Genomic DNA, 72,089 nt, shown 5'->3' with positions numbered 1-72,089 from the left:
TGATATTTTTATATTTTGAAAGAAATAAACACAAACTATATTTAATTTTTGAACCTTTAATACAAACCCATATTCAGTATGTTAATCACATTTAAATTCCATTCTCGGTACAAGTTTGAATTTATTTTCTTTCAAGCCACCGGGTTTTTTAAGGTTGAAAACGGCGTCTAATCCATTTACTGAATTTTAAAAGAAATCCTATGTTCACTGTATAGGTAGAACAGAGCAGCGGATCTATGACTTAGTTAGAATCACATACACTGAAAATGCTAAGTAATCTGCCCCTCGGAAAGAATAGCACAATCTGTAAAGATAAGGAAAATTGTGGTTCTATCAGCGTTCTACATCTAATGTATCTTAAGATAATCACTGAAAATATATACAAAAAATATTTTAAATAATTATATCAAATTTAAGTTCTTTAATTATTTACATTGAAAAAAAGCAGAAAAATAATTACTATGACAATATTATTGAAGAGTAATAGTATTTACGTACACCTTTGCCTTCACGAAAGGCGGGTCTTTTGAATGTGGGAATTTGAAAATACGGATGATGCAACCAACACCATGCTGTAAAGAAATTTCATTTTTAAATCAACATATTGTTTGATGATTAACATTTCACAAAGACAACGAATACTTGAATCAAGGATATAATTGTGTTGCCTTAAGAATAAAATATTTAAATATAATTCATGTATATAACCTTAACGCTTTGTAATTGCTACATACATTTGTACAAAGTTATTGATTATGCACTGGTAGTATAAAAGTCATTTTAAATGATCTTTTAAAGTCTATGATAAAGGAATAATTCTTACCATTCAAAGATAATAAATCCCGAGGTTATTATTGTGGTTTATATGGTGCAAAGTTTTCTTATTCAAATCGGCACGGAGTAAGCGCGCACATCTTGTTTACCAGAATTCAAAATTTGGCCTAGATAAGCAGCAAACCACTATACTCTGTAATACGCTGTGTAGCACGAGAATTGCATATTATCATGACACTGAAACTGACAAGTGTGCCAATCCCTATCTAATGACTCAGAGTAAAATTCAGGGAGTGGATCACAGATTTGATGAAGAACATTTTTTTTAAAGACAAGAGTTTTATTTAATGCTTATGATTTTATACATTTATTTATATTTTAAATTTTTTTGTTTGCCTATCCTTTCATTTATTGATTTTTTGATTTGTTTAATCGAAGGACTTGATATTGATATAAATTATGTCTGTTTAATCAATGAGCCCAAACTAGGAATCATTATAAAAATCCGGAAAAAATCTTTCAATTAAAAAATTACTACAATTCCTCATTTTAACACAATTCTTTCTATATATTCTTTTTTTTCTTCATAATCTAAATTTTAGGAAAATCGCATTCATACATTATTTGAATGTTTTAAGATCATTTTGAAAATAATAGCAGCAATGAAAAATAAAGTCTTAAAAAAAAAACACATTAAATTGAATGTTCTGAAATCATTCTCACAACATACTCTCAAGTTACTAAATGAATTAACTTATGCCGCAATTACATAAATGTTTCCAAAAATTTTTACAAAAACTATAATTAAAATGTTTCAATTGTAGTGAAAATAATTATTTTACTTAATGTTTTAAATAAATATTTTCACTGCCTAGGCCGAAACATATCCGGAATTGAATGTTTTTAACTAACAGCGATATTCAGAATGTTTTTAAAATATTTTAAAAATATTCCTTACAAATGTTTCAGAAACGTATATGGAATGTTTCTGATTTACAGAAAAAGAATGTTTCATTTCATGTTTTAAGAATGTCTTTAAAACGTTTTATAAGATCTTTAATATTTGGAAGCTATAAATACCCTTAAATGAATTAAGAATGTTTCAAAAACATTTTGACAACGTTTCTTCCAAATGTTTCAGAAACGCATTGATGCAATGTTTCAGATTTATGGAAAAGTAATGTTTCATTTCATGTTTTTAGAACGTTCTTAAAACGTAATATAAAAATCTTTGATATTTGAAAGCTAAACGTACCTTTTGAAACATTTTTAAAACGTTTCAAAAATATTTTAGAAAAATGTTCCAAAAGGATTTAATCATAAGCTTCTTGAAAACATTTTTAAAATCTTTTTAAAATGTTATAATGAGAAGAGGAAATGTTTTAGAAACATTTTAAAAATGTTTAGTCTGAAATGTTGCGAAAAAACCTTTTTACAACACCAATAAAATGTTTTGAAAATGTTGGGTGCTACCTGGGAAAGTAGGAGCAGAGCAAACACGGACCTCCGAATCGTCAGAGGTAGGATCAGGTGCCATAGAGGCATGAGCATCCCCTGCAGACCGGTTACAGCCGCTGTGTGCTCCTTGTCATGATCAGGAAATAACGGAAACATCCGTCGTTAATAATATTTAATTCAGTGTACAAACAATGCACTAACCACAAGCATGAAAAACGTCAGTCAGCATTTGACTCAATGATAAATTGTATTTTCTGACAATGTCATTGTTTCGACCATAATCTACATACTCATGCCATTCTCACATTCTGGTGTCACAAACATGGGAAAACATTTGGTTATATATGCCATTTATATAATATGTGTATGACTATTTGTGTGCCAAATATCATTTGGATCCGAATTTTGGTTTTCTTAATATTAATACTACTGTATAGATAGTTTGTGAACCTTTTTAATCATCCCTCGAACCTTCATCACCTGCATATGGAGTTTATATATCTCAGTTGTTTCGATACGCAAGAGCAAACTCTAAGCACGTACAAATTCTTCATACGTAGAGCATGTTCATACGTATCGAATCAACTGAGATATATATACTCCGTATGTAGGTGATGAAGGTTTGTTGCCCCATTAGTAAGGGAAGTTAACGATAGAAAAGTTAAAGTTAAAATATAGTTTGGTTGTTAGATCACCATTAACATCTTTTTCAAATAAAATATTCAAGTATGAAACAGATGCGTCAGACTCTGTGATATCTTTTTTTCTCAAGTTCTCTTGGATATATCGTATCGACGTAGGAATGGAAATGACCATAGTTAATTGACAGAACGTCGTCGATATATTTAAATGATATCTCGATCATGACATGAAGCAAACAGCGAGAGTGACACATTCACTCCAGCATGGCACCTGTTACACGCTCTGATGTTTTGGAGGTCGGTGTTTGCTCTGCAGCTACTTTTGTATTGCTTTTGACCGTGTCAGAGGTTTTATTCCCACTTTAATGATTTGTGTGACAGGATGTGTTAGAGTGTTTGTGTATAAAATCTTTAAAAAGTGGACCCGTAAAACATCCGGCGATGATTTTTTATTTAAATAATAACACGGAAACAATTGCTTCAAAATCCCAAAACAATTATCAGTTCTTATGCGGCTCCGCGATAAACAGAATTGGGATGTATGCTACGGTACGATCTATGTTAAAGCTGATGTGTTGAGAAAAATCTTCCTCAACATAAAAAATCCTTTTAATTTACAACATTTAAATTTTGTTATCTTTTCAAGTTGTCCAATAAGACTAAGAAGAATCTTATATTATATCTTTTATTGATGCTTTCAATTTTTCCATGTTTAACATATTTCTCGAGAATTCGTCGATTTCTACAGTGTATGGAGACTTTAATTTTTGCTTTTCTCAGAGGTATAAATCAAGATAACACAAGCCTAAATAGGGATTTCTGTCTAGTTTACTAAAATTAATAGAGACTTCCCTAACTAAAACTATACTCTCGAATTCACTGATTCATACATATTTATTTCTTATATCTTATTTTTAATTTTTCTCTTGCATACTCTTCATTGTGTTTATAAACCTCCTCTAATCCACCGTCAAATCTTTAGATGATTTTCTATATTATATGCTAAACACTGTTTTAAAAATGGTATTAATCAGGCAAGGAAGTATCAGCGATTCATAATGTATGTCTTCTTTGACTTAATGATAAAGAAGCTTTTATAACGTTGGAAATTTTGCAACATTCCTGTACTAGGAGAATATATATATCATATCGAATTTAAGTTTTTTGGTCCCGTGTTTGCTGTGCTGCAGATATGTTTTGTTTTTATAAATTAATGGAATTTTTAGCTTAAATTATCTTCCTCATTTCCTTATACCTCATTGACAAGACCTGTTGATCAGAAATATATAGACTTTTCAAATGGAGAAATTTGCTTTACTTCTGAAATAAATTCATATTATATCAGAAACATCAAATTTTAAAACTGAGCGTTGAGGTTTTTTTTGACAACTTTTTTTCAACTTACTAACTCAAGTTTTAAATTCATTTCAAATATTTTTAGGAACAAAGACACTAAAAGAAAATCCAAAGTTTTGTACAAACCTTCAGGTGACTGGTAAGTATATGTCTATAACATGTAACGAAATTTAGAATACGTTCTGTAATATTCCAAACCTATCAACAAACAACAAACAAACAGGGTTTTTGACACGGTATTGAGAACATGTGGCTGATAAAATATCGAATAAGACTAAGAGCTTTTAAAAATCGAAGTACTGAAAGCACTCATGGGAGTTGAACATGGTGTTAAATAAAATCTTTGATCGGGAGGTTAAGTGAGTAAACAGTATTATTATTTCAAATACAGACAACTGTTTCAGATTTTTTGAGTTGCAAAAATCTTGAGAAAGACATTCAGAGACATTGAATAGCAAAAAAATGCAGGGGCCATAATGCTTGCCTGCCTACATTAGTCCTTTTTTATACCCCCTGCTTGTAAAGCGGGAGGGTATTTATAAATCGGGATTTCCGTCTATCTGTTTGTTACGCTTTAGGTATACCCATCTCTTATCCGCAACTATTCTTACACCACTAAACGAAATTTTCATAGAATCTTTATTATTGTAATATATTTTTCCTTGGCACCTTTACCCATGTGTCATGAAAATTTCAGTTTTCAGGAATAATATCAATGTTGATAAAAAGTGGATTTAACACAGCAACCTTTTAAGAGCTAACAGGTTTGTTATATAAAACTTCTCTGTGAATATAAATGTATTTTAATTGCACGAAAATTATACATGGAGTACGTCAGAACTTAATCTTTTTTAATATTGTGAAGAAAAAAAGCAATACCACCTTTAAAACAGATATTTAATGACCAAACATAAAAAGAGTGGTATATGTGAGAGTTTGTGTGCGTACGAATTATCTGGTATGTATATGAGGTTTTCCTTTTATTAAAAAAAATATACTTCATTTTGTAGTTTTTACGAAATGATTTTACGAAAACATAAGAGTCCGTCTTGTGAGTTTAATATTTATAACAGAGTACTAGATTTACCGCTTTTGGCAGGTGATACTGCTGATTTAGTAATAAATACGCATGTTTCCTAAAGTTTTTATGTATTAATGAATTCATTTCAACCAAGAAAATGTTCATGAAAAGTTTGAATAAATTCTGTGCACCGGTAAAAAAGAAATCCTGGACCGTCGGGCGTTGGGACGACTAGATTTACCGCTTGCCGTTAGTATGTAGAGTTGTCGATCGTATCTTTTTCAGTGTATGACGCCACACAAAAAAAAATGAGTTCCATTACAAAAACTTTTGAGGTTCTTTATAATTTAGTTTTACTTTGAACGAAATCTTATATTCAAAATAAGATTACTTTATCATTATTACATTAACTTACATTTCAAATTATGAAAATGAGATCAATTCATGAAAAAATGACATGAACTATTTGTGGCGGATTTTTATGCATGTTTTCTGTTGAATATCATCGGAGTAAATCAGCCGACACAGTAGCCTCGCTTTCGGCTCTATATAATCAACACAAATTACTGCGCATGTTAAATACGTGATGACCATGGGAGATTGAACATAGTTCAACTCCCCAAAAATTGTCATTTGCATTGAATTGTAACGTGTCGGACCTGAGCGGTCAGTAGGTCCGTGCTCGGATTACCGAGTTTTACTGGGGGTATGATTAATGCAATATATACAGATAATATGACACTTGCCTAGTATCTTTAAATCAAGTGACCTAACTGCCTTTTTGTAATATATATATATATATATATATATATATATATATATATATATATATATATATATATATATATACAATGATACTGGCACCTGCCTGGTGCCTTGTGACAATTGCCAAAATGATCAACTAATCATACAGGTCAACAGACACCTTCCTGGCGTCTTCTGCTAACCAGTAGCTAACTACTCTAGACAGCCAAGTGGCTCCAATATATAAAAACAATACAACTTTGCTATTCCTGCCACAGGGTACACTTTTCTTCTACCCTCTAACACTTTGAAATAACCCTAGTCAGCGACTAATACCATTCGCCCACACCAAATGGCAAGTAACCCAAGACAAGTAACACACGGCAAATAGCTCCTTCCAAGTTGTATATACCAAGTTGCAGACGCCAAGTGGTAATATACCAGAATGCAGACACAGGCCAGTTGGTCGCACTACATTTTGTACTCCAACTTAATCAATGTTAATAAGTTTTCAGATACTGTATTAACAAAATACAACAAACTCTTTTGGCATCATAACTACTATTTTCTAAGACAACATCATTTATCAATATTTCTTGTAATTTCCTTGTGTCAATTGACCAATTAATTACAATATTTACATTAATTATCTACTATTATACAAACAACTAACGGGAGGTAACTCCTCCAACCGTTTCAGAATCATTATAAAATAAAAGTGTAAAAGTGTAATGCAATATGATTCTATATGAAGGGAGACATGCACCAGAGAAGGTATAAAGATACCAATATAAACAAATTAAGGATCGCCCACGTGACGCAGTATAGAGCGTCTGCCCTAGAGTTGATCCGAACATCGCGGGATCGAATCCCATTGTGGTGCGTTGAGACCGTATAAACCGAGGTCCCGTGTCGCAGTAGGTGCTAACACGAAAAAGATCACTCACAGCTAAATGGCCCTGAATGCCGAGTAGAGGACACAAAGTTTACCTCTCCACAGGCAATCGGTGGCGTCTTAGTATAAGTGAAAGTTTCTCTAGAGAGACGTTAAATAAAATGCAATCAAACAATCATAAATTGTTAAACTGAACCTGTCTCTCTGTTTTGTAGGGGGAACTCTTTTAAAAAATGGCAATGTTGCACTTGCAAGTTATGATAATGGAGAGGTTTCAATTTTTCGACTTACGGGTCAGAAAATAGTGGATTTTAAAATTCAAAATCCGTGGGATGTTGCAGCAAGATTGGATTGTATAGCTGGAGAAGTACTGTTCGTTTCTGTACTGAAATCAGGTATTAGGATTCTCTGAACTCTTCAATATTTTATGCCTACAATTTTGCTAAAGAGCAAGTTGAATAATTTTTTTTCCAAAACTCTAGATGAAAAACTAGAATAGAGACTATACAGGATAATGTCATATTTAATGATATACTTGAATTTTTTATCTTGTATAGAAAAAATGTCAGCAAGAATAGAAAAAATTAATCTAAGCGGATGGAACCAAATAACAACATTTACAAAGAACGTTGTTTCTCCATATGGGATCGCTTTCACAATTAATAATGAACTATGCGTCTGTGAAAAGAAAAGAAGCACGCTGATTATTTTTGGTGAAGATGGTGGAATTATTCGAGAAATAACTAACGTAAATTTCATCTGTCCCTGGTACGTAGCAGTGAAATCACATGACGAATTACTTCTCTCCGACTTCATCGCTTGTTGCGTCTGGCATTTAAATTCATCTGGGGAGATAATTGAAAAGTTTGATAAATCGTCAGAATCAGATCCAACTCAGTTTCATCCTGCTAAATGCGTTTACAGCGATGGAAAGATTTTCATCAGCGACCAAGATGGAGGAAAGATTCGTGTTCTGTCTCAGACAGGACAAGTTCGCACAGTAATTGCAAGATTAAATTCCGATGAGGATTCTTTCTGTCCTGTAATTTTACTAGCAGACGACGATGGCCATCTAATTATTGTATCGAAAAATGGAGAAGTTTTTATCATGCTAGTTCCAACAGAAGACATGAAAATAAAAATATTTTGATACAAAAAAAAACCTTAACGCTGATAAAGTTTTTGATATTAATTCATTTGTACAGTTTTATATATCTGATTGGATGTTTACATTATTTACAATTTACGACTTATATTAATTTAATGAATATTAAAAAAAATATTTAAATTATTACGGGAACAAGATTTTAATATGTGTTTTCAAACATACGGATGTCCATAATTCAAAATACATGTAAGAATAAGGCAAATAAATGTCTCCTATCCATTTTACATTGTATACATTTATTGCAAAAAAAATATGTATAATCAGAAAAAAAATATATGAGTTTTCGTTCTAAAAACTGGCAACAAATTATAATATAAGAATGATATCCAAATTAATCTAAATTATTTACTACATTAATTTTTATTAATGATTAGAGTATGGAAAGACTAATACAAGTTGACAGTTGGCATGCATATGGGATCGGTGACCCCATGTCAGGAATACACATTGCATTGCCATCTAATACTGTACATGTGTGGCGGTTGAATCTGTGATGTAGTTCTTAAATACTCCATGCGATGCAATTACAAATAGAAAAGGAAAATAGAGAATATTTTATAAAATTATTAAGCATAACTTTGAACTGATTAATTCAAACTTAAGAATCCCATACCTTTTTCCCTTTTTTTTTAAAATTTTTTTTTTTAAATTAAATTATACATAAATATTTTTTTGTTTCTTTGCCTGCGATGCTGTGGTGTATTATAACGAATTTGTTATTTTGTTGTTGTTTGTTTTGGAAAGTTTAGATTTTTTTCTTTTCTTTTTCTTTCAATAAAAATTGAGCTCATCAATTCCCTTACAGTGCAATTATTTATTTTTTTTAATTTTATTGTGCGAAAAAAATCATATGATTGTAAACAAAAGTACTCTAAAATCAATGCATGTAATGTGTACATTTCTAATTGATAATATTTCCGAGCTTATACGTATGTGTGTTCAACTATTAGAAAACCTTATCAGCAGATATTATTAAAAAAGGAAGATTCTCAAGTTGTCGATTTATTTGAACATTGTCTATAGTGTGGTTAGAGCGCTTGGATCGGATTTAAAGAGTAAGATGTTAATCCCACCTCTGATGATTTTGAGGTCCCTGTTTGCTCTGCTCTTATTTTGTATTGTTTTATGAACTTGAGATTGAATACTGTTCGTTATCGCCATATTCATCCTTATATATACCTTTAGGTTTGAATCCCGTTGCGGACTCTGGAGACTGTTCCATTTGACGGGACCATTTTAATTGAGGTCCCATGTTGAAACAGGTGATTGTACGAAAAAAAAGGCGATCTTCCCAATGAGTCTGAGTGCCGAGTAAAAGTCTGAATTTGCATGCCAAACGGGTTGTTGCCTCTTAATTAATATACTTGAAAATTCACAAAATGCACGTAAAAAAAACAAAAAAAAAAATCAAATATTAGATATATCAACAATGGCTTTGGCAATAAAAGATATCTATTTATTTTTAGTGTGTAGATTCAAGTTTAATAACCAAATAAGTCTGTGCTTGTTTAAAAAAAGAGACGCTTTCCGCTTTTCTCCAATTATACACTACTTTCTCCAAAAGGAATTATACCTATTCCTCGGTTAATTTACTGCTTTTCCCAGAGTTATTTTGCAGTTTAAACGAAAATGATACGGAGGATAATTCTTGTAAACCACATGAAAAAAAAAGATTAAAATTCATTAACCCTGGATTAACAAGCACTTGTAAACAAATACGCATAACTTTCTGATACCTTTGCGGCCTCCTCATGATTTTTTTTTTTTTTGCATAAAAGATAATCATAACATTTAAAACCTAATATATGCCATGGTGTTTAATTTTGAAAAGAATGTCGGTTCTTTTTACTCATTATAAGATCTAATACTCAATCGATCAGGTATCTACGTATCTGTACAGTTCTCTCAATAAAAAACAAAACAAGGATAAATGAGTGTGCACTCATTTTGATTTTTTTGTAAGTAAAATATTTAATATCTAAAAGAAATTTCTTATTTAAAATCAAAACATTAAGAGTACAGACTCACCTTTTTATTCCATATCTTTGATTTCATCTGATCGGATCCACGCTCTGTGGAGGACGTATATGGAGAAACATTTATTTTAAATGTGCGGGAGATGTAGAAGAACGCAATATTTTATGAAAAAAAGGTAAGTGCATTTATATTAAAGGGAAAAAGGGGTGATTATGCCCGAAGGTTTTGAATCTGGCCAAGAAATATTAAATTGTTTTATTCTGGTTGCATTTTTAACATGGATAAACGCCATGACAGAAGGAAGCAAATGATCACATTGTTTGTACTTTTCTTTTGCTGTAGTCCAGCTTGGTGTGCTTTGTTGAAACTTTCAAATATTCTTAAATTCTATTTTAATTCTTAAAGATTAATCTTTGTTTCTCTTGTTTGTGTCATGTTCAAACAAGTATTTGTATGAAGCTATGAAGGTCCTTTCCCTCTTCCCTAAATACTATTGTACTTTTTAAATTATGATTAAATTAAATATTTTAAAGGCGACTTTTATTTATGTAACCATACAAAAAGTACTAGTATTTTTAACTATAGTAAATAAAAGTTAGTATCACGTATTTTAACTATAAATGTCAAAAATACCTACAAATAATTTCATATTACTGCAATAGTTATTTTGACAGCCCAAATACCCATAAAATTGCTTACTTCTTTCCATAAACTTCTAACTCTAAAACAACTTACCTTTTCCCCCTCAATGAATAAAGTCTAGAAAAAAGTTTGTTGTGTGTTGTCTCTTTAGTGACTTTTAATGATTTGTATGAAATTCTTAGAATTATTTATAACAATAACATATAATTAGCAGACACAAATTACTAGTATCAAGATGGATTGATAACCAATTTTGTTTAAAGGAAGATAATCCAAATTTTCAGTAATTACAACTTAGACTTAACCAAAACATTATGAAAATGGTTCTGAAAAAGCGACAAAGTATGAAATCAAAACCAACATAAAAATGATTAGGGCGGAGGCCATTTTAATACATCGCTATACAATATTTCATATTTATGTAAATAAAACTTCCTTTGTGTATTTTAACTATGAATAACACAGGCACGTTTTTGATATTTAAGAGCAATTTCTTGTATTTTGACATTTTTTTAAACAGTTAAATCTTTTTACATTTAATGATTATAGAATTAATAAGAGTCTAAATCTTCGAAAAAAGTTCAAGAGAAAAATTTCGTAGTAAAATTGTAACATGCGCCGAATACACAAATCTATTTATAGCTCGTTGTGAAACACTTACAACAAAACACCAGTCAAAATGAATAATAACCTTAACAAATTTTAATGATAAACACAAATAATTACAAATAGTAAACAAACACAATTACAAACAAATTACAAAATGCCGACAGAATTTACTCCACTGATCATCTATAAGTCTACCAACATGATCATGAATCAGTCAGCTTTGCGGACATCGTTCGTTTCCCAAGGTGAGATAAAATATGTGCTAAATTCCTATGTGAAAGCTTGGAGTGTAAAATATTGATAATGATGTACCAAATTTACACATGTTCTTTTTTTTTCTACTCGTTGTTTTTCCCTCCTCTACTAATCACAACTCCTTAGATAAAAATCATAGTCCACCACAAATAAAAACAACTCATTAGATAAAAATCATAGTCCACCACAAATAACACAACTCCTTAGATAAAAAGCATAGTCCACCACAATTCATAAGTAACCGGTAGTTTTTTTTTTTTTTGCGTATACAATATATTAAGATAAATTGATGGGTTTTATGTGATTTATCTTTTGTGTACTTCCATTATTCCATATTTTAACTAGTTGTTACTTACAGAAGATAAAAACCTGATGAATAATGTTTATTTTTATAAACAGTCTTTGACAACTCTGAATACTGCCATGACGACAGCCTTGACGGGGAACCCGTCTTCATTAGTCCCTCTGGTTCCGGAGACACGGTGTCCCTCAAGGAAGACGCCCCCGGGGTTTTTAGTGTACACAGTGAGTGCCACGGACACGGAGTATTACGTACTTGATCCAGGTGTTTCCAAGTTTATCCTTAAACAAAATGCCTTCACACAAATAGATGCTTATCACTTGAAAGATAGGATGAAAAAGGACACTGTACGAAATTTTCGCCCTGTTTTTTCACCCTTTTCGTCCTAGCCTCATTTAGGAGAATTTGAAACGGGACAAAGTCATATAGTTCAGTATAGTACTTAGATAAAAATTTGACAGGGTGAATTTAAAACGGGACAAAATTGTCTGCAAGTGTGAACGGGCGAAAAAAAGGGCGAAAATAACTATACAGTATATCAATCCTATTTTTTCTTTAGTAATATATCCGCTGCTTGTTTTATATCTCCTTGATTAGTTTTTTCCCTCATTTTAAAAACCGATCAATTGCCAAAGGCGGCTTCAAATTTATATCTGTTCCAGGTCTTTATATGACTCTAGTCAGTAGTTTTTTTTTATGTTAGCACAGACTTCAATATTATATAGGAAAATAAGACTAGTTCTCATTAGTTGGATCGATCTTTATGTCCAAAAGGTGAATTCGAACCCGTAAATTAAGGATCTTCTTTCTTCTCGACATTACAAACTGTAACGCTTACACATGCTTTTTGACTCTTCACAAAGATAAAAGCTGTTAAGAGAATACAGGTGTTTGGTACAGATCTGCAACGATTTGAAGACTTTGGTAAGATGAAAAGCTATTTCACAAGTCTTGAAAATTGATTTACTTCAAAAATAGATGTGGAAAATCTTAACAGTACTTACACTGGATTATTTCCCTTTCAAATATAGCCGAAAAAGCATAAATAGTTCAAATTTAATAATAAGGATCGGTTTACATAGATAGTTATTATTGCATAAGTTATCATAAGGATTGATTAAAACCATGTCTAAATGAGCAATACACAATAAGGTACTATTCATTATTTTAAATAAGATCTAAAATAGTGAAATGGTTTATTTATAATAGAATCAACAACTCATTGTAAAAGAATACCAAAACAGGAAAGATCAATGTTTATTTTAGTGAGTTTTAAGAGGTTTTTAACAGATGCATAGATATGGGTTCTATTCACAGATTTAAGTATAGCTAAAAACTAAAAAGAGCCAGATTAACGGACCAGTTTGCAAAGTGTGGTAAATGTTACTCATCATACACATAGAGAGGCATGTTGATAAAAATTGCTTCCAAAATAAGAAGTGTTTTTGTATCTTCTTATCAAATAAGCAAAATACCTGTTATGTTTTTTTAAACAAATTATTCTTTTTTGTCAAATTAATATAATAACCTGTAAAATGAAATATGAACATGTGTGTAATTTCTTTTACCAGATTTTTTTGTAAAAGTCATTTTATGAAGGCATTATGTCGAACACAGCCTTACCATTCAAATGGAATCTTTTGACTAAGAAACAACAGTGGAGTACAATAACACTTCTCTGCAGTTAATGTCGTCTACAATGCTTCAATCTCTTCGGAATATTTGGAACGAAACTCAGAACTTTTCTGCTGAATATAAAAACGATGGATTTTATGACCAGAGTGCCACAGTATCATTTAAATTCTTTCTGTTTGATTCTAGGAGGAATGATTTGACTTCGGAAGGATTCCAAACATTTGTCGTAGTACTGACAATTATGCTGGGACTACTGGGTTTTATAGGAAATGTTGTCACCATCAGCAAAGTCTTGTGCGATAAAAAGTTTCACACTCCTACCTTTGTTGCCATTGGATGCCTTGCGTTTCCAGATACTCTCAACATTGTTATTCTATTTCTAACTAAATTTTCTAACCTGATCTTATATGTTCAACAAAGATATGTCTTTTTCGCAAGTATTTTCGAGTTAATAACCGTTTATTTCTTAGGTGAAACGATTGCCTATGGTTCTAGTGCACACACTGTATTTTTATTTATTTTACGATATTTATTGACTGTCCATCCTTTACGAAGCAAAGTACGACTAACTATGTCAATTGTTATCTGTTGTTCTCTTAGGGTTTGGATTTTATGCTTACTTTTTTCAGTGTTTATTCTTTCAATGATATTATGGACTAGAAAAGCTTCAAGTGATGAATTTAAATCACTTTTAATCATGATTGTAATAATGCGAATTACTTTATGTGGGTTAATTCCGATATGTGTAATTCTTGCATTACATTTACTAAAGAGGAAAGCTCTAAGAAAATCTTCTGCCACTAACAACATCAGTAGAAGAATGGAGGTTATTGTTTCCATAATATTATCAGTTTTATCTGCTTTAAAATCTCACAATTATTATACTACGTGGTTGTATTATCCTTCCTTTTCTCAGATGAAAACAGCCCGTTTACCTATACCCATGATGCATTTACATTTGACATTGCTATAATCTTTGGTTTTCTGAATTTTTCTTGTAATCCTTATATACTTTTTTTTTCTTCCATGATCCTTACACACAAAAAAGGTAGTCTAACAAAAAACCCGTAGGTTTTACATAAATTACAGTCCGACTTCGATAACTCACATTTTATTTGACGCAGAAAAATATTCGAGATATCCTAAAAATCAATATATGTAAGGTAAAACACTTAAAGAAAAAAAGAATTGGAGACTTTAAAGTTACCTCGATATATCCATGATATTCGACTGACTAGTATTCCGTGAGATATAGGCGTTTAACTGGATTGTTAAACGTTGCATTGTATAACTATACATAAATTTGTTTCATCATTTAGCAAAACCTTGAAAAATATGCCATCTGTAGTAAGATTTTTTTTTAATTTGTGATTTATATTGCTTCTGCCAAATAAACAGCGCTTTTTGTATTGAACGTTCCCTTTTACAACACGAATTTTTTTGTCAATAAATTTGATTTCTTACAGATGTCAATTTGTTTTTTTTTTCTCTGACATTAGGATAAAATACGATTTCAGAACGTAGTGATGATAGGTTTTTTTCACAATAGACAACTTCAAAAAGATTTTATACTGGTATTTTATACGAACCCTCGTATAATGTGATACAATTATGGAAAGGAAAATAAAGAATATTTTGCAAAATAATTTTAAGCTTAAATATGGTCTTCTTCATTAAAATTTAAGAATCCAAATTGATATGTGTCTGTTTCGTAAAGTTGTGTATTATAATTTACATTTTTTTTTGCTTGCCGTAGTGAAATCATAGTGAATTTGTTTTTCTTTTTTGTTGATTATGTTTTTTGTAGGAAATTAAGGATTCAAGACATCATTTTTTTCAGTAAAAATTGAACTCATCAATTTGCTTATTTTGCCACTAGTAATTTGTGTAATTATATTTTGTGAAAAAAATCATACTGATTGTAAACAAAAGTACTCCAAAATCAATAATGAGTGCATTACTGATTGACTCGACACGTATGAGCTTATACGTATATGTGCCCAATTATTAGAAGACCCTTTTTTTACTCATGTAAAGCAGAAATTATTTAAAAAGGAGAAGTCTCTGGCTGTTGATTTATTTTAACATTGTCGATTGCAAGGCGCAGCACTTGATCCCGCATGATACCTGATGCCACCTCTGATGTTTCGGAGGTCCTTTTTTGCTCTGCTTCTATTTTGTATTGCCGCCAAAATATGCCTAAAAGATTGCCGACTTGGCGTTAAACAATTTTCAATCATTCATTCAATCTATTTTATATTGTTTTATGGACTTTGATATTAAATACTGTTCGTTGCCTCCATACCATTCCAAGATCGCTTGCACGGCATTTACAGAGTAGGAAGTTAGTCCTTTCATATCCGTATATACATGAACCTTTGAGTTTGAATCCAGTTGCGGAAGGTGGCGACTGTTCCATTTGACAGGACCATATTAATTGAGGTCCCATATGGAAACAGGTGACTGCACAAAAAGATGTCGATCTGTCCAATGAGCCTTGATGCCGAGTAAAGGTCTAAAATTGCACCCCAATCGGTTGTTGCCTCTTAATATACGTGAAAATTATCGAAAGACATATAACACAACAGATATTCAAATATTAAGACGTTGCGCATGGTGTTGGTGTCAGTTTCGGTAACGTAAAAATGACACGAAGTTCTAGAAAATTTTTTGAAGTTGCTTTTTTCCCTATTTTTTTTTTACGGAAAAAAAAATAGAAACCCAGTTATACTGCCAAATTACATGTATGTAGTGCAATTCATTGAAAACACATGTAATGAAACTCTCATGAGAATTCAATGTAGATATACAATATACAGCAAATAAATCATTCTGTTATGTTATTCTTTCAATATTCGTTGGATGGGTCTCAAGCAAAGGTAAAATTGTTTTCATGATTTTATAAACTTGGCTTTATTTAATATTTATGAGTTTGTAACGTGCAACGCGGCTGAGCTTGGTGTTTGGTGATATGGCTTGTATCACCGAGGCGTTACACTTGGGTTCGTTAACCTGTTAACTCAGATTTTTGTTGACCAATACCATTATAATTAAATACGTACAAATACAATGGGTTTCTTCATGATTGGACAACCACTAACTGTGGTCAACGGGTGTCTCCCGCAATGAATTTCTCTGGTCCTGCCACTCTAAACGTACTGCTGCATCTTGGCACTTCCCCCACTTCTGTGGTATGCCACCTCTCTCTCCATCAGCCCACTGCCTTATACAGGTCTTACGTATTAGCTAATATTGGTGACCCCTCACTGCCTATTCCCCAAAACTGCGTGCCTTATTCAGGTCTTATCACAAGCTCAAGAGAATAGACAGTCAAGCCTCAACAAGCTTGTCACCGGAGAGGTATCCTGAGATTCTGTAACACGCATCTGCTACCTCAGTGCAGTCAGTCCCAGTACATAGGCAGCTACAAACTACTTAAATGATTGTAAGATTAATATTTTTTTAGTGTTTAAGAAATTAAACGAAAACTTAGGTCTAACGTTTTATACGAATCTAAGTCATAAAACCAATTTCCGTTTCAAGTTAATCTTAATTGATCCCGGGATTAAATGAAATTCTCTTCTGGTCGGGTTATATCATGGACTGTCTTGCAGAGTATCAACTGTATTTTACTAATGTTTCTCCTCATATAGTCTATATAAAAATGATTAACATGTGTCTCTTTCAATCTGCGAGAAAAGGTCTCTTAGTTTCTGAAAAATCCAAAAGGGAAATATACGTGACAGTACTTGATGCACATATTTCAGGTCTAAACTTTCTCTGTCCTTTTGCATGAATGTTGCAGGTGGAAAATATATCATTTAAAAGACACAGATTAATGTCAGGTTATTCAAATTTGAAATTGTATCCCAACATAAATTTTGGTTTGTGTGATTTTTTTTCTCGTGTCTTTTGAATGGTACAAGGATATATACTTATACAGTGTACTACAGTATACACTACGCATGTTTTACTGTTATATATATAAATACAACTTTCTAAACCTAAAGTTATTCTTAAAATTCATCATTATTGGTACATTTTTCTTGTATTCATATCAGGCTCATCGGCAATAAGAGTTATAGTTGGCGTTCAATATTTTTTGTCCCTTATGGTTTTCAATATAAATTAGATCAGTCGATTCAGTATCTGGACATCCATGAATGAACTTACGAGGGCTGTTCGGAAATTATTGAGACAATTACATTTACTTTACAAAGGCTGGATATAATTTCACAAAAATTCATCGAAAAATCTTATAAAGAACGACTGAAATAATTATGCAAAATTTCAAATTCCTATGATAATTAGATAAGTTTCGGTGAAGTAATAAATATGCATATGTCTATCGACCCGGAGCATTATCGCTACGTCAATTAACGTAACGTTAGCCGTAGATTTTTTCGCTTGTGAAACGATCGGGAAGCGTTTAGTACTCTTCCTTCTTTGTTATTACATATAACATTACAAAAATCAAACAGTCTCTTTTCTTAAACTATTCTTTAAAAATGTTTGCTGTTGCTACCCCATACCCCAGTGAAAAATGCTCATTTGTGGGAAAGGATGACTTAGAATCGTGCAGTGCCGATTTATGCAACGCGGGTTTAATACCATAACGGTATCAATACTGTACGTAATAACTCATGGTCGTCCATAATTGTAAAAAAAAAATGCATACCAATAAAAAAAAAACCAGACACATTCTTTCTCGTTTTTATTGTTTTAGCAGTTTGCTCAGTATTGAAAAGAGTTTATAAAGCGCTACACAAAATTTTAGGTATGCTGGCTGCTCCGCCCTTGACGTCAAAATCTATTTTGTCGTCGTTAGCAGATTTCTCGACCGCACTTAATTTTTTATGATCTCCGTATTTCTGATCAAAATTCCATCCAAGTTGCACAACATGAATTTTCAACAAAGCTGAAAAATTGTACACTTAAACTGAATTATTTTCGCTGTCATTAGGGATCCACGAAGAGTTAGAATTTTGGTGTTACATATTTTCAATATCTGATTCCACGACTGCTCCGGGTACCCCTAATCTAGACACATTTATATACCATTGTATAGAAAATATTTAATATTTGTAAAATATTTCTTGCTCATATTAATTTTTGATGTATGTCAAACGTATATGCAAATTTTCATTGAAAGGCGTTCATTAGAAAACAAAATATACACAATGTCTCAATTATTTCCGAACAGCCCTCGTATCTTTTTTTGACATTGTGTCAAAATTTGGAACAAATCCGTGCACTCTGAAACACACACTTACGTTTTCAACTGACCTACCCGAATACACTGGACATCAATTATGGGTAAAACACGAAGTCTGGAGTCACTTGAAATACGAAGGTATATTCTTGCTGGTTGTGTCATTGGTAAAGAACGAAATGAAATATATGAAGAAATTGTTCGAATATATGGTGGGTCTGTTCTTTCAAAAATGACAGTTTACAGATTGGTAAGCAAGTTTAAGAGTGGTAGAACACATGTCCACGACGACAAGCATTCAGGAAGACCACCAAGAGCAGTCACCAAAAGTAATGTTTCCAAAATCCGCGACATTCTGAAGACAGATGCACGACTTACCGTCAAAGAAATAACAAAACGTGTAAGAATTTTTTTAAGTGTTTTTACTATTTTAAAAACTAAATTAAAGTACCGTAAAATTTGTGCAAGGTGGATTCCACATATTCTTACCAAAGCTTAGAAGAGGGACCGTTTACAAAAATGCCAAAATCTTTTGAAAATGTTTAAGAATATAGACACTAGGAAGCTAAGTCAGATTGTCACAGGTGATGAAACATGGGTTTTTTCCAGCCAGAAAGAAAGGTGAAAAAATCAGGTTTGGATGGGAAAGAATATGAAGAGGCTAACAATTGCAAAAAGAACTCAAACTTCTAAGAAAGCTCTATATTTTTCAACTCAAATGGCTTGGTAGTCCAATATGTAGTCCCACAGGGCAGAAGTGTCACTGAAAATATGTATTCTTCAAGTATACTTCCGAGACTTTATAATTTTTACAAAAAAGACGACTTAATACCGGTTCGAGAGGACTTAAACTTTTGCATGACAATGCTCCTGCCCATAAAGCAAAAGTTACTCGAGACTATTTACAGCGGCACAAAGTTGTCGAACTTCCGCATCCTGCATATTCACCGGATCTTTCTCCTTGTGACTTTTTCTTGTTTCCAAAACTAAAAGAAGCTCTCTCTGGAAGGCGTTTTCTATCGTGGTCAGCGCCTGGGATCAGCTATTTTTCAGTATTTAAGGGGCATTACCCCCCCCCCCCCCCAAAAAAAAAAACTTACAAAAAAGTTTTTTTTTGACTGGATTAAAAGACTTCATCTGTGTATTAAATACAAGAGAGTTTACTTTGAGGGAATGCAATAAATGATTTAAATTTCTATTTCGTTTTTGTTGCTGTAATATGGGTTGGACAAATAATACTGAACGCCCCTCGTTTTTGGGAAATATTTTGACACTTTAGATTACGTTTTATGAATTGAACGTAATAATGTCAAAACGCCAAATTTTTACGTGTGTGACAATAATGTTGACATTTATATTTTTATGATTTTGTCACCATTCCATTAAAATTATTTTAGAATATACTAATAACTTTTTGAAAAGATGCACATTTCATAAATATCTTTTAATTTTAATATGTATATTTTTAATGACTATTCGAGGGTTGTCCCGTAAAATCATGGACAAAGCGTTTTTCTCGAAAAATAATGGGCGCACTAAGCTGAAATTTTCAGTACAGTGTAAATGTTTATTCATCATATTTAAATTCATCATTTTGTTTTTGATAATATATAGACAAAAATAAAGATTTTATTATGCTTGAATGTGCACAGGGTACGGCGCACGGTAAAAATAACAAGGTTATATAAGAGAATACACAAGAATTAATTCGTTATAAAAGTTTTCAATACATAAAATTGGGATGAAAAGTATCATATTTTGATTCCTTAATCAATTTTGTCGTCATTGTAAAAATTTCAAGGCATTTGGTGAATTTTTGGCAGTTTCCTGTGCATTCGAAATTAGAAAGTTGTAAACACTATACACAAAAAATCGTGATTTTTGTTGACGTTACGGCGCTCCAGAGAGCAGTTCAGTTAGATCTGAATGTTGTTATGACACCTTAAGGGTCTTTAAATGAATACAAAAGAAAGAAAACATGACAAAAACTCACCAGATCTTAGTATATAAATGAAAAAAAGGTTTTCTTAGCGAATTCTTTTTGATTGAGTCCTCAGGTAGTACAAAATATACGGACAAACTGCTATTGTATTATAGCAAATAACGCTGTCATTGTTGACCGTTGATATGAGATTCTCTAGCTGTTATTTGAATGCTGGTAAGAGTACTATCCAAAACTTGCTGATGAATTTTCAAAAGATTGCATGTGTGTGCCAGATGGATTCCTTATCTGGTTATAGACACTCGTGTATGTAAATAAATGGAATTTTTTAATTTAAATAGGACTTATCCAACTATATTTTAAGCAAAAATGAAACATGAGGCTGTTTTAGACACTTTGACGTTATCATCCGTGCGCCGTAGGGCGATACAATACATTTCATAACATAAATAATAATTTGTTTATTTATGCATATATCTATTTGAAATTTGCTCTGTATATTCATAATATATGTACTAAAGAGTAGTGAAAATTTCAGAACGCAGTGATGATTATTTTTAAAACTAGACAACTTGTCCACAGGGGGACAACCCTCGTACATATGCTTTATTTTACCACATTTATACAATTATAGTTAGATTATTTCTTTTGGACTATGTATGACATTTATGTTGACATGAGCCTGTAAAACAAACACTGCTTTATAGAATCAATTCAGTTTCATATCTAAATATTTACATTTGCAAATGTTTTCCTTTATATAACACTACTGAAAGCAAGCGTTTTATAACTGTATAAATACAGTAAGGGGTCAAGAGGTCATAGATATGAGTATGGATAAACGTTCGACGTAATTTCTCAGTGACGCAATAAAGGGTCAGTGGATTACATACATGCCGTTGGGTTTGAAAATTAATGCATTTCACGCGTTAAAGTCACAATCAGGTAAATTTAAAAGTATGAATAAGTCACAAATGTAAATATAAGTAATAAGAAGTCATTTTTTTTTAGTTTTATTAGGATGTAAAACGGGTTGGCTCATGATAAAATCTTCACTAAAGCCCTTCGGGCATTATGTGATTTGATCATGTGACCAATAAAACTCAAAAATGATACATTATCTCTTAAATAAAGTTTTGATTTTGCACATTTTGTATTATATGTCGTTTGGTGCCTAATCAGAAAAATAAATTCTTAAAATGAAGGTAATTGCTGAAGTAAGCATTTAAATGTGACGTTTTTGCCGTCAAATTCAATTGTGACATATAGCTTCATGAAGTACATATATGTGAAACAGCAGTTATTTTTAAAATTTAAGAAACCGCAAGTTAAATTTCTGTCTCGAGATCTTTTCCTTGATAACATGACAGCATTTTGTAGAATTTAAAATGATTTTCAACTTTAATTTTTCATCCAGCATTAAAAATTTACCATTTTACGAATCTTAAAAGCTTTGCGACATGGAAACTCCAACTTTTGTGACACACAATCTTATTCAACATCCTCACAATAAATCGGCTTAATTTAAGAAATCCAACATACATATCAACCCAAAATAACAGTCTTTTATAAATAAATAGTTCTCAACACACAAAAACGATTATTGAGATGTAATTTCAAAATAAATTTAGCTCATGTATTTATTATTTAAAGAAACCGAAGACTTTTTATTTGTATCCCATATTTCGTCGATTAACTCTTGTCTACACATCTGTCTTGGATTTTGAGCGACGCGTTCAGAGCATACGGATTGATGACATTACAATTTTAATAATTTTCATCATCTTCATCGTAATTTGATTTTATCTGCCAAATTTTATGCTTGTATTGTTTGTTTTAAGGAAGTCATCAACATTTTGTAATTGGGTGTGCAACGCTCCTGTAACCGATCTACATGCGTTTTTCACGTAATTGACGGAATAGTCAAATCAATATCTTGATAATCTTTGACAAAGGGATTTTTTTTATCAATATTTTTGTTAAAATGTTTTAAGTATACAATAACCTACAGAATGATATATAATTTTCATACAGTGAATTGTTTTAAAATTATGAAAATAGCGCAAATGCCGCCGCCATAGTATTTTTTAACGTTTTGACACCAACAACGTTTGCAACGTCTAAATATATTGAGAATGGTTTTGGAAATAAACGTTATTTATTTTCAGTATGTAGATTCAAGATTGATAACCAAACAAGTGTTTGCTTGTTTGAAAAAATAGAGATCTTTCTATTTTTCTGCGATTAAACACTGCTTATCCAAAGAAGAGTTACACCTATTCCTCGGTTAATTTGCTGCTTTCCCCAAGTTTTTTTTTTTTTTTTGCATTTTAAACGAAAACTAGACGTACTGTGAGCAATGAGCCAACTTAATGACTAAATGATACCCCATATACTAGTAGTTTAATGGCAAAGTCCATGTTTTGCTGTGGCCGGAAGACCGAAAATATGTGTCGGATCAAAATGTAAAATAGGAGATGCACAATGGCAATATGTTAAAAAGATTCTGTGAAAGTTCATCAAATTTCATTCAGTGGTATGAGAGGAGTTGCGGATAAGAGATGGGTACCCCAAAGCGTAACAGACGGACGGACGGACGGACGGACGGCTACGTCCGTACGTACAGACGGATGGAATTAACCATTACTATATACCCTCCCGTTTTTCAAGCGGGGGGTTTAATAACAAGCAGGATAATTGTTGTAAAGCACATGATTATTTTAAAAACAGATTAAAACTGATTTATAATCATTAAAAAGGACTTGTTCCGATCTGAGTATTAAACTAGAGATACTGTGAGCAATGAGCTCACTAAATGATACCCCTGCCTCTCATATGAATATAATGGTAATGTCCATGTTTTGCTCTGGAAAATCAAAAATATATGTCAGATCAAAAAGTAAAATAGGAGGTGCACAATGGCAATATGTAATTAAGAAACTGTGAAAGTTTCAATAAATTTCTTTCAGTGGTATGAGAGGAGTTGCGGATAAGAGACGGGTACCCAAAAGCGTAACAGCTAAGCGGACGGACGGAAATACCGATTACTATATACCCTCCCACTTTTTAAGCGAGGGTTATAAAAATATCCATGGAACACATACAGGGTGTCCCAAATTATATGTTACAATTTTAAACCGTTATAAAAATTGAATGCCTCAAGTCGCATTAATGAAATTTAGCATGTACACTAAAATTATTATACACATGTAATTTTTTTGTCAAGCAAACATTTATTATAGTTTCCTTATTAATCATCAATATTATTTTTTCTAAAGAATAACATAAACAATTTTACAGCATGTTCCAAATTACGTCCCTTTGAATTAACATTGTTTGAACACAATTTCTGACGTTTTTTTTACCAAGTTTTAAATGTAACATTCTGACAGTTTAGAGGTTTTTCAACATTAAAATAGGGTTTCACCAAACACTAGGATTTAAGATTCTCTTTAACCACATTGTTTAAATGGAAGTTGGGCTTCATCGAAAATGATGCGTCTGTTAAATTTTCAGAGTCGCGTATGATTACAGTCCGATGAGCCAACCCTAAATAACTTCTAATTTTTGTATCTTTCAAATGCATTACAATTATCTTATGAGAAATCAGTTTAAAATCGATTTTGCTTATAGTATAAAGGCTAGATTTACATGAACCAAAGGTGCTATCTTGTTTTAAAATAAAGTTTCAGTAGAGTAATAACTCAATTAATGGTATTAATGTTCTATTTGATACGGGCACTCCTTGGTCTTCTAATACCAGAATTAATACCAGATCTAATACTCCATTGATCAGGTATCCTCGTATCTTAACAGTTTTCTCTATCGCAAAAACAAGGATAAATGAGTATGCAAACACTGAATATCCAAAAGAAATTTCTTATTTAAAATCAAAACATTAAAGGTACAGATTCACCTATTTATTCCGTATCTTTGATTTCATCTCGATCGGATCCACGCTCTGTGGAGGACGTACATGGAAAAACATTTATTTTAAATGTCCGGGAGATGTAGAACAACGCAATATTTTATGAAATAAGGTAAGTGTTATTTATTTTAAAGGGAAAAGGAGTGAATCCATTATTTCCGAAGGTTTAGAATCTAGCCAATAAATATAGAATGGTTATCTTCTGGTTACATTTTTGACATGGATAAGCGCCAGGACAGGAGTAAGCAAATGGTCACATTGTTTGTACTTTTCTTTTGCTGCAGTCAAGGTTGGTGTGCTTTGTTGAAACTTTTAAGTATTCTTAAATTCTATTTTGATATTTAAAGATCAATCTTTGTCTCTTTTGTTAGTGACATGTTTTAACAAGTATTTGTATAAGGTTAAGAAGATGCTTTCCTTCTTCTCTAATTTTTTGTAACATTTTTAATTATATGATTCAATTAAATATTTTAAAGCCAACTTTTATTTATGTAACCTTAACAAAAAAAGTAGCAACCTAACTAGGATAGTGAAAAGTTAGAATTACAATTTTTTAACTATGAACTTCATAAATCCACAAAGATAATTTCATATCAATGCAATAAATATTTTGACAGCCCAAATACCAGTCAAATTCTAATTATTATCCTATTATCCTCATACACTAAAACACTTCTTCTTATTCTCCCTCAATAAATAAAAAGTTTGTTAAATAGTGTCGTGTGTTGCCGCCTTTGTGATGTTAAATGATTAATTTAAAATTCTCAAAATCATAAATAACAGTGACTTGTTTCAGCAGAAACAAAATATAAAGATGAAAATTAAATAAATTTTGTGTATAGGACGATAATCCTCATTTCCAGGAATTACAACTTATACTTAACCGAAACATCATGAAAATGGTTCTGAAAACGCAAAAAAATATATTAGAAAAACTTAAAACCAAAAAAAAAAATGGTGAAGACGTGATGGAGGTAAACAAAAAAAACTTGAAAATGTCCGTCCTCTAAGGTTGTAGTTCAGAGAAGAGATAGAGTGACAAACGTTAACAATGGTGTGAATTAGAGAGCGCTGCCGAATTTGAAAGTTTATGTTTATTTCATAGGTTTTGCTTGTTTCGGTATAATAAACAATTCATTGCATGAATGTTTGGGAAACATGAAGACTTAATCAGCCAAGAAATATCATATTCCCCTCGGGCGAAGCCCTCGGGGAATATGATTATTCTTGGCTGAATAAGTCTTCATATTTCCCTCACTATCATGCAATAAATGTACATGTACATGTATAATATAAATTAGTTTAATGAACGTATTTTAATTTTAAAGAATAGAAATACCCACAACTATTTTTCTGATAAAAAGAAAAGTTTCTTGTATATTTGCATATTTTTCTTTTACAAATAATTACGTTGGGTTTTTTTACATTAAAAAATTGTAAAATTTATACGGGTCTAAATTTTCAATAAAGTTCAAGAGTAAAATTTCATCTTAAAATATAGTAGTATCTAAAGTTAACTATAGTATCTTTGTAAGGGAATTACAATTATTATAAAACCTGCATGTAAGCAATATTTAATTAAAATTTTGAAATAGTTATTTGTTATAGAGAACAATAAATATATTCACTATATATCTATCCGATGTTTACCCCTTTTTCCAGAAGATATCACCTACTGGAATTTTCGTTTAGATATCCCACAGCTGTGGCTTCATATAGGGTTTTGCATGAAAGTGAAGAATTTAAATAAAGTTATTTTCTATATGAAAGCTGTGTAGAATATTGATTATAATATATATACCAGTACAACATGGAATGAAAAGAATTTCCGTTTTTTCTTTTTTTTGGGGAGGGGGGATTCATCTTACTCGTTGAGTCTTCCCCCTCCCTTCATTCTTCACAACTCGTATGATAAAACGCATATATACATAACGAATGGTATTTAATATCAAAGTCCATAAAACAATAGAAAACAGGAGCAGAGCAAACACGAACCTAGTTAGAATAATCTAACTGTGTCTCGGTACAGGCCCTCACCACAGTTAGAATACGTCCCATATACTTGCATTGTAGCAAATCGGAGCGGATCCGCTCCGAAACGATTTTGAAGAATATAAAATGATTTGCACTGGGAATAACTACCAAAATAATCAAAACAAACCTTCTTGAGATTGCTTATGCCTTTTGTCCCAAAAAATAATACATATAAATACGAAAATCCAATTAATTTTCTCAACGTTTTTCTCTCGATTCAAATTACCGGCCATGTTTACATTCGGAACTGTCTAGATTGTTCCTATTAAATGCACTATGCGAGTTATCGCCCTTGTTTCTTTCTGCTACATTACGAATACACGGAACGAATTCTATCGTTAAACCGGGTCCGTAGGACAATATCATTTTAACGATAGAACATTTCAGAGGTGGCATGAGATATATCTTGATGTATATTTTTCTCTGGAGACACATTTCGTTTGCTCATACAATATACTAAGATATAATGTTTTTTAAATTGTGTATTTATTCTTTGCGTCCGATTTAAGACTTCAATATTTTAAACATTTGTAACTTACAAAATAAAAGTCCTTGTGAATAATGTTTATCTTTAGTTACAGTTTTAGCCGCCAATGAATATTGCCATGACGTCGGCAATGACGGGGAGCCCGTCTTCATTAGTCCCCCAGGTTCCGGAGCCACGGTGTCTGTCAGGGAAGACGCTCCCCCGGGGTTTGTGGTGTACACGGTGAACGCCACAGATACGGAGTATTACGAACTTGATACAGTCATTCCTGAGTTTGGACTCAGTGGAAACCAGATCCTAGTTACCGGAAATCTAGATTATGAAGCCACGAAAACGTACATTTTATATATTAGGTATGTATCATGAATGCGTAAAAAACTACAGCACAGATCGCATCCACAGATTAGACTGAAACGAAACAAGGGATAACTTCTCTTTAACTTATTTAATTTATAGTAACCTATAAACTATACGTTGTAAGCATGAACATCAATTTAATAATGTATTTTAAGTATTATGATATATACAGAGAAAACGAACAGTTTTCAAGTTCAAAAGTCAAGAAAACAATTCAAAATAGAAGCAGAGTAAATAAGGACCCCCAAAACATCAGAGGTGGGATCAGGTGCCATAGAGGAGTGAGCAATGTCTGCCAACCGGCACTCCCGCTGTGTTGTCCATGTCATGATCGGGAAATGACGGGCAATCAGTCGTCAATTCTGTGTGTGAATAATAGAGCTACAATAAGTATAAAAATAACAGTCAGCATTTTATTCAAAGATAAATTGTATTTACTGACAAGGTAATTGTATCGACCATAGAACTTACTGCTAATATTTTTGTTTCATAAACTTCTTTTTCAATAATTTACCACGTTTAATAAATTGCACATACGTAGAGCATACTATTGCGTTTTGAATCAACTAAGAGATATGAATTTCGTATACAGGTGATGAAGATATATTGCTTCATAAGTAGTTGACGATTCAAAGTCATCAAGTTTAAGATAGAGCTTGGTTGTTGGATTACTATTAAATCTTTTTCAAGTGAAGTACCCAAATATAAAGCAGATGTGTCAGACTCTGTTGTATCTTTTCTTTCAAGTACACCGGAATATCCGGTTTAGTCGTATCATTGTAAACCATATTTTTAAGGCCAAAAACAAAAATACAACCCACGTAATTATAAAATCTGATAAAATTAATTTCACAAAGCATTTAAATCTAAAGAATATAAACATCTTATTTTTCATCTTCATTTTAGTGCATACGAATGTGTGTATGCTCGTCCAGTGAAGAATAATATCACGATCAACATTGAGCCTGTTAATGAATTCTTCCCAAGATTCACCAGGGAGGTTCTATATAAGGATATCAACGAAAACGAGGTGCAAGGTATGTATAAGATGATATGGATTGACAATGTACAATAACTGTCCATTGAATTCATAGACGGGTGCTGTAATATCTATCATAATGACCACAATAGCACAAAGACATTGGTATACAGACTATGATTTGATTTTGACAATATTTTTATATGTAATAACACATAAATAAATTTTGGCGGCGACTGCCAACATATATTTAAGCATTGAATTCATATTTTGGGATGTCTTTGGTCCTATGACACACCTGGCCGTGCCGACAAATTGAATACCGCGCGTTAGGTGTGTTATACGACCGAAGACATCCCAAAATATGAATTCAATGCTTATATTTACATTCTTTAATTTTTCCTCTTCATAATTGTTTATTTCGGTAATCTTTGATGTGAATTTAGCGCCCTTCAAAACCGGTGTGCTTTATAGACGTAAGAGCCGTTTGTGACGTCGTGAAGTTAAATAACACAAACGAACATTGCGAGGAAAAAAAGTAACTAGTTAATTTTAAATGCATATTTGTTGTATTTTTACATTAATTCAACAGAGTTAATTTTTTAAAATTAAATTGTGTCAAACAATTAAATTTTGGTGTGCATTAAGTATTGAAAATGCATATAGTTCCTACTGTGTATTCTTACGTGCGTTGACAAGGTTTCGCGTGTGTTATAGAGATTTGAACGTCATGGATTTCTAATGGATCTCATAAAGAAAATTACACTGAATGTAAATGTAACGCTGGTATACAGACCATGATTTAGTTGAGATACCACAGTTTAAAACATTTCATACTTTTAACTAACGTTGCATATGTAAAAACAAAATGAATATGCAAAACCACAAGGCGTAGTCTAATGTAAGAAAAAACTTCATAAAATCATCAAAAAATAAAAATATTGAAAATATATTAATTTTACGTGACATACGTTATATTTTCTTTATTTAACACACATACGTACATTAATATTTATACGTACACTTGTATTTAAGACCAAAAATATCTTATATTTACAAAATTCAAATTGATAAATAAATTTATGATCAAATAAGTATAAATACCTCATTTATTCTGCGCTGTCCAGTCAGACGTTGCACTAAATATAAAGAGTGCCAAGAATAGATATATTCTATTGTCTTTTTCAGTTAATGAAGTGTTCTGATCATAAACATTTAATCTCTCTTCAAACTGATGGTTGATATTACAATGACTTGTTAAAATTTCCAAATTACTTCTTCAAGTTAAAATTCTACAGCGATAAATATACGATATTTCTTACTTAAATACAATCCACTATAAAAAAACTTTCTATACAAAATACGAAGTCTTGATTTAAATATTGTTGACAAAGACGTAAGAAATGCCAGTGAAGAACTTAATAATTTTAGAAGTGACCTTGAAGTGATAAAGTGATATATAAGGTTAATAACAGTTTGATTTTAAAAAAAGGGAGTTACACGTGTATTGTTTGTGACGTTTAAAATAAGATATTATACATTTATTTTTTGCAGATTATGACGTGACGGACCTTACTGATCTCATATGTACTGATCTGGATCAAGGTCCCAACCCGGGGTGTTCTCTAACCATTCAAGGTGGCGACGATCCCATCCAAAAGTTTAAACTTTACGGAAGCCGAATCCAGACAACGAACGCTGCAGTTGACTATGAGTTGTTATCAGGGCAGGATTTCTTATATTCACTTACTGTGATCGGTGTGGATAATCCCAAAACAGATTCCAGTAAGACTGGAACTGCTAGGGTGTTTGTAGACATCAACCCCATAAATGATAACGGTCCTACATTCCTCGCTCCAAGTTATTATGCACAGGTAAAAGGAAGATGTCTATTGTTACAGGTATTCAAAATAAAAGTGTCCATGATATTGTCACACACTAGGAGAAGTAACGATACATTTGCATGTAGGTTCAGTGTTAAAATACATGCATATTAGTTTACAGGTTGCAATTAAGAAATAAACAACAATGTTAAAAAGTTCTCTGGAAAATGAACTTTAAGTTGGTCACGTGATCAAATCCTGTGAAGGCCGAAGGGCTTCTCAGTAGATTTGAACACGTGTAAACTAAAAGTTCATTTCCCAGTGAACTTTTTAACATTGTAGTTTATTACTTTTATTTTCGTTTAAGACGAATAGATTTTAAATAAACTGCATTTATTATACGAACGGGCCGCCGTACTGCTATGATGTAACGCGCAATGACATAGAAGTTGTTTGGTCTTGAAATTCACCTCGCTCCAACATTTGAATTTTAACATTCATGTTTATCAGTCCTGTTCAGGAAATATGTATCTGTATATAGTGAAAGAACAATGGTCGCTGCTGAGAATAATCTACTCCATATGTTCTTAAAATATTTAAAGTCAAAAGCAGTGGTACCGCCTGTTTTAGTTTAAATGACTCCAAAAGAACTTTGGATTAAAAAGATAAGTGCGGTTTTAGGCTAATTATAGTTTTCAAAACATTATTCACATGGAAAGAAGATTTATTGTACATCTCGTGATTGAAAAATATCCATATCGTTTAACATTTTATCTTATCATCGTTTTTAACTTAGAAATTTTCCAAAACAAGAAATACAAAGACAAAATATAACCTCTGACCCAAAAATAAGATACACATATGACACAGAACTGAACATATTTCTCTTCAATAGGTTAATCTTAGAAAGAAATTTGCAAATGTAAATATATTTTATCTGAGTACATTTGATCTGAAGGTACATGTACATTTTGAATGTTCTGATTAAAGAGTTAGGGACGTCTTTGCGCTTCTTTAAACATTTCAAATTTTTCTTGAATCACTAAGCTAATATAAATGAAACCTGTTCCAAAGTGCAATTTAGGCAAATGGTATTCAAGTTTGTTAATATTGTTAACATGAGAATTTATCCCTATTTCAAGAGAAGATAAGAATTGCATATTAAGAAATGAAATCATCTCTTAAACGACATGTAAGGTATCAAAACAACCAAGGAAACAACAAGAAAAATCTTTTTTTTCTGATCGGGATCGCAATCAGAGGCAATCTCGGGAAATACATAGATCTTCAAATCATGACATAGAAAAAATCCTTCAAACTCTTCCTTTGGAGAACAAATAGTATTGTTAATATGGAAGCATCCTGGGAAAGTTAAGAATCCGATTCGTTCAAATCATCATTTCATCAACTGTTTAATATCAAACTGATTTTCCTTTTCCTTTAATTGCAAAATTACCCAGGGGAGCATTTTAGGTTAAGGACCTCTTTGTATGCAAATGTTACTTATTTTATATCGTAAGGAGATACCATATAGTCTGTCACATCTTTGTGTCAGATTCTCTTCTTCCAGTCAGTTTAAAATTGGCACGTTTCCTTTCTCTTGAAAATGGGTAGAGTATAAGAATAAATTAAGGAAATGCAAACAACACATTGCAAGAAATGTTTTGGTTTTAGAAAATTAAAACCGCAAATTAATCAAAATCAATCATAGAAAACGTATCACCTTTCAAAATTTTGCAACCATTTCAGAGATGAAATCGTAATTGTTGAAATCATAGACATTTGTTTCATTCATAAAAGTAATGAATTATTATATGCATTGGTCATCTGAAAACTTTGTTTGTGGAAAGAAAAGTCTGAGTTACAAACAATGCGTCTTACCTGTTACTGAAAATATTTTTGAGTTTCTCATTAACAATATTTGTGGTAAAATTAGAAACCCAGTCCTCCAACAATCATTCAATATCATACTTTTGCTCTGAATCTGTATTTTAAAGGAGCCAAATTTATTTTAAAACTTCGGATATCTTACTAGGAAAGCAAAATAATTTGATGACAAATTTAAAGCAAGACAAAATGACAAACGTATTAACAAAACTTTTTCTTTGTCAACTTTCCATACTTAACTGACAGTAGAACAGCACGACTTGTAGTCGTGTATACAAGTCGTAATTTTCATGTGATATTTTTATACAATTTTCTATTCTTCTCTGAAGATCCAAACTGCTTTCTAGATATTTTACTGAAATAAAAATTCATTCTTTAAAGACGTTTTTATTTAAAAACAATTGTAATTAAAGGTAAAGGAATTTTTTTCACTTTTCAAAAGTTCCCTAATGTTCAGATTTTAAAATTTGCAATAAAAATTTTTTGGCTACATTAACTTGTTATTGTAAATGTTTGTAATTTCCTTTCAACCGGCAAAGAATTTAAATTTTCAATGCATTGAGGCATACACAAATTCAAATATCTTCAAGTGATTTCAAATATAAATCTTGATAAGTGCGTGCATATGCGTGTAATATTCGAGAAATGTAAAAGGTTCTATCTATTCAACAGATACCGGAGAATGCCGTAGCGGGTACGTGGGTTTTAAACTCATCTGCTGACGACAATGATCTCGGCCTCCACGGGACCCTGACATTCACCATTACAGGTATCGTAAGATTTGACAAATTTTATTCACAAATGATAAACCGATATTTCATTTTTTTCTGATGAATATGAAATGAACAGTGAAGATCAAAAGTACATTAACTATACAAAATAGAAGCAGAGCTACAGTGTAACACGGAATTCCATCAGGTGCCATGGAGGAGAGAGCATCCATTGCCGACTTGTCATACCTGCCGTGTACAAGCGTTCCTTGTCATGATCGGGAAATAATGAAAGAAATCTGTCGTTTATTCAATGTATAAATAATGGACTAACAATTAGTATGAGAAACGTCAGTCAGCATCTGACTCAATGATAAATTGTATTTGCTGACAAGGTCATTGTATCGACCATAGATCTTACGAAATGATGACTTTAATCGTAACTATTGTTATTTTAGTTTCGTCAACTTGTTTTTCAATAGTTGACCTTGTTTTAGACATTGTTCATACATAGAACAAGCTCTTGCGTATCGAGTCAATTGAGATATATAAACTCCGAATGCATTTGATGAAGAAACATTGCTGCACAAGAGAGGCAAGTTGACGATTGAAAATTTAAATCATCAGGTGTATCAAATATGGAGCTTGGTTGTAACCATTTGCGTCTTTTTCATGTTAAATATCCAAGCATTAAACAGATGTGTGAGACTCTGTGGTATCTTTTATCTCAAGCTCTCCGGGATATATCGAATTAACATAGGAATTCAAATACAGTATTCATTATAAATTGTCAATACCTAATACGATATCATTGTTTTCATATGCTATCTTTAGTGTTTGCCTTGAAAATTCTTAGATATTTTATGAGATTAGATCATTTATCTGTAGCTGGAAATGAGGACAACAAATTTTACATAAACCCAAAATCAGGTGAAATATCCACACTAGCCCCCCTTGATTTTGAATCTAAATCAACTTACCAGCTCACGATCAGAGTCACTGATGGAGGTGGAAGATATCACCAAGTTATAGCCACTATTTACGTCATTAACGTGAATGACATCACTCCAGAGTGTTCAGCGAATCAGAACGTTGTCGAAGTAGACGAATCCACTCTCCCTGGGAAAATTGTAAGAAAAATATATATCAAAAGCACAGTGTGAATTTATGTCAGGGTGCCTAGCAATCTTTATGATAATTGAAAGACATCAAGGATGTAAGTCTACAATTACAACAAATACCCAATTAAATTAGTAAAGGAAGAAATTTGGTAAAATCGTTTTTTTTTATTATTGTTGATAACATCTCTCTGTCTCTCTCTGAAGCTACTTATCACGCTAGTACATTCAAGCAGGGATTTGTTTTTAATATTTATTCCATTAATTCAATTATTTTATTATTGATCTAGCTTATGATGTTAACCTGCACTGATTTGGACGGAGCAACCTCCTTGACATATAACCTGCAAGATGACCTAGATGGAACATTTTCTCTCAATCCATCAGGAGTAATTACCTTGGTAAAAGGTAAAGTAAAATCTTTGTTTGAGTTTCTTAGATATCAAAAATATGTATATTCAAGACAGACAGGAAGAAACCCTAATTGGTACATGTACTACTTTAAGATGTTTGTTTCAATCTTGACGTTATTCAACGCTTATTGTAATTTTTGTTGGGATTTAACTTTTGTGGTTTTCGAGCTTTCATGAGACACAGGAATTCATTTCCACAAAAACTTATTATTCCTTCTTATTTCTACACCTACACAGATAAAGATCCATACTGACGCCATCGTATTAAATCAAGATTGGAATAGCCATACGAATTCTTTATTAAACAATAACCTTTTCAACGAAAGAAAATTTAAATTTCAGTACCTAGACCGTTATTTGTAAAATGATAAAAAAATAGTGATTATTTTATGAATAGCGACAAATTGTTTATAATTTCAATATTGCAGGACTGGACTACGACCTTGGTATAAGATCATATCGTCTGACAGTTATTGTGTCTGATGGTCTTAACAATCTACCAGTTCAGAGACATGTCATTGTAAAACCTAATAATGAATTCGCACCGGAAGTTCCACCTGCCACCACGATCCAAGTCGCTGAAAACGAGGTCATCGGAAGTGTGTTGTATACTGTCACAGCAACAGACGCAGACGTCTCTCGAAATAATCTGAACCCTTTCTCATTCTTTATCACAGGTGGTAAGAACATTTTCCATTTAAAGAAAGAAATAACTTATATGGATTTTTAAAAGCATATTTTTTTGTTTATAGAGGTTGCCCCTTTGTAATTGTATTATCTCATTATTTGTTATCCAGTCAACAATAACGGCGGGGACCTATTTTGGATTGACTCAAATAATGGTAATATTGTGTTAGTGAGGAATCTAGACTTTGAAAATGAACAGAGATACATCATAAATTATGTTGTTGAAGACGATGGAAATCGAAGAGTAAGAAAACTCATTTTATATGTTAAAAGTAACAAATAATTTATTAGAAATATTTTCAATTCAATGTAGTGCTACCATTTAAAAACAATTTCTTATTATCTTAAAAAAAACTTCTTATCAAACCATTTTTCTTATCATATAAAATAAAATGAATAATATGAATATACACTGCATGAGACTTTAAATTATAAATGTTGTAAAAGATGATAATAAATATATTCTTTGCTCAGAGTACAAGCACATTGACAGTATCGGTGCTGAATGTTAACGACAACATACCTAAATGCACGCCTGATGCCATCAATATTAACATTCATGAAAATACAGGTTATTTCATATATTTCAACAATCTTCTTTTTGACTATTTCGTAAATGAAAGATATTTTTGAAATATCACTTAATTCAAGAAAAAATAGGATATTGAATTATTCGAAGTCTTAAAATTATTAACATATAATTATTGTATATAAATACCTTTGGATGTGCTTAGTTGCAGTAGTGCTTTAGTAACCTGGTATGTTTCATTTTATTTTGTTCTTTAGTCACATCCGTCTCTTCTCTGTACGAATTACTTTGTACTGACGACGACAGGGATTCTCTTCAATATGACGTCATTTATCGGCGACCTAATGAGGCTGTATTTGACGTCACTTCCTCGGGAAAACTTTTGCTTGACAGTGAGTCTAAAGAAAATTATAATTCAACATATTCATTACGTTTATTTCTTAAAAATTGGTTAACATGCAAGGACAGATTACCTATAAAGCTTTTCATTTTTTTCTTGACATCTATATTTGATATATTTAAAGAGTTAAACATGTTTTGTTATTTTAGATATTTTTATAATTCTGTTAGCTGTTAAATGTTAATTAAATTGATAACAATTTCTATTGAAGAAGCATTGGACTTTGAGACAAGAGACTTTTATGAGATTAAAATCGGCGTGACTGACGGTCTGTCTACCGCTACAGTCAGCATTGCAGTGAACGTCCAGGATGTCAACGAAGGTGCCCCGGAGTTCACTAGTTCAGGTTGTTGTTTCAACTGTTGTTCACAAGCTCGGATCTATTGCTTTAGAATATTTACAAGCTCCGATGTGTGATATGCATAGCAGTTCCCTATCTCAATACTCGGTGTTTGAATTCTATAGGTATATATAACGGTACTCTACCTGAGAATTCACAGAAGGGTGCATTCATCGCCCAGGTGTCGGCTACAGACGTGGACATCAGTGTTATTACCTTTACATTCAGAGACAATTATCAGAATTTTATATTGGACCCGTACAGAGGGGAGATTTTCCTGAAGGGTCTGTTAGACAGGGAGATGACTCCATTGTACACGTTATTAGTCCTGGCTTCAGATGGAACGCTTACATCCACCGCTACCGTATATGTCAACGTAGAAGACGTGAACGAACCCCCCAAATTTGTTAGAAATGCTTACAGGTAGCAATAAAGACATTTCTCAAAGCTTCCATGGAAAACTATATGATTATTTTCTTGTTCAAAGCTATGTTGTGTAGGAAAGATATATTTTTTGAAGGATTCATATGTAACTTCACAACAAATCTTTCAATCTATAGCAGGAAATAGACGTTGAGGGCATGTTAACTCTTTTATTTATATAATTTTATGCTAGCTGCTGAAACACTTTTTAAAGATTGATAAATGATCATATCTTCAACTCAATCATTAAAATTGTAGGTTTACAAACGATGAAGGTTCTCCAAAATCCACCACAGTTGGACAGGTGTCTGCAAATGACATTGATAAAGAGGGTAAATATAGCCAGATAAGATACGCCATAGAATCTGGAAACATCCATTCCCATTTCACCATTGACTCCAACGATGGAATGATATCCGTAGCAGAACCTACAGACTTTGAGGAGACTTCTGTGATTGAACTCGTTGTTTCCGTGACAGACATGGGTGATCCTCCTTTATCTGACAAGTGTACAGTAACCGTTACCATTGTGGATGTGAACGACAATCCCCCTACATTTCAGGTGTCTTCCCGGTCCATCTCTGTGTCGGAATCAGCTGCAAAAGGGACACTGTTAACACAGATATCAGCCACAGACTCAGACTCTCCACTTAACAACAATAACAGGTTCTCTTTCAGTCAATTGTCTGTCACGCCTTTTCGTGTACATTCATCTACCGGAATTGTAACTGTTGAGGGAGCCCTTGATCGTGAGACAGAAGACAGGTACATGCAAAATTCTGAAATATTGTTACTTTAAAAATGTAATAAAAACTTGTGTATGCTTTATTTCTGAAGTCTTCTGTTTTTCAAATGTAAACTTTATACAATTAGTCTGCAGCGTGCTAGGCGTTTGTTTAGTTTTACTGGTATTTGGTTTTCAAACATTTGTATGTTCTTAGATCGAACAACATTTAAGTATGTCAATCTATTGGCATAAAAATTGATGCCACAGGATTTTCAAGATTATTGTTTGCAGTTATTCGTTTTTAAAAAAATACACCAAGAACTTATTTTAGATTGACTTTTCAAAAGGGAAGACTCGCTCCTACGCTTGATCTTACCTCTAGTGTTTCTAAGAGCACACCATTTGTCCTGATCATCATTTATGTTTTGAACAGGATTGATGAGATCATTCATCCTTCGTAATATCTACCTCTAAATTACAAATGATAAAAGAAAGATTTTCAAAATTGCATGCAAAAGATTTAATTGTTGTGAGTGTTTGTGAAAGGTTCCCCATTTTAAACATATTTGATAAGATTAATAACATGTTATCTTGATTTAGTTTACCAACAGCTAAATGAATCAATTACTTGACATTATTTTCTTCAAGATGATTATATCTTTTGAGGGAAATTTTGGAAATGTCATCAACTAATACCGAAAGAATATAAGCATTCTGCAGATGTAGTAATGAATAATGGGAGGTAAGAACATTATTAAACGTTTATTTTTTCCATTTTGATTTTTAGATATAAAATGGAAATCCTTGCTACTGATGCTGGAAGTCCATCGCAAACAGCAACCTTAATTCTGAATGTACACGTTGAAGATATCAACGATAATACCCCCAGGATAGTTGGCAATTATGACACAATTGTATCAGAAGATACACCTGTACAACACGTCGTGTACAAGGTAACTGCAGAAGATGAAGACTTGGGAGAGTACAGTCGACTCCTATACTCCATTGAATCCGGAAATTATAATTCTCACTTCAAAATAGAACCATACAGCGGCTTCCTGCAGGTGGCATCAAAACTTGACCGTGAAACAAGGTCCCTCTATCATTTGGTTATACAAGTATCAGACCACGGATTGCCACCCAAATATTCCACATCAACTGCCACAATCACAATATCAGATATAAATGACAATTCACCAACTTTTACAAAGGCCTCACAAGAATACTTTGTAGATGAGAACGTTCCTTTCTATACAAGAATCGGACGATTGGAAGCCGAAGACAAGGATGAGGGAATAAATGCACAGTTGACATTCCAAATCAGCGCCTTTTTACAAGGAACATCCGGAAGTTTCCTTATCAACGAAACATCCGGAGAACTGTTTACAAACATGGCACTGGATCGTGAAGCAGAATCTTTCTACCAGCTCAAAATTTCAGTTTTAGACGGCGGAAACCCAGCTCTATCATCTGAATTTACGATTAATATATACGTTAATGATTTAAATGATAATTACCCAATTTTCCGTAATACCTTTTACTCCAAAACTATTTCCGAATCTACAGCAGTTGGAACAAAAATTGTGACGACAGCTGCAGTCGATGTTGATCTCGGTTTCTTTTCAGAACTTACGTACGAGCTAGACCTGAGTTCTCCTGAAGGTCTCGAAGCTGACTTTTACTTTCTTGTTCATCCCATATTTGGAGACGTAATTCTAAAACGCTCGCTTGACTTTGAAACCCACGATGTCTTATCAATGATAGTCGTGGCAATGGATGGAGATTCACCACCGAAAACAGCAACAGCGAATGTCACGATTTACATCACTGATGTCAATGACAATGCTCCAGAATTTTCCCCGATTTTCTACAACACAGAAGCCCCGGTTTCTGAGACCTGTGATTTTGTTCTTGCGAGATTAAGGGCTACGGATAAAGATGAAACAAACAATGCAGAACTCTTCTATGTTTTGGACCCTGCATATGAACAATCCCCATTTACTGTAAACACAGATACAGGTAACATTCTCAACTTAAGAATTTCTTTCTTACTCTTGTAAAAGATACACCCTAGGTAAATGTAAAGATGCTTTCATCTATTGAATTACAGGAGAAGTCAGGGCCAGAAACGATCTCAACAGCTCTCAGTACATCATCAGAATTAATGCCCAAGATAACGGTGATCCAAGACTGACGTCACTAGTGAGTGCTACAGTTAGGATAGACACTTTTCAACCGAAAGTTAACGTCTTTACTTTTACGTTACTTCTCAACAAAGACGAATATCTGAAACAAGAGGCTGATTTCCTGTTAGAGGTTATGCTGTCAATAAAATCTACCTACCCAACACCCTATGTAAGGCGATGGTGCCTATATGATATGAAAACGTAAGTATCATCAGTAGTTAGTTCTTCATATGTAATTGTGAACAGGAATTTCCCGATACAACAAAAGAGATTTTTAAATACACTTTTACTCTTATAAATGACATATAAAATTATATTTAGTAGTTTAAGTGAAAAAAAAATGTTTGATATTGTTCATTTTGATGAGACATTTCCTATCCAAAAGTGCCTTTCAATATATAGTTAAAGTGAAAAAAATGTTTGATATTGTTCATTTTGATGAGACATTTCCTATCCAAAAGTGCCTTTGAATGTATATACTTTTGGTCAATTCTGTGTGTTTGGTGGTCTCTTTGTTTTAAGTTTTGTTAATTTTGGTAATCATTACATGAACGCACAGAATGGATGTGCTATTAAGCTGAAGTTCAATGTTCTATTTAACATTTCATATAAAAGAAGAATTTTCTCAGTTTCATTCATAATTGATAAACTTAAATGTTTTATTTTACTATTTATAGAAATTTGCGTAAGCCTTGAAATTGAATATTTAAGGGATCACTGTCTAGTGTTCCAGGGTATCAACGATAGTGGGAAACATGGGATAACTTGTATAACGGGTGGAGCCCCTTATGCTTATATTATCCCATGCTTCCCACTGTCGTTTATGTCCCTGGAATACTAAAATAACTAGACAGTGATTCCTTATATTTACATTTCATTGTGAAATAAATTAAGATTTTGATTTAAAAATATAGACATAGATTTAAATTATATGAGAACTCCCATGCCAATTTCAATAGTCCTCGTCCACTGACGTCAAACACAAAGTACAAAACATGCATATTTGGCCTCCTTTGCGTAAGACACAGAGACAGATGCACACGAGATTTGCATGCATATTAGGCTCCCATAGCTCCTGACCTATCGATCTGCCTAATTTACATTCTGGTAGAATTATCAAGAAATCAACTCCTATAACTTTCAAACATCAGAGAAAAAATCAGAAATGGAAATATTTTGTCATAGTGTTTTTTATCTGTTAATATTTCCATTCCTAATTTTTCTCTCTATGATAACTCTTTGAAAGTTAGCGGAGTTAATTTCTTGATAATTTTACTGGAATACAATTATAAATCAGGCAGGTCAATGGGTCAGGAGCTAAGGAGGCCTAATATGCATGCAAATCTCGTGCACATCTGTCTCTAAGTCTGACGCTAAGGAGGCCAAATATGCATGAAAATATCGTGCGGCTGCCGTTGTGTTTGACGTCAGTGGACGAAGACTATTGAAATTGGGATGGGAATCCTCGTAAAATTCAAATCTATGTCTGCATTTGTAAAGTCTAAATCTACAATTTTATTTCACAATGACATGGAAATATAGTTTTGTCTAGTTGAAGGTTTAATATATTTTTTATATCTATTTAGAATTAAAATGTTACAAAATATATACATGTTGATGTCCCTGGCATATATACTAACTAGACAGTGATTCCTTAAACAAAAGGCTGTTAAACTTGATACTGGATTTATAACCTTTTTGTTCCTGCAAACTAAGGAAGTACATCTAGTGAATCCATTTTTGTACAATTTTTTCAATGTGAAAAAGTTTTCACAACAAAGATTTGTTTTCATATATAAAATGAAAATGTTACAAAATATATAGAACAATGAGAAATAAAACAAAATATTGCTTAACTTAATACTGTATTTAAAGCTTTTTGTTTAAGGTTACATTAAGATATTTTTGTACTATTTATTTCAATTAAGTTTATCACAACAAAGCGTTGTTTTCATTATATGAATTTGTGAAAATAAGAGAATAAAACTACCTAAGTATATCTATTCAGAAGCTGTATGAGTTTGCATTCAAACGTAGGTTTACTTATTTATTTCATGAACTATTACATAAACATTGTGATATTACATAAACATTGTGATTTCCATTGTACACCTGAAATAAGTGACGATTGAAACGTTTTATTTTTTAGGGATTAATAAGGACAAATGGGGTAAATTTTCTGTGAAGGCCATAGATGAGTATTTTGTACCTGACAAAATGATAGAAGACACGAAAGTGATACCTGTTACTAAATCCAAAAGTAGCAACGTCAACCCACTAGCAATTGCCTTACCCCTTCTATTTTTAGCATTAATTGCGGCGGCTGTTCTATTTTTAGTTGCATGGAAGGGTAAATGGTGTAGACAAAGGTGTGTTCTATTTTTCGTGGAAAAATAATTTCTGAAAGAAGGAAAACTTGTCCAACGAGTAAAGTTTACTAGACTATATAAATAAAAGATCTCGTAATAATTATAAGTATATTTTGCCAATTACGGGATATAATTATTTAAGTAAATGTATATATATACTTGTATGTTGAAAAGGGCTAATATTCTGTTTGCAGAGACAAAAAGAAAAAGGAAAATAAGAATTCTGAAATGACACCTTCTTCACCAAACACACCACGTATTGTTTCACCAACTGGAATCAAAATCAATCCTGAAAATGGTAAACAGGGCATTGCAAGTTTAAAAATTTCAAAAAAAGTTTAAGACGTGAATGCATGAGATCTACTGTGAAATTACTAATTTTCGTGGGGGATTAATTATCATTTGAATATATATCTCACAAAATGTAAATTTTCTAAACTACCAAAAAGTTGATCACTCAAATCCCCACGAACCAGATGAAGCATGTTGATTTTACAGTAAATTCAATTTTTTTTTTTTAATTTAAAATTTATTTTTACTGTAGTTGGTAAGAGTGATGGAAGTGGTCCGTTAATTAACCTTCCCGCAGGAGAAAATGCTGCTTTTGTTAACACTGAGGAAAGTTACAATGAAGATCAATCCCCTGCACCACAGTCATTGTCTGGACATTACGACAAAACAGGAGTTGATCCAGGTCTGTCTAATCTCTGCATCTATTCAGATAAAGATACTAAACGAATTCCTTACAAATAATTTAATTTGGTAATAAAACCACGTGTATATCTAATTGTTTTTCTACTTTCTATACCATAAAAATAATGTATAATCTTGCCAAATACCAAATACAGCTATTTCACCCCCTGTTATTTTTGCAAACAATGTTAACGTGTTTTAAATTCGCCCATTCATTGTTCGTTAAAGAAATTATAATGTTTTCCTTAAATTCTCCCGGTTAAAAATCCACCCACTGGTGAAAGTGGCGACGATAAAAAAAAAGGGGGGGGGTTCCTTATGTATACAGTGTAATTTTAGATTTGACAAGAAATGTGAATGTAACTTGACAATTTGTTTTATATTAAAATGAAATCATGTAGTTTTCACCCATATAGCAATGCTTCTATGATCTAGCTTCTTTGTGCTTATAGTAACTGGCTGGGTCTATGTTGAGAGTTCAAAAACCAAAGAACGACGATGGATAAAATTCCCGGACAAAGACCCGCTCTTCAAGAATCTCCAATCCTCTCACTTATAAATAAACGGATTATTGGAATGATGCACAAGTGCCATGCTTATAAATGATTATTTATACACAGTTTATGTACACATACATGCAGAATGAGATGAAGATCAATGACGATTTGAATTCTAGGAGAAATCTAGCTTTGAAGGACAATGTTACAAAGCGCTTTTTTGTCTAAAAAATAAAAAAGGCTAGTAAATGTTTAAATTTAGTATCTTTGCATTTTATTTAAGGCCCAGGACAATTTTGTAATAAAAGAAATTGTCACACTTCTCTTATTAAAGGTGCAGATAGATAAAAATTCTCTTTTTACACAAGGAGCTGATATTATTGATTAATAATCTTGTAAATTGTCAAGATACCACAACCGACGTACCTAGAGTCATATATTAAGTGATATGAGCACTTTGAGGGCAGACTGAGATATTTGAGATTTTTGAATATCTTTTATCTAAAGATATTAATTTCTTTACAAATAATGTTTGAATACAGTACATGCGCATGCCTTAAGTTTCCCTACAAAACCAGGGCCCCTTGATCGCAAGTCAACGCTTTAGTATGGACCTCGAACCGTATCGGCGTGTTGCAACCACTATTGAAATAACGACCACTATTGAAATAATTATATCAATAGTGGTCGGGAGTGCATTTCAATAACAAACATAGGTAATAACCACTATTGAAATACAACCACTATTGAAATAATTATATCAATAATGGTTGCGAATGCATTTCAATAACAAACATACTAATAACCACTATTGAAATACAACCACTATTGAAATTATTATATCAATAGTGGTTGAGAGTGCATTTCAATAACAAACATAGTTAGTAACCACCATTGAAAAGCAACACAATTTTATATCAACAGTTGTTAAATTATTTTGAAATTAAACATAGGTAATAACCACAATTGAAATACGACCACTATTGGAATAATTATTTCAATAGTGGGTGAGAGTGCATTTCAATTACGTTAACAAAAAAAGATAGTAACCACTATTGAAATACGACTACTATGAATATAATCATTTCAATAGTGGGTAAGATTCATTTCAATGACACACATAGGTTGCAACCACTATTGAAATAATGTTCATTTTTGAGATAAAGATTTCAATATGGTTAAAATTATTGATTTCAATAGTGCTTGAACAATGAATCCAATATATATTGAAAAAAATAGTTCAAAAGTTGCTGAAGCAGTGCAACTTTTCTTTCAATACTGGTAGTTTTTCAATAGATGTTATAACCTATGTTTACCATATTGAAATGCACTCTCACTCACTATTAAATATTTTTTTAAAGAGATTTCAATGTCTGGAAAAATTTATGGTTATTATATAGAAAGTCCATCAAATAATTATTTCAATAGTGGTCGTATTTCAATAGTGGTTACTAACTATGTTTGCTATTGAAATGCACTCTCAACCACTATTGATATAATTATTTCAATAGTGGTCGTATTTCAATAGTGGTCCATGTTTGCTATTGAAATGCACTCTCAACCACTATTGATATGATTATTTCAATAGTGGTCGTATTTCAATAGTGGTTACTAACTATGTTTGCTATTGAAATGCACTCTCAACAACTATTGATATAATTATTTCGATAGTGGTCGTATTTCAATAGTGGTTACTAGTTTGTTAAATGCACTCTCAACCACGATTGATATGATTATTTCAATAGTGGTCGTTATTTCAATAGTGGTTGCAACATCGGCGTCTTTGAAATCTGTGCACCATGAAACACGGTATGTCACAGTTCTGATGATAAATATTTTAAACAATTTAATAAAATTTAATCAACTTCCTTCTGAATTATTTGTTGTACTTTCCATAAATTATAAGCAGTAGCTTATTGCATACAGATGTTTTAACTAATTAGATGCTTTTAAATTAAATATCAAAGTACTCGTGTGCAACAAAAAAAAAATATTCAATCACCTTTCAAGTTAAATCCTAATTAATTAGTCAAAAAAGTTCAACAGACTATTATTATATAACACTTCGAGGATCGAAACACACTACTTGATTGTCTCTACTTTCGACTTTAATTTTGACTGTGTTCAATTAAATTGGTGAAACAAGGTCATTTTTCCTATGTATACATAATGTATATATTGACAGTTGTATGGTGAGAACCTAGTAAGTTCTTAGAACTTGTGTTCAAACCATTTGTATAAGTATTTATACAATGAAATATGTTCAAACCAACATAAGTTGAAATTACATGTAGCTTCATGCCTTATAATTTAATTTCAATGTAGACAATGAGACAACTTTTTTTCTATTTTTTCCTTCGGAAAAAGGCTTCTAATATCGCATTTTAAAAAATTAATCAATTAACCAATATATTGTTTAATCGTGTTACAAATAAAATAAAATTTTATTAATGTACATATTGCAGTAAATAAAAATTTGAAAAGGTATCAACAAAATGTGAAGAGATTATTTTTAAAAAGATTATTTACATTCTTTTTTAAATAATATATATATACATTTTTGATTTTGTAACGTTAATTTTTAATATAAAAAATTAAATAAAAAAACATTCATTTTTTACCGATATCTAATCGAGATCACGTGTGCCATTCAGAGTCCAATATCTGGTAGAAAAGTATAAATAAACCCAAGTAAAAATTGTCACCAAATCTTATTATTTATTTACCACAAACGATTTTTACATTTTTTAATTCACACATAACTTTTTGAATTTTCTGCACTTTTTGTGCAGCAATTTACATGGCACAAAATTTTGAGATTTTTCTAGACACAGTGCGGCACCGTGCGCTTACCAGTATATTTCTACTACACACACACACACACACACCCTGCTACACTAGTTTCACACAGTGTTTTTTTTTTTCTACCGAGGTATACTTTTGAATTGTAAAAAAAATTTGTCATCTCAAACGTATTTTTATATCAATAAAAATTTTATTTTAAGTTGATGAAGAACTATAATGAATCTTAAGTCATCATAATTAAATTGGCAATTCCTTTACGCTTTCGACGTCATCGACGTTAATGGAGATGTACATCACTAAGAAAATAAGAGAAAATTATCTTAGGCCGAATCAAAATTAAGTTGACGATAAACCCCTTAAGTTATACTTATAGATGTATAATAGACAGTGTAAATAAGTAAGGTGATGATTTATCTATTAGGTTTAACAGTGTTGTAAATAACATGAGTCATAATCAGATTTACCGTGTTGACATAGATAACTGCCTGTTTACAACAGTGGTTATTCTCAGAGAGAATCGTGGTCAAGTTGATACATTATTCTATATTTTTTTTTAAATATAATAATAAACATCATTCATTAAGTTTTGCCACGTGCATAAAACACAGCGATTTACCTAGCACGTAATACTTATAACAGATTTACCAGTCGGTGTATTTAAAACTTACCACTGACACCTGTTACACAGTAGTATGATTTAAACGTGTTATTGTACATTGTGGCTATAGTATTATTTATACTGAATGGGAAGGATGGATGTCTCTCTGTTTTGTGTATACCTTGTGATTTGTTTATTTGGAATTTCTGAGGCCTGTAAATGTGCTGTCCGACATCCACAGACAATTATCTGCCAATCAGACTTTGGTAAAGATTTTTACGTATTCACTATTTTAACTCCAATATTAATTTTTATTGAAATCTGTTTCTTCAAAAATATTTTAGCATGCAGTTAAATTGATAAGAATTTAAAAATGTTAGTCAAAGAGGCGAGACTTGGGTTAAATTAAAAGAAGGTTTATAAAATTTTAAATAAAACATATATATTTTTGATGTCTTTTGTGCAGCAATTAAGGCGAAAATTTTGTTTGAGGAGCCAATCGATTCAATGTACACAAGATATAGAGTAGAAGTCCTACAAAATTTCAAGGTATATTTTTGCTTTCAAATAAATACTATTTTATATTTAAGCATGAAAAATTTTAAGAAACTTTTGACTGAAATGGAAGTCATTGGCACTCAAATTCTTTCCCATAAAATAAAATCCTCAATTTTAATTTTCCATCTAATTAAAGAGTGGTTACGCCCCGCCGATGCGCAATTCCCGAGTATGGATAAAAACTGCGACGTCGTCCGCTGCCTGTGGTGTAAGGTTTCAGAAGAAAAGTACTTATGTTATAGCAGGTAAGAGGAAAAATAATTATGTTCTAGTAGGTAAGAGGTAAAGTACTTTATATGTTCTAGTAGTAAGGAGGAAAAGTACTTATATTAAATAGGGTAAGGGGGAAAAACTTATTATACAGGTAAGAGAAAATGTACTTATTTTTAGCAGGTAAGAGGAAACGTAATTATGCTATAGGGAGTTAGTATATTTACAGGTTACCATTTTAAAGCAGAAGTAAAAATGTTTATTTATAATATATTAGAAGTTTGTATATAGTTTTGAAAGATGTCTCCAGGGAATTTGTTTAAAAGATTTTTTAAAATAAATTATTACGATAAAAATATTGAAGTTAATGTAAAAATTATATTTTAATCTGGTAAAAATGTGGTTTCATGAGGAAAAGGGTTTGTAGGGACTTGATTTCATTGTTAGATAAGGTTAAGTGAAATTTCAAAATTTTTCGTGGTCATAATTCGTGTGTCTATCTATGCCTCAAACGAATATTAAACCCCCTTGAAATATTATGGGATGGAAATGGATTTTAAAAAGTGCGTAACAAATAGGTGGGTAACGTTTTCTAACAAGGTCATAATTAGAACCGTAGAATTAATAATTGATAACTTTAAACAATTTTGTGGAAGTAACTCTCTTTCATGTGTTATCAACTTTTTCTATAGGTAGCCTTCCTAAAATTCATCATACTCAGAACGTGTTCTTAGGACGCGAATAAGTATGGAGAGAAAAAAACCCATTAGCAAGTGTAAATTGAATTTTACTAAATATGTAAATAAGGAAACTTCGTAAGGCGAATGTTGAAGTCATTCTGTATATCAAACAATTAAATTATTACATGACCCTTATCGTATAAACATGTAGTCAATGAAACATTAAAATGTCGTTAACATTTTTTAAATAGGTTTTTATAAAAGAAAATAAAAATATGGTCTACGGGTAAAATGTGTTGTTCTGAAAAAAATATACTGATCTAAATTTATGTACTTAACTAAACGTTTGTTATGATTTTATTGAATTGTACTTAATTTCAAGATAAATATCGCCAGCAAAGATCCTGTTTCATGTATCTTTGAGTAATTTATTTGATTATAAGATGACAATCTATTGAATGAAAAAAAAATGATAAAACAGATCTTGCTGATAATATATATATATATATATTAAAAATGTATAAGCACCAAAATAATTGATAGAAGTGGATAATTTTTATCTTATATATTTGTATATCAAGATGTTTAAAAAAATACATATATAGTACCTTCAAAGTATAATTAAAGATTTTTTTATGATGATTTTTAATAATTTCTCTTCTCTCTAAAAGACAATTTGGTTGGGATCCAGATTCTTGTCAGTATAAATAGTTTTTAGTTTACCCATATTAAAAGAGTACTTTCCCGTTTGCCGTGTTTTTTGTTTGGCCAACCTGATAGTTTTGCCTCTTTGTCCCACCAAATATTAAAAAGTGTGTATTTTTTCTGTTAAAAAACTGTGTTCTTGTTGAAATTTCTTGTTAAAAAGTTCAATTAAAGCAAAGAAGCAGTCTTGTAGGATGTTTGCTATCATTTAATATAAATAACTTTTGTTATTTTGGGACTTCTGAAAACTATCTATACTTCATTTTCTTCACAACCGTTGCACATGTTGAAATGAAATTTGGTATGCAGATTTATCAGATGAATATCTAGGTCAACTTCTGTTTTGGGTACGTATAATAAGAAGAGTATAATAAGAAGAGTATATCCCCAAAATCATTTATATATGCTTTGTTTTAAATGGTAGGATATAAAGATAGTGATGGAACACTCCGAGCCAGCAGCTGTTCTTTGAATCGAAATATCCATGATATGACTCCATTTCAGCTCTCTGCCTTGGATAACATGGATTATCAAAACAACTGTAACTGTAAGGTATGTGACATAATGAATGATTACAATATACTTTATGTTGTTTTTTCGTCCCTCTCCAGACATTTTCGCCATTTACACTTGCTTTTTTTTTCCTATGTTAAAATCATGGCCATTGAGCAGGGAGAAATCTTCTTCGTGCCAGCACCTACTGCAACACGGTTTTACATAGGAATATATATCACAAATCTTTTAAAATCTTCTTCTCAAGATCCATAACTCATGTTAAATCATCCTCATGTAGTGAACATTCAAGTTGGTTGAAATCATGATCAATTAAAGGGATAATTCTAGATCTGAATGGTCGACAGGAAATACTTATCTTGTATAGTAGTAAATTATCTAAAACTCTGCTAGTTTTTTGTCCTGTTCTCCATTTAAATTGTTTTTGCTAATAGACATACTAATAATTGTTTGTTTTAAACTTGATTGAAATATAGTCTAATGACTTTCACAATTAACTTTTAATACCATTTGAATCCAAGACAAAACTATATGTACCTCTATAATTAAAAAAATATACCAGGTTTTGAATTACAGAACAGTATTAAGATTAAAAGTCCTTTCAAACAATACAAATTAGGAGCAGAGAAAATACGGATCTTTAGAACATCAAAAGTTGGTTCAGGTGCAATAAAGAAGTTAGCAACCCCTGTTCTTATGCTTATCCTTATACAGTGTACATGTGTTTCTTGTAGATACGGGAATGTCCTCATAATGTGTGTGAGGGTGGACAGGGCTGTCTTGCTCCCTATAACAAGTCAGACTGCTACCACAGAACCGCACTATGTAGAAGTTTCGGGTCAACCTGCTCATGGACACCTAATGCCTGTTAACAAAACTAGTTCAATAAATTTAAATGTTATGCCACATCTGAATTTGTATCAGAAATTATTACTGCATTGTGATGTATTTTAGCATTACTCTCAATATCATAATAATTAGGAAATATATTTGTTCAACGTGAAAACAATAAATTCGTTTAATGTGGTACTTTATAAAGATTTAAGAAGCTTATTCTTACGATCAAACTGCATCAAAAACGTACATTACATAAAATGTGGTTTTTGTCCAAATCAAACATTAAATACAATCCATTGCAGAAATTTTGCCCTGAGTGTATATATAAAAGAAACCAAAATAAGACCCCTTTTCGTCTTTGGTTTGGAATGTCTTCTAGAATAATGCAAATGTTTTTTTCCAATTAAAAACCCCTGCCACAAAATGTGTATTGTTTTTAACTTTTTAGTTATGGGATACATTGAGGTCAAAGGAAGGTCAGAAAATATGTCAATACCTAAATGTTCTAATTTTTTGCAAATTTTCATCGATTTTACTACACATTTTACTTTAAATCATGGAGTACAAGCTTGCTTATCCACCAAATATATATATTTGATACACTAGTGTCAGATGCATTTCAAGTATAAAAATCGTTAATAGGTAAGCCTGTGCTGTATGTTTCCCGAAACGAAAAGTATCTCCAATTTGGCAAATTCCACTTGATTTGAAGAAATTTGGATAAAAAATGTCCTACTTCTACACTTTCTTTTGACTTTCATGTTAGCTTTGAATAAAAATTAGCGCTTTTAAGAAAAACAAGCATCATTTTAAGTCCTTAGTACAAATTATCACCACTTTAACTGTGTTTTGATTTTTATACATCAAATAAGGGGCCAGATTTATCAGTGACCATACCCAGTCCTTTCAACAACGACCTAGGACCCACTTATAAATTATGGTGTAACATTGTATCTCTGACATTCCTCCTTTATAGCATTTAATATTCTTAGGAATTTTTTTTAAAAGGACGTAATAGAGCATTTAATTGACCTTGCATTGTTTCTCTGTAGGGATATTTATGAATATAAGAAATCCAGCACAGGTAAGGTATATTAAACACATACTGGGTTACCGCATTTTAAAAGAATTAAACAAAAAAAATCGATTCTGCATCATTTTATTTTTAGAAAGTGAACTAGAAGATGCACTTTCGGAAATTAAAATAGAATGTCATCTTTTGTTAAGTTTGTGATAACAGTGTATTAATCATGGACATAATCCCGTCACGCTTAAAACTTTTCGCCAAAAAATCAGGCGATTTTTTTCAATATGCTACGAAAGACGGAACTTTTCATCGTGACTATTTTTGCATTAACAAGTCGGTCAAAAGAATATTTGAACCCAGAATGACATTTCAGGACGAAAGCCTGTACTTATAAATTGTATTATTTGTTTAAATTATGTTAAACTTGTATGTCCTTGTATAAATTAATGTTCATTTCGTTCATTTAAATGTCATGCTCTTGTCTAAGATCAGTTTCTTTTGTGATCGAATTTCTTGTTCACCTGTTTTTCTTAATAATTGACCTTTAATAATAAGAATTGTAATTACCTTCCTCTGGCCGGCAATCGCTATATTAAAATCAAAGGACCGACCAAGAGAGAAACATAATGATCTTTCCCAGCGACCTAACAATTTGAAATAAGTTTGAGAAATATAGAATTAACAAAGCCATGAAAACTTTGCTATATTTGTGCGTATTTTCAATCAACGTCCACGTGATTTTTACCTGTACCTGTGTAGGAGTACCGACCAATGGATGCGATTCAGAATATTGTAAGTGTTTTGGCATGTTTTAATTTTTATATTATAATAATATATACATTCATTTTGTGGATAGTGTGCCAACATTTTATATCATAGCAACATTTAAAAAAAAAAAAAAAAAAAAAAAAAAAAATGTTTAAATCGAATTGTGTAGAACAAATATATATTATTAAAGCGACACACATATATTATGGCAACATAGTGTAGTATTTCGATCTTGTATACTAAGATTAACAGGTTTTGGATCAATTATCTGTTGATTTATTTCTAGCCATCCTAGGATTTGTCTTAAGAGAACGAGGGATCGGGACAGCCCCGAATGATGAAATCATATACACTGTCCGTGTACTTCATGTTTATAAGGTACCTGGTTCTCTCTTCAGAAAATCTTGATATTTAAATGTTTTCTCTTTATTTGAATTCAACAAGATAACTCTTTCCTGTTTTTCTAGGCATGGTAATCTAGAGAGAACAAACACTTTTTTTCCTGCAAAAATAATAAATTTGGCAATGTTATTATAAAAATCTCATACTCTCGTTGAAATTTTGTAGATATTTTAAAAATTGTAATTACCGAAATAAAATGGGGAAAATTTCATATTTAACCAAACAAAAACTTTTATTTAGAATCTTTAATTAAAAACAGAAAACGTGTTGTTAAACCAAATACTCTAAGTTATTACAACACAATCAACCATAGGTATGTTGGATTTGGCTATTTATTTTACAATATTTCCATGTCTAATTTTTTTCTCTGTGATAACTCTCTGAAAGTTAGGGGTAGTTTATTTCTTGATAATTCTGCCAGAATGTAAATTAGGCAGGTCGATAGGTCAGGAGCTAAGGAGGCCTAATACGCATGCAATTCTAGTGCGCATCTGTCTCTGTGCCTGACGCTAAGGAGGCCAAATATGCATGTAAATCTCGTGCGGCTGCCTTTGTGTTTGACGTCTGTTGGAGAGGACTATTGAAATTGGCATGGAAGTCATCATGTGATTTAAATCTATTTATCTACATTTTTAAAGTCTAAATCTACAATTTTATTTCACAATGAAATGGAAATATAAGGAATCACTGTCTAGTTAGGAGGGTATGTTAGGGACATCAACAATAGTGGGAAACATGGGATAATTTAAGCATAACCTGCTTCGCCTGTTATGCAAATTGTCCCATGTTTCCACTATTGTTGATGCCCTGACATACCCTCCTAACTAGACAGTGATTCCTTAATTAACGCAACTGAAATTCATTGATTTTAAGGCTCCCGGATTTCTGCCAAGGACAGTACAAATAAGGGCTTATGTTGAAGGATCATTATGTGGATTGCGCCTGAGACAAAGACGAGTTTACGTCATATCCGGTAACTATGAAATTGGTTTCTTGGTGTTTTTTCTTTTTCTCGTAAGAAAAACGTTTTTTGTTACACCTTTTCTTACTAGATGTAGGAAAATGACAGAAAAAGATTGAATTAATTGTAAAGTTTAGTGCAGATAATGTGATATGATAAATTATTTGTAGGATATACAGATGAGTCCAGACTGAGAACAAACGCGTGCGCATACACACGAGCTTGGGATGAGATTCCAGCATCAGAGCTGGGGAACCTGTTTTGTCGGAGATCTTAATTTGCTTTTTCATGTATTTATCTGTTCCCTATTAATTTTTTTCTCTTTCTAAAATCTGTTATATGAATCCTTATATACAAAACAAAATTTTGCCAAATATATATATTTACACACGCAACAGTCACTCAAATCAAAGGGGATGAAATAAATATCAATTAATAGAGAACGTCAGTCAACATTCGACTAAATGATAAATTCTTAACTGTGATTCTAAACGTCATCTTATCAACCATAGAAAATGCAAAACGTTGATTTTAAGCTGGACTAGTAATATTCTTGTTTAAAATTTTCGTTTGTCAATAGTTTGCCAAGTTAAAAAACCCATTCCTAGTTAATGTTCTTGCGGAGCAAACTAAATCGAAGACATAAAATCCATACGTTTATGTGACAGGATTATGTTGCAACATAAGTCAGAAAAAAATGATGAACATTTAAAAGTGGCAATTTCTGAAGTTTGATTGATCCATGTTATAATTCCAGTTCTTCTATGTGTACCTGACCCCGTATGATATCAGCAGAGGTATAAATGTTTTTGCAATGCTCTATGAAATATATGGAGACAACGAACAAAATTCAAGACAAAAAAAAAGGAGCAGAGCAAACATGTACCTCCAAAAAATATCAGGCATGGGATCAGGTGCCACGGAGGAGTGAGTATCCCCCTACAGACCGGTCACACCCACCGTTATATTGTAATTATAGTTATTGTAATACAAAACTTGTGAGTTCACAAAATTTTCATTGTTCAAAGATTTATTAGATTATTCACTGTTTGTTATCTACAACTTTTTACTTTTGAACACGGTTACAGTTCGTTATCATCATGTTTCACTTCATGCTTCAATTATACAAGCCATGTTTTATATGACTGACTCGGGGCCTTAATAAATTGACATCATTTAAGAAATGAATGTAATAATTTTTACTTTGATCGATGTATCAAAGAAAAATTTGGACGGAAAAAATCATCAATGCGCGTAGCGCATTGATGAAAAAGTTTTCCGTCCAAATTTTTCCTTGATACATCGATCAAAGTAAAAATTATTACATTCATTTCTTATCATTTAATTAAGATTTTAAATTAATAAAATGAAAGTTTCTTTCACTTTTCTATAAAATTTATGCATCAAAAACAGTGCGCACGAATACATCACCATAACGTTAACGTTGCTGAAAATTCAAAATGGTTTTAACCATGCTAACCAAAAACGTTCTCAAATATTGTCGTGTGATTACCAACAGTCTCCAAAATAATTTACAGTTTTTTAACACAAAAAACTTACCTGTTGTGTTATCCCTCTGTGTATATTTTCCCCGGTAAGTTATCTAAATTCGTAAATGTGAAGGGAAGCTACTCAAATATCCTAATAGTTCTAGGTCACAGAAATTTTGGATTTCATTTGCGCATCTTTTCATTTGAATTTCAAACCGAATATATAATTATATACATATCACAACCTGTCAATGCTGTAAAACCTGAAAGAGTCTGCTGCCGATAGTTCAAGATTAAAGAATTCCATCCTCAATTCATGCAGTGTCGTTTTTCTCGATCACTCGTTTCCCCCGATTTAACAGATTTTCGGTTTTCCCCGCTTTGGTAGCATAGGCCTAATAAAACTTTTTTTCAGAGTTCTATTGTTTCATACCAGATATCTCAAAGTCAAACATTTAAGAAAAGTATGCCGATTAAACGATTTCTTCCCTTCTTTTCCGTAACTGTATTGTCGTCATGCAGACGAATTTAATTTGTTTAGCAAAGGGGGATAATTCAAAATGAAACGAAAGTAGAAAATAAGCCAGGAACCTAACGGACAGGTTCCGAAATTCAGGAAAATATTTAAAGCAAAGGTATTTGATTATTCCTTCAAAAAGTAACCTGGAAGCGGGGAATATACATGTACCGACTGTCAAAGTAGTTCGGCTGCTTAGTGCAACCGAACTCTAGATTTTATTGATGCAGTTATCAAAAGAATATTTTATCCAATCAGAATCAAGTATTTTATAGAAATTAAATGATATTAATATTCCCACTGACAGCTTAAACGTATGAACATGTAGAAAGACCGCTCAATTTTTTTTCTGTTTTTTTTTTTTTTTTTTTTTGCATTCATGTTCAAATCTGCAAGGGGGTTTTGTTCTTGTTTTAAAAGAAAGGTTTGACCTTTAATTAATTATCATATTTTAAAACGTTTCGTTAATATTATGTCATTTTATCTGCAATGTGTTTTTTTAATTGTAATATTATAATATTAATATTAAAATGTATTGATAACCTCCTTATTTTTCCTAGTTTCAAGGTTATTTTGTTGGAAAATTGATAAGAAGTAATATAACAAGAACATTTAATAAAAAGTATTCGGTAACTAATGCACAAAAATTATATGAATTCTTTTATCAAGTAATACGTAATAAATAAAAAACGTTGGCAATTCAGCAAAATACAAGAGGACTGGATTTAAGGTTATCAAAATGTTAATATAGCTGGTAATGTATTGGCATTGGTACAAAATTCTTTTATACGTTGAATTTATAAAAAGAGAATTTAAGGGAGAGACAGGTAACATGTCACATGACTGTATTTCCTACGTCATTGTCTCTGAATTACAAACAGAAAATTGTTTTGTTTTACGTCAAAGTTTTTCACAATCACAGGTGTTGTAAACATGGTGTTTTTATTATGCATATATCCTGTTGGATCATATCTTGTGTTTACTGTGAAATACGCTTTTCCCTTCGATATTGCGACAATTAATTATTTAATTAGCCAAAATACTTCAGATCAATGGTAAAATTTATAAATATTTTTTGTCAAAATTTCTAAAAAGGAGTTTATTCAACCAGTTTTCAAGTGCAATATTTACAAAAATATGTTAGAAATTTTAGATTCCTTAAAATTTTACATATCCTAATTAGGAAGTGATATTACCGCTAGAACATTTAAAACGTATTTAGTGAACAATGAACAAAATTACAAATGTTTTCATATATACGTCACCATCCCCTAAAAAATCATAAATCTTTTTTAATCCAAGGTTCCATTTCTTTTAAGATAGATTCGGAATGGATTATTACAAGGTACATCATTAAATAATGACTTTGGCAATAAATTAGATATACAATACATAACATCACCTGTCACTTGCAGTTGAAACATTTTTCATTCACCTTTTTAATGAGTAATATTCGTCACAAAGGTATTAATTTGTAAGACATATAAATTTTCAATATATTCAATGTATATTTGGCTTCTGTTAACAATTAAATTCTGTGTTTTATATCATTGTAAGTTAAGAAAATCAAAGACTAATAGTATTAAAAATTAAGTTACGACGTTCAGAATTTAGCAGAATTATCATTTTTTTTTCAATTATTGTCGTTATTTATTCTGAATTCTATTTATAAAGCACTTACCTGCGTAAACTTATAAAAAAGATCTAGATTAAAATTTAAAAATGTTTTACCTCCATATTTTTGATGGTTTCTACACAATTTTGATACATACATATGTTACATTTCATAATAAAATGACGATTGAAAGATAAGGATTAAATTAAAGGTTACAGTTGGGAGAAACTGATCAACGTTATAGAGGATTGAGCATCCCCTGCTGACCGGTCACACCCGCCGTGTGCTCCTTGCCATGATCGAGAAATAACGGAAATATCGGTCGTCAATTCAGTGTATAAATGATTGACTAACAATTAGTATGAAAAACGTCCGTCAGCTTTTGACTCAATGTTAAAAATTTCCTTGCCGAGGCCCCATGTCGCAGAAGGTTCTGGCACGAAAAAGATCCTTTATTGCTCAATGACCCTGAGTGCCTAGCATAGAAAGAAATTGTAGCTCTCCATCAGCAAGTGATGGCGTCTCCGTATGAGTGAAAAATCCTCGAGAGGGACATTAAACAACATCATTCAAACGGCTCTTACGCCTTTAAAGCTCATGAGACATGCAAGGTGCTACATGCTTGATAAATCTTATCGCAATTATCTGTCATGAAGAGAGAATATTTAATATGTAGATATAAGCATTGAATTCTAAGTTTTGAATGTCACTGGTCTTATAACACACGTGGCCGTACCAACAGATTATAATACTGTGTTTACTCCCTTATTTATTTACATTTGAATTTTATGTAATATGAAAATCTCATGTTTAATGAAACTTATACCAATCTAATTAGCTTTGGAGTTTTCATGGTTGCAAGGCAAGTCGACGATGATCAATCCCAATGCACCGAAAAAAGTATAATGTTTGTAAGGGCGAGAAATGAGAATTAAAATAAAATTCAGGGACATTTCAAAATTACTTTCTCGTGAAATGAGAGAGTAGCCAAGACAGCAATCAATGGACACTATGCCTGAAATATATGGAGATAACGAGCAGTTTTTAAGATAAAAAATTCAAAAAACAATACAAAATAGGAGCAGAGCAAACACGGACCTCCAAAACATCAGAAGTGGAATCAGGTGTCATTGAAGAGTGAGCATATCCTGCCCACAGGTCACACTGCTCCTTGTCACATGATGCACAGATTACGATTTTTAGTCATTTATCTTTGGCCCGAAACATGAATGGTTGTTTTAAAAATAACCAATTAATTACACACTGACTTGCCGCTTGATTTTTCTGCTTGTCTGATCATGACCTAAAGCACGATGCAATTTAATCAACACAGTAGTCCATAAATATCTGAAACGCCATATCATCGGCTGCCGCCAAACATTATTACGTTTTTTTATGCATAGAGCATTATACTTTTTGTGATTTTAAATGTACAATTAATAATATTTACCATAATTCCAAATCATATTGTGTCGCAACTGTTTTATACAGCTTTTATTTAAATTTTTGTAACCATGCTCATCTCAAAAGTACAAAAACAACGGTGCTTCGATCACCAAATATCTATCATCTTTAACGTTGTCTCTCAAACCTTGAAAAATCAATACAATTACGCCATAGTTGCGAAAATTTCACTTCGAAAAACATGCAAAAATTGGAAAAAGATCTAGTACATGTGTTTGTAAATTATTCAAAATATTCTGTTTTCTTCAGGAGAAACCTTAAATAAAAAATCAGCAAAACTGCTTTTAAACATGAAACGTTTTTTAAAGACCTAATTTTTGAATATTTACTCTTATAAATATCTTAAACATGCCGATATTTTCAGAAACTTTGATGAAGAGGAAGAAATGATGACTTTTTGTTTAAACATGAAGTAAATTTTCTCTGTCTCATATTACACGGAAGATAAAAATATTAAATACGTTATTGAAAAATCCTAGTTGATTTGGGGAAGATTGTTTTCTAAAAAAGTATTTTGTAATTTCAGGATTAAAAAAAAATAATTTTTAAACATATTAGAAGACGATGTAATTTTAAAGATGTCCGTTCTTTAATTTCTCTGTAAAACAACAGGGAAAATAAAGAATGAAGTAACCGATTAAAAACCCTTCTTCCTGATATTTTGACCACAAAAACCAGTTACACTTAATGTTTTTATGCCATTATCTATTTCTCCTACGCAATGTTTTATCATCATCATAAATGCCTGTAATCTTATCTAGGAGTTTCACTATTTTTTTAGAAATACCACCATTGAAAATTTACTTCATAAATCAAATGAATTAATCAACATGAAAAGGAAATTGGAATTCCCGGACAACAAATAATTTAAAAGAACAAATTAACATTCAATATTCGCTATTTGACGATTGTATAGAGTACGATGAGATTCCTCTTTGCATTAAATGTTTTGGTTCTGTGTGTAGGATTAGGTGCCGCTTGCACATGTGTTGATATACCAACGAACGGATGTGATTCACAATATTGTAAGTCTTCATTCTTAACACTTTTGGGATGATTTCTAAATTTTTTTTAATTAATAAACATAAAGTGATGGCAATTGAATTCAGATTTTCAAATCGATTAACCACAGGACGCTCATCTGCTATTCGTATAAAAAGATATCGACGTATATTTCATTTTCCACGAATTAACAAGGGATTTAAAAATGCTTAATGTATATAAAAATGTATCTAATAAGAACACTATTTATCTTTTATTTTATTAAAAGTACCCCTCCCCTACACAAAAAAGAAACTTGTAGCAAATGAATGAAGATCTATTACAGCAAATCAAGAAGAGAAGCCATGCAAAATAACCCTGCATTAATGCATTGACTTCGCGGGTTCAAATCCCACTGTGGGACGTGGAGATAAGTCTTTCGGACCAAGGTTTAATGTTATGAGCCAGGGTCCTGTGTCGCAGTAGATGCTGTCATGGAAATTATCCCTCACTGCTAAATGGCCCTGAGTATCGAATATAGGACAAAATTTTAAGCTCTCCTCCCGCAGGTATTCATGTATGATAAGTGAATAAATTCTCGAGAGGGAAGTTAAACAAAATACTATTAAACAAACCATTAATTTTACCGTGCTTTAATTTACTCGTGTTACTTTCTGAGATATTTTATTTAAGATTTGGTTTAATAGATCAGTAACTTTTTACGAAATCAAAAGCAAAAAATACCTTGGGCATATTTAGAATACATCTTTCTATTCAAATTCAATGGACGTCCTTTGAAAACGTTAAATATCAAAATATTTCGACTTGCTTTTTTTTTCTTTTTCAAATTTTCAAATTTCAAGTACTTAGGTATTTTTGTAAAATTTCTCCTATCAGTCTAATAAAAATTTTCGTACCGGTTCCTATCCTTTTGACCGATTACCCGAGAGAAAGAGAGAGAGAGAATGAGAGAGGAAGGGAGAGAGAGAGAGAGAATGAGAGATGAGAGAAAGATCGAGAGAGAGAGAGAGAGAGGGAGGGAGAGAAGAGAGATTGAGAATGAAGGAAAGGAGAAAGAGAGAGAGAAGAGACAAAGAGGGAGAGATGTAAGTCTTAGTAGATCATAAATTTGTTTTCTATTTTTTTTAAATCACTTTAGCTATCCTGGGACAAGTATTAAGACGACAAGTCCTTGAACCTGGAGAAAATGGTAGGAGTGTTTACATAGTTAGAGTGTTACAAATCTATAAGGTACGTGTGAAGAATTTAACATTTTTTTCTTATGTTTTATCATTCATACTAAACTGGATGTTTTCATTAAGATTTAACATACCTTCAATGTGGTGTATGTAGTGCATCAGATAAAGATTTAGTCACTTTTTTTCAAATTTTTCGCCTATGAAATAAAACTTCAGTCTATCAGAATACACTCAAAGTAAAGAATTTTGATGCAAGAGTGCATGTCAACAGGCTTCTTTTACATAATTTTAAACTATAAAGACATCGGTTCACACAATTATACATTCAAAGAAGGGCATTAGATTACTCTTGTCAATAATGAGTTATCTGTACATATGAAGCAAAGACAGATCTAGTTTTTTTTTTCAGATAAAACAATTTATTGCTGTATTAGTAATGATATATTTGTTTTTTTTTTTTTAAATCTTTTTTCGGAGGGGAGTAAAAATAGTCTTTTTTCTATCAAAGCCTTAATTTCAAGGTTCAAATGAATAGGAAAAAAAATTACAATGATTGAAAAGGAGTTCTTGCTTTCAGTCGTGTAGTATATGATGAAATTTATGAGATGATAAAAAAACACCATTAAACAAACACTAAAACTCAGAAGCAGAACGAACACGAACAACTTTAACATTAAAGTTTGGATCAGGTGCCAGAAGGAGTACGCATTCCTGTTGACCGGTCACACCCACTGTTTGCTCTTTGTCATAATCTGGAAATGGCGGGAAAATCTGCTACTATTCAGAACTTAAAAGTTTGTCTAACAATCAATATGCCAAACGTCAATTAGAACTTGCTTTAATAATTAATTGTACTTGTTGACAAGGTCATAAAAACAAAGTTGTTGATATTTTTGTTTCATCAACTTTTGACAAAGAACTGACATTAAGATATCGCTGATGTTTTAACACTGGTTATATCCATTCTTGTGTCGATACGATGTATCTTTGTATGCTTGAAACAAAGCTTTATAATAAATGTGATAACTCTAACTTTTCAATTCTCAACTTACCTTTTTATCTATTTATTATTTATTTATATCTATTTTGAGGGGTAATATGAAAACCATTTATCATTCTGTATTCAATAATCCAGCCGTGAAAAAAGAATTGGATAGATTACATGATCAGTACGTACTAGTCCTTGTTGACAAAGCAGGTAACAACGTTGTCTTTGTTTGTAAGGTTCATTACGCAGCACTGTTAAGGCTTACTATGAGAAATCAACGGAAAATAGACGTGCAAAAACGGGAACTGTGTTTAAAACCGAATTTATTTTTATTCAGCTGTTTTAATATCACAGAACTTAAATACTTTTGGAAATAGCATAGTATAACCTACTCTGTATTGTATAAAGTTTGGTCCCATCGATGGACAGTCACGTGCTGAATGCATAGTACGTGTACTGAATGTAGGTCATTAACAAATTCCAATATCGCAAGGGCATACCCTATTTGAAATTAAAAATTTCAGCTATTAATTGTTTTTGTATAATTTGGGCTTTCTGTAAAGTACTGCTGCTTTGAATAGAATTTGCGTCTTAATAGTTAAAATTTCAAGTAAATAGGCCCATGTCGAAATATGTTTGACTTTTACCAAATACTTTGTGTACTGATAAAGTCGCCCTCTCGATTCAAAGAAAGCAGCGGCACTTTTCATCTTAAGAAACATATATATTCAAAAAATGGTTAAGATTTATTTAGTGTATGCCCTTGCAAAAGAACGATTTAATGAGACACCTCGATGAAAATTATACCTAACCTGAACATAAAAACTCGCACAAAATTATTTAATACATTATCCCGATACTTCATGAATAATCACACTAAACAAAGGATATACATTGGTATTAATAGTGTATTTAAAACCTGTAAATAAAATTCTTTTTTATAATAAAACGCATTTTTCATTGTTAAAAAATCCCTCAATCTGCCTCTCACAGCACATGGAATACGTCATTTTTACAAAAATGACGTCATGATTGAAAAGTTAATCGAGATCAGTGATTTGTTTATAAACAGCTTTATGGGATTTAACTAGCAACTTTTTTTAGTGCATGGATAAGTTTTACTGTTGTTCATTATGCAAATGCAGTTTAAAATTGCAAATTATTTCATTTTTCTGTTATTATGAGGAAGACATAAAAGTCATATTTTAGTGTGACGTCACAGTAAACTTTTCTCGTATAAATTAGGCCCCGCCTCCTCATTTCAGCGTTTACAATGCTGCGTATATAAATTGTATTTAGAAGAACTTGGTTTTAATTCTACAAGTGGTAATCTAACCTATACTCATAGTTCCCTTTCTGAGGAAGCAATTCTTCAAAATCATATGTAAGTTTTGAATATTTGAATATCCCAAAGAACCAAAATTTATTTCAATTGCCTTGTATATATTGGATTCCGAAACTTCATAAGAATCCACACAAACAAAGATACATTGCAGGTTCCAGTAAATGTTCTACCAAGCTTCTTTCTCCATTCCTCACTAAGATATAAACAGTAAGGAAGGAGAAACTTCAAGAATACTGCGCAACAATATATTCAAGAAGTGGTGTGAGTCAGACCATATCTATGTGGTTTTTGGAGACTAGGTCTTCCAACAATCTAATGCAATTCCAATGGGTACCAATTTTGCCCCGTTTTTATTAGGCCTTTTTTTTGCATTCATATGAAGCGGAATTTGTGCAAAATCTTATGCATGATAAAAGGAAAACACTTGCTGTGGCTTTCAACTCGACATTTAGATATCTCGACGCCGTACTGTCAATTAATAATGGTAATTTTCATACCTTTGTCGATACGATGTCTCCTGATGAGTTTGAGATAAAAGATACTACAGAGTCTGACGCATCCGTTTCATATTTAGATATTTTACTTGAAAAGACATTAATGGTAATCACACAACCAAGCTCTATGATAAACGTGATGACTTTAACATTTCTATCATCAACTTCCCTTACTTATGCAGCGATATACCTTCATCATCTGCATATGGAGTTTACATATCTTAGTTGATTAGAAACTCAAGAGCATGCTCTACTTATGAACTATTTCTACAATGAGGTAAATTATTGACAAACAAGTTGATGAAAGTAGAATTTGAGCAGTCTCGATTAAAGTCATTTCGTAAGTTCTATGGTCGATACAATGACCTTGTCAGCGAATACAATTTATCATTGAGTCAAACGCAGACTGACGTTTGTCATACCAATTGTTGGTCCATTATTTATGCACTGAATTGAAGATGGATTTTTCCGTTATTTCCCGACAATGACAAGAAGAACACGGTGAGTGTGACCAGTAGGAATGGGATGTCCACTCCTCTATATCACCTGATCCCACCTCTGATATATTTGGAGGCCCGTGTTTGCGCTGCCCCTCTTTTGCATTTTTAAATGGACTTTTGATCTAAAATATTGCTCGTTATCTCCAAATGTTTCATACCTAAAAACCTGCAGACAATTGTATATCTCTCTTATTCAATAGCATCTCTCTTATTCAATAGCATACTCTACGTATGAAAATTTCTTATACTAGGTAAGTTATTGACAAATAAGTCGATAAAGCTAGACTATAGGCAGTCTTATTTAAAGTCGTAAGTTATATGATCTATGGTCGACACAATTCAGCAAATACAATTTATCATTAAGTCTAATGCTGATTCTCATGCCTTTAATAACACACTGAGTTTTCCACGGATTTTTCCGTTTTATCCGAACATAATATGGAGCATTCGGTTGGTGTTAGTGATCGCCAGGAGATGCTCACTCTCTATGGCAACGGATCTCGCCTTTGCTCTTTTGGGGCATCCATATTTGCTTCGCTCCCATTTTGTAAATTTTAATGGACTTTTGAGCTCAGATACTGTTCGTTTCTCCACGTATTTAATCCGTTTAGTTTATTTTGTATTAGGCTGAGAGACGCCTTCCCTACGTTTGGCCTGGCATTGTACGGATACGGGCATACCACGGAAGTGCAACCTGTGGCGTTATCTTAACAAGAGGACGACTCTACGTCATATCTGGTAAACTATTGACCTTGTACTCATTAATTATATGTCTGCGAACCATTGTTTTATCTTTTTTATAAATCCTTTTATACATCATAGTATAATTCAGTATACTCGGGCATTGAAACAATTAATAAATATAACTTGAAGATGAGTAACAGATTAATAATCTATGTTGCAAGGTTCTATTGCTTGAGTATAGTAGTATTTTGTTGTATTCATAACAATTGTTTCCTAACTTACTTTTCAACACAAACGTCCATTTCTAAAATTTTGAAATCCGATTTCATTTTATACCTCTAGCTATCATATCACCTTAAACTTGACATATTAGTTCATTAAATTTGTTGAATTCGATAGTTTTAATGTTCTGCGACACCAAGATATGAATGAAATCAATTTAAATAAAAATTCTGCTGAATAATTAACACTTTTCTAGTCTCTTAACAGGGATGGAATATATCCTTCGAATTGTCTGTAAACTGTGAGTTGACATACTATTTTGAACGAAAAATAGTATTATTTTTTTTCAAAATATATTTTAGTAAAGCTAGATGAGAATCATTGATATTATAAAATTGATTTGTCGTTGACAGCAGCGGTAAAATAAAATTCATAATTCACAGAAAACTATAAGGAAAATACAAAATCAAGTCATATTGTGTATATACATGTATTTCTTCACAGGACATACACTTTATACCGCCGACATCAACCAAAAACATACCCTGTATTATTTCTCGATCAATATTTATTCATATTTGATCAACAATAATTCTAAAGTATTTGTTGCTTTAATGCAGAACTGTGAAGAAAAGTTTACATCAGAGAAACTTATGTTGTCTAAGTGAAGTTGAGGTGGAAATACTTGATTTACATTCATTAAAATGTAAAAGAAAAGATAAAATCACATCTGAGTTGAGAAAATTGAAAAAAGACAGATTTTTATAATGAAATATATGCAGATAATTTATAATAAAACTTTTAATAATAAGTCATAAATTCTTCAATGGATCTTTATTTTCATCTTTAAATCGTGTATTCTACTCCTAACTACAGAGATATATGCCTGTAAAAATTTCTTCCTTTCATTATTTTCCAAAAATAAAAATCAAGGAAATAAATAGTGATAATTATTTAATATGCTCATTTTACTTTTTTTTTTTTTTTTTTTTTTTACATTTTTTATATTTTAAAATTGATCTTGTTTTTTTTTTAAAATTGATCTTGTTTTTTTTTAGCATCACTACATTTTTTTCTGTTGCGCTCCTGGCATATGCCTGACAAAAGTATCGATATATTTTCTGAATATTAGCGTTGAAGTCTTTATTTCCAAAATAAGCCATGTTTATTTATTTCACAGATCTTCAAAAATTATTATATAAAGAAATTCCAAAACGTCACAAAAGGTGTTGCCCTCATGCCATTTATAGCATCATTTCTTAGCATAACTTTTAAATGAATTAAGATATCAATGAAATATTACGCAGCGTTATATAAAGACACTTTTAAAGCATACTAAGAATCCTTTTTTGTTTTTGTTCTTTTTTAAATTAAGTTATTATTCATAGTTTGTTCATCTTTTTTTTCAATTACAATCACAAATAAAAAATAAATAACCAGCATAGTGAGAAATGTCATGCATAAAAAAGAAATGATGTTTGAAAGGGTAAAAAAAATGATTTCTTTTTTTTAATAGCATCGTTTTTCCTTTTTCTTCCTTAAGTATATTAATTAATCACAATGACAAATGCATCTGTTTTACCTCGTAACATTTTGTACATTTTGCACGATAATGATCAAATTCTCTAGAAGATGAGAATTAAACCACGAGTTACATTAATATTTTTTGCAAGAGAAAATAGAAAGGTTAATAAATCTAAAACGAAAACAAAACTGAAGACAAATTTTGAAACGAATGCATAAGGTTTTTAACAGAAATATTGCTCAAACAGAATGTTGTTCAGACGAAATGTTTACCTCTAAATACCAGTCTGGTTCTAACTTACATAGCAAGCATTGTTTTATTTTTTTACAGGAACTTATCAAGACTCTTCTTTGGAAACCAACTCCTGTGCATACGTCAGACAATGGAATGAAATTCCTTTTTCACAAAGATGGGATCTCTTTTGTAGACGTCTTTGAGTAAATCCTTCAATTAACATTGAATTGTAAATGTTCAATACCTTGGTGTTTAACGACATGAACTTATGTGAACTTTATAATAAAACTTTAGGAACATGCTTTGCTTTCTGTCTTTAAATTTTACCTTCAAATCAAGTAAGACTAAAAGGAAATAGTCTTCCCTTTTAAATTAAAGATACTAACCTATTCTTTCGCTAAACTCTTTTTCAGGGTGAAAATAAATAATAATTTTTAATATTTTGATGCTTGAATAACATAAAGGGTAAAGGGAAATCTCCTTCTCTTAGACAAAGAATTTTTTTGTTTTGTTTTTTCGGTTTTGTTTCGTTTCGTTTTGTTTTGTTTTGTTTTGGGGTTTTTTTTTTTTTGGGGGGGGGGGGGGGGGAATAAGCTGTCAATAAAACTTCTTCTAAATTGATTCGTTTGTTTATTGAAGACTTTATTCATTGATAATTTAGTTTTGAAAAGGATAAATTTTCACATATAGAGTAAACTTTGCTTATTGAACCCATTTAATATAAACGAGCCAGTTATCTATTCTTCTCAAACTAATTGAAGATTAATGAAAAATCCATTTATTGCTCAAGACAAGTGATGCCTGAATAATTTTTCTCTGAAAACCAAATAAGCTTTCTTCCTCCCTGTTCAATGTATAGCGCCTACGATAGGATTGGTTAGTCAAGAAGGGATCCTCACTTCTTATAGGCACCTGATCCCACCTCTGGAATTTTCAGTGGTCCTTGTTTAAGGATACAATGATCTTGTCGGCAAATACAATTTATCTTTAAGTCAAATGCTGACTGACTTATTGCTAGTCCATTATTTAGACTCTGAAATGACGATGACTGTAACCGATCAGCAGGGATGCTCACTCTTCCATGGCACCTGATCCAACTTTTGATGTTTGAAAGGTCCTTGATTTCTCTACTCCTATTTTGTATTGTTTTATGGACTTTAATATTGAATACTCTTCGTTATCTTCATATCCCACTTGATACAAATTATTCTTTTTCAAAAATTTTGGAAAATAACAACTTGAGTTATAATTAAACAAGTAAAAAAAATGTTTAACCGAAATGATCTTTTTTTAAATTGAATGGGATTTAACGTGACAAAAATTTGTGTAGAGAAATAAGGATTGTCTCGAAATGGTAGCTAGAATTCTAAACATTATAGAAAATTTACAATTCCTCAATAATTAAGAAATTCAATGTCCACATCATTTACGAGAAAGATATGTCAAGAAATATAAACCCATCCAGGGTTCTTTTTTCTTTTTTTTTTTTTTTTTTGATCATCTCTCCTTATTAATCTTGCCGAGTATGGCAAAACATGAACAAGATGACGGATCGTGTTTCAGATATTCGATATCCAGGCCATGTCAGATTTTCTTGTAATTTAAAGATTAGGAAGCAATAGTCTATACACATGTATACATTTGTAGGAAATACAAGGTAAAGAGTTTTACTTGAAATAAGGTGGAATTCAAGACTGGTCCCTTTTGTTGTTACGAAAATTACTCATATTGACAATTATATTGTCAGTTCCTTTGTTGGCATATTGAAGTTTAAGAAAAAACGGATCTTTTTGCTACGTTTTCTTCGGTAAAACATGGCAATTTGAACACTTTATGATTTGCAATATTCATAATCACAAATACGGGCTTGTGTTCTCTGTCGAGGAATCAAAAATTGACTTAATTGACCTTTTTAAGAAGAATATTCAAAAAGTTCAACAAGAGATATTTAAGTTACGTGCAAATGTAATGAAGATCTAATTGGTGATTTACATAAGGTAATAAGCCTTACAAAAATACATGTACCATAGTTCAAGAAACTATAGTTTACTTTAGTTAACTTTAATTTACAATTGTTTACTACAGGTAACTATAGTATCAAAGGTTTTACCATGGTAAATCAAAGTATTTTACTATGGATTTCAGATTGCTATATTTTACGTTCTTCAATTCATGCCGGTACATATTTTATATTGAATGAAAATATTACTTGTATAATCAAATAATATTTCAAAAGGTTGTTCCTGACACATGTTTCATATTTGGATAGTTTACTTTAAGAAGACTTTCATGCTTATCTAACAACCAAGCTTTCTGATAAACATTTCAATCAAATTCCCTTATTTATGCAGCAATATACATTCATCACCTGCATACGGAGTTTATTTCCCGCAGTTGATTCGGTACAGAAGACCAGGCTATTTGTATGTACAATTGTTGACCAACAAATTGATGAAACAAGAATATTAATAGTCTCGTTTAAAGTCATCATTTTCGCAAGTTCTATGGACGATACAACAACCTTGTCAGCAAATACAAATACATGCTGACCGGCATTTTTCATACTAATTGTTAAGCTATTATATAAACGCTGAGTTTTTGACAGGTTTATTTCTGTCATTTCCCGAAAGAATTCTTTTTAGATTGATCACTTGATGTTTTCGTCTGTTTATAATATCATGTTTCATTTCATGCTTAATCTATAGGAGACGATGATTTAAATACTGACTTGGTGCCTAAATAAATTTTGAGTGCTTCAAAATATTTGCATTGACAATTAAAACGTGTGAACATGAAGACAGATCGCTCATTGTGATTTTTTAAAATTCATGTTGAAGTCTGCAACATGTTTTTTTTATTTCGTTTTCTTTGTTTCGGAGTTTCTTTCCGTGTTTGCTATGCTCCTATTTTGTATTGTTTAATATATTTTTAAGCTTAAGTACTGTTCGTTATCTCCATGTACCTCAATAAAAATTGTTTAGATCTTCATTGTTGTTGTACAATCGTTTATAAAATCATGTGAATTTCACCTTTCTGAAATGAAGATATTAAAATAATTATAACTAACCTCCTTATATAGGTTCGAGGTTATTTTGTTAGAACATTGATAAGAAGTGATATCGCTTGAACATTTCAAATTATTCGGTAAACAAATCAAAAACATGTATCTATAGATTTATATCCTCAATAAAGAATTCCATAATAAATAAAAATAAAGGCAATTCAGCAAACTTCATAATAAAAGAAAACGTAAGGTTATCAAAGTATAAATTTTGCTTGAAAGAATGTAATGAATTGGCATCAGTACATAATTTTAATACGTGCTTAATTAAATAGAAATTTTGTAGAATCTTAGGATGAAACATATGGATTCCAGATCAAAAGTCTATAAAACAATACAAAACAGGAGCAGAGCAAACACAGACCTTCAAAAAATCAGAGGCGGGATCAGGTGCGATGGAGGAGTGAGCACAACTGCCAACCGATCAAAGCCGCCGCGTGCTCCTTGTCATGATCGGGAAATAATGGAAAAATCAGTCGTGAATTCAGCGTATAAATAATGGATAAGGATAAAATGTATTTGCTGACAAGGTCATTTAATCGACCATAGAACTTACAAAATGATGACTTTAAACGAGCATGTTGTAATTATTGTTTCATCAACTTGTTTGTCAATAATTTACCTCGTTGTAGAAATTGTTCATAAGTGGAGTATGCTCTTGTGTATCAAATCAACGGAAATATGTAAACTCCGTATGCAGATGATGAAGATATATCGCTGGGAAGTTGACGATAGAAAAGTAAAAGTCATCAGATGCACGTGTATCATAGAGCTTCGTTATTGGATTACCATTAAAGTATTTTTCAAATAAAATATTAAAATATGAAGATAGTATCTTTAATCTTAAGCTCAACAGGATATATTATATCGACATTACAATGGACATTCCTATTGTTAATTGACAGCGCGTCGTCGCTATACCTTAAGTTGAGTTCAAGGCCACAGCAAGTGTTTTCTTCTATTCACGTTTGCACATTGTCTGCTTCATATGAATACAAAAATAGGTCTGCTATGAAATAATCAGTCAGCATTTGACTCAATGATAAATTGTATTTGCCGATAAGATCATTGTATCGACCTTGTTTAATCAACTTGTTTGTCAATAATTAAGCTTCTTTGGGAAATTGTCCATACGTTGAGCATGCTCCGTATGAAGGTGATGAAGGTATTTTTCTGCGTAAGAAAGGGATGTATTAGCATGGAGTACTTAGGATTTGATGTCGTTAGTTTTTTAACAAACTTGGCATACCAACAAATTATCACACTGCGTTTTCTTTTTTGCGATATGGAAATCTCGTGTTCACCAAGATTGCAAACGAACTGAGTAACCTGAGTGGTTTTAATGCTTGCAAGGGAAATATACAATGATCGATTCCACTGCAACAAAAAAAGTATGATGTTGACATTGCTAGAAAAAGAAATTAAAATTTAAATACAGAGATCTTTCAAAAACACTTTCCCATGAAATAGTACACAAAATTTACTAGTGATTAATGAGCACCTTGTACAAATGGCGTTTTGTAGTCATTTATCTTAGACTTTTAACACGAGTGGACTCTTAGGAATAAAACAAGAACTAAATAAACTGCCAAATATGAGGCACTTATATATCGGATGAGCAGTTTTAAAACTTAAAAAAATAAAGCAAAATTTATCATCTTATATTTTTTTCATAAACATAATATGAACAAAAGAAATTAATGTTTGAAATGTTTACAGAACACCGCTTCTTGTTAGCACTTTATTCTGTATCAAAATATATTGAAATGTGATGTAAGAATATATATGCGTGGATTTATTTCATTCTCACGCATGCGCACCTTTAGGATGTTCAGGGCTCCGTTTTTGTTTATGTTTATGTCCTGTTCAAGGATTTGAACTGTTTAATATTTGTTTATGTGATCGATCAATGTTTCTTATTTTTACTTTTTTTTTTCGAAATGTTTCTCAAGAATTTAATTATAAGTTTCTTCTCTAAAATTCTGCTTACTTAATCGAATGACTGGGCTTTTTCATTTCTACTACTGGTAATTTACAGGAATATTATATATTCTGAAAAGAAAAAGTGATCAACTGAACACAGCGCTCGCCAGAAGAATAAAGACCCCTGTTTTTCTATCAGGAGATTTTTTTCCTATTTTTGATTTTTAATAAATGTTTAACTATGCTTGACTATATATACATGGAACAACATATTGTGTCAAATGCTGAGTGACATTTTCTTTAATAGAAATTATAGTTAGCTTATTACTTAGATACTGAATTACCTACATTTTATTGTTTATCGTTTTTTTCGATTATGACAAGAAGTTCATGGCGTGTGTGACCGGTCAGCAAGGGATTCTTACTCCTCTATGGCACCTAATCCCACCTCTAATGACAAAATGAAACATGTGATCCCACCTGTAATGTGTTTGGGGGTCAGTGTGTGCTCTGTTCTTGATTTATATTGTAAGAAAGGACTTTAGAGCATAGAAACTCTTCGTTTC

At 31.7% G+C, this 72,089-nt stretch overlaps 5 protein-coding genes and 1 long non-coding RNA gene across 6 annotated transcripts in view; 5 read left to right on the top strand and 1 right to left on the bottom strand.

Moving 5' to 3' along the window:
• The window catches only part of LOC134249331 (tripartite motif-containing protein 2-like), a 10,467-nt gene extending 2,255 nt beyond the window's left edge, over window positions 1-8,212 (top strand). The window contains exons 2-4 of the mRNA XM_062731687.1: window positions 4,315-4,368; window positions 7,105-7,284; window positions 7,447-8,212. Of these exons, the coding sequence (XP_062587671.1) occupies window positions 7,452-8,039 (588 nt within the window). The 5' untranslated portion in view covers window positions 4,315-4,368; window positions 7,105-7,284; window positions 7,447-7,451 and the 3' untranslated portion in view covers window positions 8,040-8,212. The remainder of the gene's footprint in view (window positions 1-4,314; window positions 4,369-7,104; window positions 7,285-7,446) is intronic.
• Window positions 73-914, bottom strand: LOC134249324 (uncharacterized). The gene is made up of 3 exons (XR_009988256.1): window positions 824-914; window positions 499-572; window positions 73-304 (listed from the first exon to the last, which is right to left on the bottom strand). It is a non-coding gene; the product is annotated as an uncharacterized LOC134249324 (long non-coding RNA).
• Window positions 8,213-24,542: 16,330 nt separating the features above from the next.
• On the top strand, window positions 24,543-43,492 carry LOC134249325 (protocadherin Fat 4-like). Its single transcript, XM_062731682.1, has 21 exons — window positions 24,543-24,847; window positions 27,168-27,432; window positions 28,343-28,473; window positions 29,970-30,289; window positions 32,798-32,894; window positions 33,724-33,965; window positions 34,244-34,361; window positions 34,795-35,046; window positions 35,164-35,297; window positions 35,528-35,624; window positions 35,840-35,974; window positions 36,194-36,328; window positions 36,448-36,745; window positions 37,004-37,510; window positions 38,260-39,491; window positions 39,583-39,859; window positions 40,336-40,343; window positions 41,808-42,027; window positions 42,222-42,325; window positions 42,572-42,721; window positions 43,173-43,492. Exons 1-21 carry the CDS (start codon window positions 24,778-24,780, stop codon window positions 43,277-43,279), a joined length of 4,899 nt encoding a protein of 1,632 aa, XP_062587666.1. The 5' UTR covers window positions 24,543-24,777; the 3' UTR covers window positions 43,280-43,492.
• A 3,190-nt stretch (window positions 43,493-46,682) lies between these two features.
• On the top strand, window positions 46,683-50,214 carry LOC134249329 (metalloproteinase inhibitor 3-like). Its single transcript, XM_062731686.1, has 5 exons — window positions 46,683-46,886; window positions 47,087-47,169; window positions 47,315-47,423; window positions 49,198-49,325; window positions 50,021-50,214. The coding sequence occupies exons 1-5, from the start codon at window positions 46,766-46,768 to the stop codon at window positions 50,156-50,158; spliced, it is 579 nt and encodes a 192-aa protein (XP_062587670.1). The 5' UTR covers window positions 46,683-46,765; the 3' UTR covers window positions 50,159-50,214.
• Window positions 50,215-51,409: 1,195 nt separating this feature from the next.
• Window positions 51,410-53,563, top strand: LOC134249328 (metalloproteinase inhibitor 3-like). Its single transcript, XM_062731685.1, has 4 exons — window positions 51,410-51,942; window positions 52,205-52,296; window positions 53,194-53,293; window positions 53,452-53,563. The coding sequence occupies exons 1-4, from the start codon at window positions 51,840-51,842 to the stop codon at window positions 53,556-53,558; spliced, it is 402 nt and encodes a 133-aa protein (XP_062587669.1). The 5' UTR covers window positions 51,410-51,839; the 3' UTR covers window positions 53,559-53,563.
• A 5,681-nt stretch (window positions 53,564-59,244) lies between these two features.
• On the top strand, window positions 59,245-66,761 carry LOC134249327 (uncharacterized). The gene is made up of 4 exons (XM_062731684.1): window positions 59,245-59,392; window positions 60,508-60,599; window positions 64,501-64,612; window positions 66,636-66,761. The coding sequence occupies exons 1-4, from the start codon at window positions 59,290-59,292 to the stop codon at window positions 66,740-66,742; spliced, it is 414 nt and encodes a 137-aa protein (XP_062587668.1). The 5' UTR covers window positions 59,245-59,289; the 3' UTR covers window positions 66,743-66,761.
• Window positions 66,762-72,089: the final 5,328 nt, after the last annotated feature.

The sequence above is a fragment of the Saccostrea cucullata genome, unplaced genomic scaffold (genome assembly GCF_032062105.1).
Source record: "Saccostrea cucullata isolate Sc308-1 unplaced genomic scaffold, CSIRO_AGI_Scuc_v1 ctg3733, whole genome shotgun sequence".
Lineage (NCBI taxonomy): Eukaryota > Metazoa > Mollusca > Bivalvia > Ostreida > Ostreidae > Saccostrea > Saccostrea cuccullata.
Note: the sequence above shows the minus strand (reverse complement) of the source record. Positions and strands in the feature narration are given on the sequence as shown.

Excerpts from the sequence above, each read along its gene's own strand:
- LOC134249325 (XM_062731682.1), top strand. The coding sequence starts at position 24,778 with ATGGATAAGCGCCAGGACAGGAGTAAGCAAATGGTCACATTGTTTGTA. Across the intron at positions 39,492-39,582 it reads TACTGTAAACACAGATACAG|GAGAAGTCAGGGCCAGAAAC; the intron begins GTAACATTCTCA and ends ATTGAATTACAG. Across the intron at positions 42,326-42,571 it reads CAAAATCAATCCTGAAAATG|TTGGTAAGAGTGATGGAAGT; the intron begins GTAAACAGGGCA and ends TTTTTACTGTAG.
- LOC134249329 (XM_062731686.1), top strand. The coding sequence starts at position 46,766 with ATGGGAAGGATGGATGTCTCTCTGTTTTGTGTATACCTTGTGATTTGT. Across the intron at positions 47,170-47,314 it reads AAGTCCTACAAAATTTCAAG|AGTGGTTACGCCCCGCCGAT; the intron begins GTATATTTTTGC and ends ATCTAATTAAAG. Across the intron at positions 47,424-49,197 it reads AAGTACTTATGTTATAGCAG|GATATAAAGATAGTGATGGA; the intron begins GTAAGAGGAAAA and ends TTTAAATGGTAG.
- LOC134249328 (XM_062731685.1), top strand. The coding sequence starts at position 51,840 with ATGAAAACTTTGCTATATTTGTGCGTATTTTCAATCAACGTCCACGTG. Across the intron at positions 51,943-52,204 it reads TGGATGCGATTCAGAATATT|CCATCCTAGGATTTGTCTTA; the intron begins GTAAGTGTTTTG and ends ATTTATTTCTAG. Across the intron at positions 52,297-53,193 it reads GTGTACTTCATGTTTATAAG|GCTCCCGGATTTCTGCCAAG; the intron begins GTACCTGGTTCT and ends ATTGATTTTAAG.
- LOC134249327 (XM_062731684.1), top strand. The coding sequence starts at position 59,290 with ATGAGATTCCTCTTTGCATTAAATGTTTTGGTTCTGTGTGTAGGATTA. Across the intron at positions 60,600-64,500 it reads GAGTGTTACAAATCTATAAG|GCTGAGAGACGCCTTCCCTA; the intron begins GTACGTGTGAAG and ends ATTTTGTATTAG. Across the intron at positions 64,613-66,635 it reads ACGACTCTACGTCATATCTG|GAACTTATCAAGACTCTTCT; the intron begins GTAAACTATTGA and ends ATTTTTTTACAG.